Genomic DNA, 66,714 nt, shown 5'->3' with positions numbered 1-66,714 from the left:
AAAACTCATCATGGACAAGGTGCTCCATCAACAAGAGGTGGATGTCTGTTGGGCCATTGCATTGACAAGACAGCTCCAAGCTCTCTTGAGATTACATGGAGTTATTGAGTACTGACGATCGAAATAACTCCATGTAATCTCAAGAGAGCTTGGAGCTGTCAGGGAGGACTTGTATTAGATCATGAGTTGTCAGATGAATCTCATTTTGAAAAGGATTTGATGCGTTGTCTTTCAACATCGTTTGTTGCAATCGCAATCAACAACTATCCCTCTTTATCGCAAATTGACGATGTAAGTTTGTTTAAAATATTTTTGTATATACTTATTATTATTGTTTCGAGTTCCATTGTTACATTATGGGCTAATTTATTTATTTGCAGACCATTTATGTGTCAGGCCTAAGGGAAATGATTAGTGAACGTTGAGAAAACCTATAGCATGTTATGTAACACAGACGAGAATGAGATTCCGTGGGGAGTTATTGGTTCTAGTAGTTTAGTGGATGTAGAAATTATTTTTGGATTTAGAAATTATTGACTACTAATCCATTGATTCTAAAATCAGATAAACAGATTTTAAAATTAACTATATAGATTTCAAAATTAAAATAAGTGGATTATTATAAATCAATGAAATGGATATATAAAGTTCTCATTGCGTAATTATGCATCTAGTTCATCATTTTTTTTTCTTTTAAAGTTTTTTAATGTCTAAAACAATTATGTATTCATGTTTGATGATGTATACATTTGATAAAAAAGCTTAAGAACCTATCAAAACACGCACAAACACATTGCTTATGTTATTTGAATCACAATAATGCACAAACACATTGCTTATGTTTCGTATGCACCTATCAATTTGAAGTTGAAGAAGTGTCAATAAGTTCTCTCTTCACAAGAGAAAACAACTCGAGAAACAATTCATCATCACTTTTGTAACAACAAGATAAGTAATAACACCAATTTCGTTTTTATATGTATTATACAATATGTTTGTATGCAAGACATGTGCCTAATGCATGTTTTGAAAATGAACAAAAGACGTAATATTAAGTAGGAGTTATTGGTTCTACTATTTTCATGGATTTAGAAAAAAAATTGGATTTAGAAATCTTTGACAAATCATCTGATTTCAAAATCAAGCAAATAGATTTTAGAATTCATGATATAGATTTCAAAATGAAAATTTGTGGATTATTATAAATCAAATAAATGGATTTGAAGTTCTCATTATCGCTGCTCCAAACATATACTCTCACAGAAAAATAATAGCACCAATTAGTAATACGGCATCTAATGCATCGTCTTTATGCTATAGGATTTTTTTTTTTCTGAAATTTTTTTGTTGTCCAAGAAATTATGGATTCATGTTTGATAATGTATAAATTTGATTAATAAAAGCTTAAGAACCTATCGAAACAAGCATGACCACATTGCCAAGTTTGATAAAATCCAATTTTCTTGTTTCATTTGATAGTGTTTCTTCTTTATTTGTGATTGATTCTGTTATGTGAATCACAATAATATGATAACTAACTCAATATGTTGTATGAAAGACATGTTTCGTTTCCAACTCTTTTGAAATTAGTAGGGGTTATTGGTTCTACACTTCTACTAGCTATTTTCATGGATTTAGAAAAAAAATTGGATTTAGAAATCTTTGACAAATCATTTGATTTCACAATCAAGCAAATGTATTTTAGAATCCATGATGGATGAGTTTACTACAAACTGGACAGATATAGTTGCTCAAATATCGGATGCAAGGCTAGAAAAGATGAATGGTTTTGTCTTGAGATATGTTTTTCAGGCCATAACTGTGAAAGTGTTGAAGAAGCTGGAATGTGGTCTCTAGCTCAACAAGTAGACGAGGAAGATGTGGAGATTGAAAGAAGCCAGTGCAGTAGAAACATTGCTTGGATTGAGCAAAGTGAGCAAGGAGTTGGGGGCAGCCTGGATTGATCGGGATTGGGAAGGAAAGTCATTCTCCACAGTATAAGTTAAAAGATTTTTTCTTGATGTGGAGAAAGCACGAAAAGTCATAGATTTGAGAAAGTGGAATTTGCTTGTGGTTTCAATGACTTTGTTCAAGCTGTTCAAAATACTGATGAATATCCTTCACTGCAGTACCAGGTTATGGAAATGGATCTGTACCTTGATGATTGGTGGCTTGTGTTTGAACATCAGCAAACAAAGGAGTTACATTCATTGATCAAAATGCTTTTAAACGGGCTCTGAAGTCTGGCTGTCAGGTTGCTTGAGGATGAACGTATCTCTTCCTCTGTTAGTTTGGTAGCTGGTGTGAAAATCTTTGTAAATGATGTTTCAAACGTTTTGGTTTATAAATATAATCCAGTTGAAAAAAAAAAGAATAACAACTGTTTTATTCCAACACTAAAAATGTTTATTAGCGAGTCCAAAAAAAGAATAACAACTGTTTTATTCCAACACTAAAAATGTTCATTCGCGAGTTCCGAACGATACAATGAGGCAATGAGGAGATTATGCTTCTGCTCTACCTAAGCAAATCGGATAATAATACTAAGATAACTAATATTAAATTTATGTCTTTTTTTTTGACAATTATTAGAGTTATGTTTACCATCCACACACACACAAACAAAAGGGTCATCATACATTGAGCTTTTAGATGGCGCCAAGTGATAAAATCAAGAAAGGCTGCATTGATCAAAGAGCTTCTCAGTCTTTTTGAGAGAGAATGAGCCTCCTCTCCTTCATAAAAGCCCTGACCTTGTCTTCAAGGTCCTCTTCATCCTCTTAAAAGCCGCGACGTTCTTCATGTTCCTCTTAATCCTCTTAAAAGCCATAACCTTCCGCCCAATCTCGGGAGCAAACTCGATAATATGAGCTACAATACACAATAAAGACAGAAGTCATGAGAAGTTCAACCTTAAAAATCAAGAATCAAGAAAAACATTTGATGTACCTGGGACGGTATAGCCAATACGACGAGTTTGAGTTTGACCGGGGATAAGGGGAGGGTTAACTTCTGACCTTGGCTAAGCTCCTAGTAGTTATTCTGAATCCTCTCACTTCACTTCCATGAAGACCCAGCGCCAAAGCTTCTCCTATTAGCACGGTTGTTGGGAGTAGAAATGTAAACATGTGTTATCTCTCCACAAGAAGAGAAATGTGTTCTCAAAACACTCTCGACTTCATCTGCAGGAAGGGAAGTGTCATACCCCTTAACCATAATGCCAAACCTACTGCAGTAATTTTTTTGCATGTTATCAACAAGACAACATTTTTTACAGATTAAAAAAAAGGAAAAATAAAAATATCAGCTTACAATTTTTTGTCGTTGAGTAGGGCGTCAAACAGAGATTCTTTATAATGTGATGCCATCAGGTATTCGGTATTCCTCCTCTTCTTCTTCGGGTGCAGCCTTAACAAGGGCATTCCAATCTCCGATGTCACGTCCATTAAGTTGCAACACTTTCTCTTCTGCGCCATGTCCAAGAAGAATAACAAAAGCACGTACTGTTGTAACAAAGACCAATTATTTTTAGCTCACAACACATATACTATTATATTATGTCACAAATATTAAGCCACAAACCTGTCGACAATGGGGTCTGTTGGAACAATAACCCTAAATTCTTCGCCACATGATTCGAAGTGATTAACCAATTCTCTCTTGATTTCATCCTCAGGTCGGTAAGGGTTGAATCCTTCAACAGACATCCTAACCCTAATTCGCATCAGATACCAAAAAAAAAAATTATCAGCAATTAACAACACATACAAATATATTCAAACAAAATAAATAAAGCAATCAATTACCGGGGCCTTGAGCTCTTCTTGATGAAGGCCTCCAGAGCAGCCTCACTTTCGAACCTTATCGGCCCCTAAAATACAAACATATGTAGTCAGATATTCTTCTTAATTTCCGAATAACGAACCTTTAATAGAGAAAAGAGATCCGAGTAGGACGAATTCCCAAGGAGAAGAAGATTTACCTTGGCGACGGATCTATACTGGCTAGAGTACGTGTCCATGGAGAAGTTGAGAACAGACAATAAGTCAATAACCCTAATAAGCTGCCCCCGCTTTGCTAACCCGTGTGTTCTGCCTTTTTCCATTCTTTTAATTATAGATATTTTATTTTTCCAAATATTTTGTAACAAATAAATAAATATATTATTCGTTTCATCAACTTTGGCTAGCTTTTCTACTACTAATAAGGGCAATTAATACTAAGATAATAATATTAAACTTTGGCATTAAACAAAGAGAAATTTTCTAGGATAGCTTTTAAAAAGTTTTTGTCACAAATATATTCTATAAGACTCAAAATGACTAAAATATTTTATTAAAAGGTATGTTTTTGGGTTTAAGGTTTAGAATTTAAGGTTTAGGGTTTAGGATTTAGGGTTTATGATTTAGGATTTAGAGTCAAGGGATGGGGTTTTGAGAGTATGATTTCAAATTTTAAAAATTAAATAATATTAAAATTTTCAAAATAAAAAAAATTATTTTTGTAATTTTATTTTTTGAGGCAACTTAGATAATCTATTTGAAAGAATTGCCTTTAAACATAAGTAATAAAGCCTTAAGGTTGCATTGTATTATCACATGATTTATTATTAAACACTAAAGAGCTTCTTAGAGCAACCTCAACGGTACAATACCCTTTTGAAGTTTTGAATGTTAAAATATTATTATTTTTATAATCATTTTAGTTTTTATTTGAGTTTTAGTTTTTTTTTTTTAAAGACTGTCCAATTAAAAATATACATTTGTGCTCGCCGGTTTTAATGGATATTTAGAAAGTTATGTTTTAAGAAACTTTCATATTTTTCTTTCCTACATTAATTAGTTATTTTTATCTTTTAAATATGTTAGATATTCTATTAGAAACCACTGTTGAGATTGTATACTCTCTTATATTTATCTTTCTTACATTTACATTATTTTTAGAGCGAGGGATACCATAGAATTGGGGGAAAATGGTGATGATGGAGAGAAGAAAATTGGGGGAAAATAAGGTATGGAGTGCAAATAAGATAGATGTTGTGGGTAGGGAGTACAAATTCTCTTATTTTTATCCTTTAAATATGTTAAATATCCTATTAGAAAACTGTCCAATTAAAAGTATACACTAGTTAGAACTATTGGTTCCCATGGACTATATATAAAAATTTGTGTACAGTCAATGGATTCGAAGAATATTGGTATGCATCTCCAATAATTTATTGCAAAAATTGTATTCTATAATGATACGGTGGTGCTTATATGATATCCATATGAAATGTACGTCGTTGATTACTATATATAACGTTGATACTGTTGTTTAATTGAATCTATATAAACCTTCGACATACCAAGCACGACGTTCGGGCCAGTATCAAATTTGATTTACAAACAAACAAATGAATCTTTGCTTCTTAAACATTCGATGTGTTACTTGGTCAACTTTTTCGGTATTAAACATGGCCGCACGATGAAAGTTGAGGAACATGCCCAAATTATGGAATCGTATGTATAATCTCATACTTGTACGGATTGATTTTTTGGGTGCAGTTACGTAAAAGTCGCTCACAAACCACATGAATTTCGCAACAGCTAATTAAAGAGAAAATGCATCAAGAGAAAGTATCTTTAAATCTTAACTAGGTCAGTTCCCGGGCTACGCCCGGGTTATTTTCTAAGAAATTTTTGATCCAAAATATAAATTCTATTTTTTTTACGTGTAATAGTATATTTTATCCAAATATTATTTTGATGTTACAAAATATTGATTTTGTTTTATTTGTATTTTAATTTTTAATAATTTAGCCTCTGTTTAATTAATTTTAAAATTATCAAGAATATAATATATTTGTAAGTATTTTTTAAATATATCCAAATATGATGTCTTATTTTTATGTGAAATTTCATCTTTCATTATTCTTTTTTCTTGCTCAATCACATCTAGACAGCGCTTTTTTTTCCAAAATGTCAAAATGTGGTTAATGATATATTATAAATACAGAAAATATAGAAACATTGTTGTATGGATTTGGTTTCGAGTTCAAAAATAAATTAATGTGTCTGTTATTTAAAAATTTTAAACAGAATATTGAATTTTATGTTTAAAAACATTAAGTGTGTAATAACATGTGATTTCAAATATAATATTTTTTATTCGAATAAACTTGGAAGGTTTGCTTCGGGGTTCCACCTGTAGATCTTTTTTGATGTGAGATTCGCTGAGATATAAGTGGTATGTCACTCATTGTTGAGGTGTTTGTGTGGGGTGAAGTCTTTGTCGAAATGTGGGAAATAAAGTGAGTTTAAATATATGATTTTTTTGTCTTTTAACGTTGGTGTGAATGAGCATTTATTACTGAATGTTACTTTTATGAGTTTTTTATTTAAAGTGTTTCAGTTTCGCTGGAATTTATATGTTAGGGGAAGTTTTTAAGACAATGTATCTAAGTTTTTGTTTTGGAATCAAAAAATTGGATAGTTGTATTTTCTCTCTTTGGATCTATCCATCCTCTTATAATAATTTGAGAACATAAAATTATCAAAGAAATCTCTTTGGATTTAATAACGATCGTAATTTTGGGTTTGCCAAAATAACCTGTTAGGAAATGAGAAAACTAACTACCATAATACACTAAGTTTATCTATATTTTTTTGTTTAAAAATCTTTATAATTTAATAATACTTGGGAAGATAATTGAGGTTATTTAATTTAGTGAGCATATAATTCTTTTAATGTTGGTTTTAATGAGCAATTATAGATGGATGTTAATTTTTTTGACTTATTTGTGAAGGTTGATTTGATCTTTATAATAACGTAATACTGTTTTGGTGATGTTAGTATATTTTAAATACTATCTTTGGTTTATAATAACTGTTGTATTTGTAGTATTAGTAATAATTTGATTTGGGATGTTAATCTTTCCAGCTATAATAGAGATATTAACAGCATGTTTTTTAAAAAAGATTTCGAAATAACATAATATATATGGGGCTGTCTTAATTTTCTATAAATATGAATCATAGTATCACTTTAAAACCCACTTTCCTAATTAAAACCCGACACGTCTTTATTTATACATAATAATAATAATAATTCTTTACGGATGCAATTCAATTATAATTATTATTATTTCTTTTTCAATTAAAAATTTAAAACAGGGGAAACAATTATTAGATAAGATAATGGATTTATTGTGTATTAAGCAAGTACTGCTCTACAATATGGGCAAGTTAAAGTTTTTTCAACCCAGTTCGAGATGCAGTGATGATGATAGGTATGATTACAACTCAAGGAGTTGATATCCAGTTCGGTGCCAAACTCTTCCCAACAGATTGGACATATGTCATTTCTTTCGCTAGGAATTGTATCCCTTCGATTATCCCGTAGCTCGATGAGATAAACATCCAGGTCAATTTTGCGGATAGCGTCTGGATTAAGATCATTTATTTTAACAATTATATCAAAATCAATATGGGTGGGATCATTGAGTGTTGGGATATTGCGTGCGGCAACGGCGGAAGCCTCCTCGATTATCTCAGTAATCGTGTCAAAATCGATCTCGTGGTAACCAAGCATAAACTCCATATTGCTTGCTGTTTCGTGTGTTAGATAACCACTACTTGTTGTCTTCATGTCAATAGAGATCACGATCTTCGTTTGTTGTGTATTTCGTCTCTTTATATTCATGGTGATGCTTCTTTTTGGAGATGTCAGACTTTGTGAAGTTTTGTGGCGTACAATCCAAGAAATTAGACTCATGTTTAGATTTTAGTGGAGTTGTCTAGATTTTTGGATGAGTTGTAAAATAGATACATGATGCATGGGGTTAAATAGTTGAAAGTATGTAAGTTTTTTAATATAACATTAATATAGGTTGAATAGAAAATAAGTTACATATTATAAAACTTTTCCTGGTCTTAGGAAGTTATGGGTTATGAATTATAATTATTAAAGAAAGATGTTTCAACTTGGACAGTTGTAAAAAAAATTTCGAAAATACAACTTGATAACATTTAAAAACATATTTGAAAGATGTGGTTTAACATTGTTCGTAGGATATTTATTAATATGTTAAACAAAAATAAATATGTTATAACTAACTTATGTAAAATTCCATACATAATTTCAGAATCTTTCAAATAAAAAAAATCAGACATAAAGGTATCATGACTTCTTTTTTAATAGATTATATATAAATAAACCCATATAAATTTTTGAATAATCATATAATGAAAAGCAAAGGCTAATACAATTTATAAACATACAAATAAGAATAGAAACTCAGTATTGATCCTAACCAAAATTTAGATCATTAAGAATCTAAAATTTTCATATACTCAGAACTTGAATTGTTTTTTTACAAAACAAATTTTAAAAAATGAACTCAAATGAGTAAAGATGAGGAATTGGATTATAACTAAGAGTTAATTAGTTTATGATAATTCTTTTTTATTTTAGATATTGAAAACAACAGAGTTTAATTTAAATAGCTTCTTATATCGAATAAATTCAGCAAAAGAAAAAGTACTCCAATAACCTATTTAAAATATAAACACCCCATTTTCAAAAAACGAAGCATACTTAATAATATTTTTTAACGTGTAATAGTTGAAAACTTACAGTTGAATATTGTTCTTGAATATTATTTTAATATATGTAATGGTCAAACTTTAATTGTATTAAAAGAATTTGGAGTTTTGTAATATTACATAAATTAGAGGTCTTTAAAACCTATAATAGCATTTATGGATGGATGTTAATATTTTTGACTTGTTTGTTTTTGTTGACTTGATCTATGCGTACTCGCCTGACTGAGGAAAGCGTGGCCACGTGAGGGTGAGTGAATTCTATTTGTGAACTAAGAAAAGTTTTTAGTATAATATCTTTACCAAATAATTATATAATGCTTTTGTAACTGCTTAATATGGGAGGTAGGTGGTTTTTGTAAAAAGTAGAGACTGGAATCAAAAATAGTATAGTTATATTTTATCTCTTTGAATCTTTCAATCCTCTTATAAAATTTTTGGAACATAAAGTTATCAAAAAATATCTCTTCCAGTTGCATAATCTGAGTATTAAGTTAATCTCATATAGACTTTTAATCCAATATCCCAATTAAAATAAACACTGTTAAGTTCATATTTTCCAATCATATGTTATGAAATTCGATTTTGGTTCACCGGGCAGCAGCCTAAGGGGAGAGTTACGGGAGAAATAATACGTGTTTGATAAGATTTAGGTAAATCGCATTACTTGGTTGATTTAAAAATGAGAAGATATATTCTCGATTTTAAAAATCGTGTTTGATATGGTTTAGATATTGCTTGATTACTTGATTGGTTCTTTTTCCATAAACGATACTAAATTTATGCCTTCAACAATTTTTTGGAAAGTAGAGTAATTATGTAGATTGGTATACACGTTTTTATCCAAAGTAAAATATGCACTTGAAAACCTCCTTTTTTTACTAAAATGTTGCTTCTTTACGGACATTTTTCAAAAAAAAAACAATAGTTCGTTAAAAACTGATTTTCATATTCGGTATTTGTCACAAAGTTATATTTCAAAACACCTAAAGAAACAGAGTTTTCATTTTTAAAAAGTAGAACAATGATTATCAAAACATAAGCATTCAGAGTTTATAAAAAACTTTAGAGAAACTGAAAGAGATCATAAGTCAATAACAGAGTGATTAAAAAAAAAAAAAAACTTCAGACGTAACCCCATGCAAGCCATGCTACGACACACGTAAAATCTAAACCCCACGCTTAAGGCGTTTTGCTTTGCCCATCTCATCAATGTCACCATTGCTCTTACTTCCCTCTGCCGAATCCACACTGGTTTTGGAAGCTGCACACACCTTCGTTCCAGTCTCAAATCCGTCCTCCGAGGTTGTCGGGTTGTAGTTTCCTCCCGAAGCTTCTGTGACTGGTGGAGATTCCATAGGGAGAATCTTGGTCACAGTCAAAGATCGAGACTTGCCATCTAAGTTGTGCTGTGTAACTTTTACACAAAAGTTATGTTTCTGACCGATAGTGCTAATTAAAGCTTCCGGGAAAGGCACCTCTTGAGTAACTCCTTGGTCTCCATTAGCCTGACATTCAAGATTATCAATATTCAATTCTTACGTGAAGACCAATATTGAGAGTACCAACACTAAGAGTTCCGAGTGATGAAACTTACCTCATAATAGCTGCTGACTAACTCGGCTGCATGCTTCCCGGTTAACTCAAAACCAGCATCACCAAGCAGAACAAAAACAGCCTGCTCACTGTTGTCATAGACAGATATCTGTGCACGGTACCTGGCATGAAAAATTAATAAGCTAATACCATTCAAATTGTTATTGAGAATTGAGCAATGAGTTAGAATAAATACTGTGGTACTCCTGATATGTTGACTTTCCCACATTTTGAACACATCAAAGAAGTAGGGCCTTTCGTAGCCTTAGTATGGCAACCACTGCATGATATGTAATACCAGGTTGAACCATAGACCACATCATCAATCGTAGCCGTGCACTCAAAAAAAGCCTCCTACACAGCAAAGCTCTATAAGACTCAAAATTTTAAATAAATGACTGTTGAAAGTTTCACTGCCCAAGAACATCAATTCGTACCTTATTAGATCCATCCCTGATGTAGGAGAATATTTCTCCTATGGTCAGTGTCTCCCTTTTAGTGACCACTTCTGCATTAACCAACTCAGCACTCTGTGGGTTAGAGCCCAACCTAAGACAGAGTAGTAACATTTTGATCCATTCATTCATTGATATGGGATGAGGCAGCTACAGATTAATTATAAAAATGGAAATATATATAGATTTACCAGCTAAAGTAGTCGACCGTAGGTTGGACGTCGCAGTCCATAAAGACACGTGAGGAGGACATTGTAGTAAGTGCAAGAGTACCTGTTGTATTAAGCAACACCCATTTAAAGACCAGCAAGAGTAGATAACTAATTGTAAGAAAGTTTTCTAAAGTTAGAAACTGAACCTCCGAGACTCTTGGTGTTAACGGTCGTCACCAATAACACAGTGGGGGTGCCTTCGGCTGATTTGAATTTTTTGCAGAAGTCTCTTGCAGCCTGGTCCCAAAGGTAGAGCTTCACCACAGGTCCACTGCAAAAAATTGTCACTAAATGGTTAATATAAGTAGACAGACAAAGTGTTTAAGAAATAACAAAACACTTACTCGTATGACTGCACATGAACCAACACATGCCTCGCCCTAGCTATTTCCACTTCATCAAGAACTGGGGTCCCAGTGAGACACTGACCATTAATCAGCTTCATGTGCCCAAGAACATCTACACCATTAATCATTAAGCGTGTAAGTAAGAAGACTAAATATGGAAAAGCATTTCAACAATTTCATAGAAAATAAGCAGGCATAGAACTCAACCAGCTAACAGATCCTAACCAAACCATCCTAAGAAAAAAAAAAAAAAACCTAACACTGAGTGTAGTTAACCAGACACTAAGTAATCTACTTTCTCATGAGCAAACAAAACCAAACACGCATAGCACTGTAAGCAAAATTCTAGATTAATCATCAAGCATTGTAACTCAAAGTTGGTGTGTGTGATAACAGAGATTACCGTAGAGGTCTCCTTTGCGATCACAGCCAGCTTGAAATTCCTCAAAGGAATGAAAACGGAATCTGTCTTCATCAAAAGGAGTGGGACTGTCTTCAAGAACAGAGAGCTCCGAGTTCCATGAGAACGACACCGTAACAGCATGATCAGAAACCCGATACATGGTTTTGTTGCTTGATCCATAAAAATTGTTGAGCTTGTAAAGCGATGCAGGCTTCATTTTAGACAAATGTCTCTCAATACGGCTTGGTGAAATGAATCCTTGGATAACAGATCCCTGCGAGAAAATACAGTACCAATAAATAGTTGTTTTTGTTTTGTAAAAACTAAGGACAGTGTAAAAAATTAACTATATAAATCAGGAGCTAATAACAAATTTAAGGACGATCGAATATGGTAAAACGAAGAAACTTATCGATATAAAATCAGGAGTTAAAAAAAAATTTTAGAACGTTTTAAACAACAAAGAACGGAAAAACTGATCCAAATTAATGACGATCTTAATAACAACTCTAACAACGACCTAAATAACAACGAAGCTAAAAACTATATAAATCAGGATCTAATAACAAATTTACGATCGATCAAATAGGGTAATCCGAAGAACCTTTTCGATATAAAATCAGGAGAAAATCAAATTCTGAAAACGTTTTAGATTTCAATAAAGCTAAAACTATATTGCGTGAAAACAAATACCTGCTCGTCAATTAACAGCATCTCAATCCCAATAAGCGTCTTCTTTATAGGGTTCCAAGCCTCCCAGAAATGAATCAAGCGGAAACGCAGCTGGGTTTCGTGGGGACCCGGTGTGACATCGCGGAAAAGCATGATTTTGTCATCGTGATCGGAGGTAACCGGGGATTTTCCATTCGGTTTGATCGCCATAGATTAAGGAGAGAAGCTCGGGCTTTGGTTTCCACTCAAAAGAGATGAACAGTATATAAAGGAACAGGGAGAAAGCTAACCGAAACGAACTCATAAAGGACAAATTGATGGATGGAGATGTCGTGGGGTATTGATTGTAGAGAGTTGGATCGAAAAATCTGTAACGATGAAGAGAACAAAGGGTGAAGACGAAAAGATGGAGGCGCGGAGTATCGAGGGTTCCGCCTCGACTGAGGTTTTTTTTTTAATATCTACTGACCAAGCCCAATACACCAAACCAGGCCCAGACACTTAATTATGAGACCCAAATGACTCAGTCTGCGGTTTTGTCCGCGACCCAGAAAGCCAAAAAGAAAAACGCGTTATCCTACGTGGATCCGACGTGTATTAAGCAAATGTTGTGATTGGGGGATTAAATATGTCGACGTGGACAGGCTTAAAACACTGTATTTGTTACTTTTAGTATAGAGTAGATGGTAAGGGGTGGTACACTAATTGATCTCATCAATGTATCTCGAATGTCATTTTATATGAATTTAAATATTTTCAAAATATATGTAACCGAAAAGTTTTGTTAAATTACTTGGCGAAGATTTTATCAGTCACTTGTTTCAACGACTGAATTTGAAAAAATATAAATTTGTCAGCCTCGTACAATCAATTTCAAAATAAATCATATTTATTCAACGATAACTTCAAAAATATGAAGGAATTGTTTCTCATTTCTTATATATAGAAGCCCTTGGAGAAGAAAAAGTTCTCAACATTCTAAAGGTACGAATGGTGACCAGGGAACGGTGAGGAATAATGCATTCCCTAACGTTCCTAAAAAAAATCACCATTCACAAGGAATAATAATTCATTCTCATTCCCTTTCATTCCCTTTTTTGTAGAGAATTTAAGAACAAAATGATTCCTTGTTAAATTTGATAAGGAACAGCCATTCCTTTCGTTCCTGATATTTTGTTCCCGTACATTCCTTTTTTATTCGTTCCTCTTGATTCCCGAATGGTCACCAGTCAGACCCTAAATTCTTTTTTTTTTCAATATATATCATTTCTCTAATTAACTCTTTTTAAATACTAAAAATAGTTAAGAACTTATGATTGATGATGATAAATAATCAAGTCCACTCCACACCTATCTATTTATATTACCTGGTAATTCTGTGACGCGATAATTGTAAAAGTAGACAAAGAAAGAAGAAGCTACTTTGAAAAAACATCTTGATGCTAATTGAAGAATGAGAAACATCTCAGTCTATCTCCGAAGACTTTTCTCCTCCAGACTGTACAATAAAACACCACTTGTGACTTGTCTACATTATTATATTAAAGGTTTTCACACCTACAATTTCATGCTCTTTTACCATTGACTATAAAACATCTGAAACCTCCCAAAAAGTCATCAGGATCATCATCAACTCCGTGAAAGAGGAAAAGATAGACATGGCCGGAGCTTACGGTGCAGACTTACCAAAGGTTCCTGAATGGCTCAACAAAGGAGACAACGCGTGGCAGCTCACGGCGGCGACTCTGGTCGGTCTACAGAGCATGCCAGGTCTGGTCATCCTCTACGCGTCCATCGTCAAGAAGAAATGGGCCGTGAACTCCGCTTTCATGGCTCTCTACGCCTTCGCCGCCGTTCTCCTCTGTTGGGTCCTCCTCTGCTACAAAATGGCTTTCGGAGATGAGCTTTTACCTTTCTGGGGTCGAGGTGGTCCCGCCTTCGACCAAGGATACCTCAAAGACAGAGCCACGGTCTTAAAATCAGTTTATGTCCACAAAGTGATATTGTCTGAATATCTTTGGTTGACTCTTTTGTTTTTTTCTTGTCTTTGTAGATCCCATCAACGGTCAAGAAGTTTGGGAACGGGACTATAGAGAGAGAAGCGGTGACGCCGTTGTTTCCGATGGCGACTTTGGTGTATTTTCAGTTCACTTTTGCGGCGATAACGACGATACTTGTGGCCGGGTCGGTGTTGGGGAGGATGAATATAAAAGCGTGGATGGCTTTTGTGCCGTTGTGGCTGATCTTTAGCTATACAGTTGGAGCTTATAGTATATGGGGAGGAGGGTTTCTTTACCATTGGGGAGTTATTGATTACTCCGGTGGTTATGTGATTCATCTCTCCTCTGGTGTTGCCGGCTTCGTCGCCGCATATTGGGTATGTTTCTTTAAAATTAAATATCCCATTATTTTATGTTATTTCCACGAATCACATTCAATTACATTTATCTGAGTTGTTTAACATTTATGATCAAAATAAATGTAGATATTTTTGTTGTGAGTAGTTGTATTTTCTTGACCACTGGATTATTATTCCAAGTTTTATACTGATAAATATTGTTTTAGGTAAATACATGAAGATTTTAAAAGCACGAATCTTTAAAATATAGTATTTACTATATAAATTAAATAAATTTGGTCAACCATAAAAAAATTGCAGCATCTTGTTAGTTATAAAATATGTAGTACACATAAAAGTTGTTTAGAAACATAAAAATAACTTCAATTTAGAAATACAAAAAAAAAACTTTAGAAAAAACGTATACCATGAAAGAGAAGGTCTATTTAAGGATAGGTTATTTTTAGTTAGTTCGGATCATGTTGGTATTAAATTCTCAGGCTAAAACTTTGTTTTCATCATCAAAATAGATAATAATTATTTGGTGTTTTAAGAATAATATTATATTGGTTTCTGTTGAAAATATTAATGTACGGTACACGACATGGTCATAGACTTGGAAAATTTCTAACAAAGTATATTTTGATGTAGACTCATCCTGAAATACCAAGTCTTGTTTTGCTTTTACTTTCGAGATGATTACGTATTCAAATTTCAAGGTTCTTAATTAATTTATAAAATCAGTTTAATGATTGATCGGTCCACTAACAAAAAGTAATTAATTTGCAAGTCATAGATAGATTAAACAAAATCATTTTAGGATTTGACAACTCGATATTAGCTTACATAGTATAATCAGCTCAGATGAAATTTAATTAGAGAAGAGTAATAACTTTATGTTTATGAAGTAATTCAGTTTTGTTTCCCTGCCTGCATTTGTCGCACATAAAGTCAAGTCAATTTCACATGATACGACGTATAAATAAGTCTAAAAATAACTATGCAAAAGAAAAGTAAAAATGGTTATCTAAAAAGCAACTAGTGGTTGAGAAAAGAGTCGTACCATAGTTCATTACTTCGATGTTGCATTATTGAATTGATTTGGTTATATAAATAAATTAAATTCGATGTGTGACATGTGTAGGTGGGACCTAGGCCTCAAGCTGACAGAGAAAGATTTCCTCCGAACAATGTTCTTTTAATGCTTGCCGGAGCTGGGCTACTATGGATGGGATGGTCCGGTTTTAATGGCGGCGCTCCATACGCGGCCAACTTAACCTCCTCAATCGCGGTGCTCAACACCAACCTCTCCGCTGCCACAAGCCTCCTAGTATGGACCACACTCGATGTTATCTTCTTTGGCAAACCTTCTGTCATAGGAGCCATTCAAGGCATGGTCACTGGTCTCGCCGGCGTTACTCCCGGAGCAGGTCTCATTATACTCTTAATCATGTTTAGTATTGGTTTAGCCATAAAGAAATATGGGAACTAATTGTAACATTACATGGTTAATTTATTATGTTGCAGGGTTGATCCAAACATGGGCAGCTATAATAATTGGAATATTCTCAGGATCAGTTCCATGGGCCTCTATGATGATCCTTCACAAGAAATCCACTCTCCTCCAACAGGTGAATTATCTTTACCCTTCAAACTTTTTATTTAACTTGTGTTTCATGAAATTTTATATGTATTTCTTAAATCATTATTAGATAAATGTTTCAATGGGTATTTTTGCGAGGAATTTCATATTTTAATCTTAATATATCAATTCTTGAATTAATGCGCCTTTTAATCAAACAAAACTCTGAAATGTGATATTCAGGTGGATGATACATTAGCGGTATTCTACACACACGCAGTAGCCGGGATACTAGGTGGAACAATGACCGGCTTATTTGCACATCCTGATCTCTGCAAGTTGTCACTTCCTAACCCAACCAATGGAGCTTTCTACGGCGGCAATGGGGGCAAACAGCTTTTGAAACAGTGGGCCGGAGCTGTCTTCATTGCTGTATGGAATCTGGTGTCGACGACTCTCATACTTCTTTTTATTAAGATGTTTATACCATTGAGAATGGCTGAGGAAGAGCTTGGGATTGGAGATGACGCTGCTCATGGAGAAGAAGCTTATGCTCTTTGGGGAGATGGAGAGAAGTTCGATGCCACAAGGCATGCCACACAGATGCAACAGTTTGAGAGAGATCAAGAAGCTGCTCATCCTTCTTATGTTCATGGTGCTAGAGGTGTTACCATTGTTTTATAAAAAAACCTCTTTATGTGCTTTCATTTAATTTTTGTCTCTCTTTTTCTTTTGGTGTTGTAGTGACATGAAAGAGTGATATGTTTTGTATAGGTAAAAACTCTAGTATTCAATTTCTTCTACTGTAACTGCAGTTAACAACCATTTATTATGTAGTTAAAATGATCTTGTGCAATTTAAACTCATGCTTTGGAGTCGTTTGTATTGGATATATTTTCTTCATGTTTTCTTTATGCCAATAACAATTTTATATTCGCCAAAAATCTTTGCAACTTAATGATGTTAGAACAGAACCACCACTATATTTAACTACTTATGAGTATGACCACCACATCACTGTTTCTAGTCTTTTAGGTCTAGACTTTATAGTTTTTGACTAATGTGTCAGTGGTAATGTGTTAAACCAAAGTTCACTCTGGATATTAGAATGGACTCTTTTCTTTAAGAAAAAGTCGGACATGTAACTCTTAAATCGAGATTCTCTTAGGATCATGGGTGACGTACATGTGGTAACCCTTACATAAAATATTAGTGTTTTGAAAAAATTGAACACTAATAAAAAAATTGTGTGAAGCTGTCTCTATGGTTGTGTCACCACTTTCTATTTGTTTTATTGATTTTAAAAATATCTTCGTATTTTATACGATTTTCAAAAGTTTTTTTTTATTGGATTACTCTATCTTATTATTTTTAGAACAATTCTCTCAAACAACCATTTTAAAATTTTTATCATAAAATAGCATTCGAGTAAGAAAATAATTAAAATAATATTTTTATTTTAAAATTGTTAATATTTATTTTTATTGTTTAAAATTTGAAACCAAATCTTTAATAACTCACTCCTTAATTCTAAACATAAAAATATATTTTTACTTTTTAATAAAATTTATTTTGATCATTTTCTTCATTAAAACTAAAATGGCTATGATGTGAAATTTCTTTATTTTATTTTTGATAAAGATAGTTTTTATGAAAATCTTTTAATAGAAATGTTTTTTTTTGGGGCAACAATAGAAATGTTTTAAATGCGATTTTATTCAAAGACCAAAAAGCCTGGCAGGTTACATTCAATGGGCCTGCCTATAAATACAAAAGCTTAAACCTTTTTCTTCTATCTTCGCCACTCAGACCAAAACTCCTAGCTTACTGTCTCTAACCTGCTCACTCTCAATGGAACCGAACATTTACCAGCTCGCCCTCGCGGCCCTCTTCGGAGCTTCCTTCGTCGCCGTTTCAGGGTTCTTCATGCACTTCAAGGCCCTGAATCTCGTCCTCGAGCGTGGCAGAGAGAAGAAAGACAACAACAACACCGATGGAGGAGACTCTCCGCAGCATCAAAGTCAAACCCTTTCGAGGCGGCGGAGCCAAGTTAAAAGGAAAGGACACACCCCCGCTTCTCTTCCAGACGCCACGCCGTTCACTGATGATGCGGGACGCAGCAACGGACACGTGTGTGTGGATGAGATCCCTCCTGGTTTGCCCAGGCTTCATACTCCATCTGAAGGTATTGGTAATGGGAAAGTCTCTGTTTTTAAGTGTGTGTATTGGATAAAGATTTGATTTTTATTGATGGGTTTGTGTCTTTTGTGATGCTATGGTTCTAGGGAGATCTTCAGTACATGGGAGTAGTGGTAGTATCAGGAAAGCTGGGAGCTTTGTGAGACCCATCTCTCCTAAATCACCTGTTGCTAGTGGTAGTGCCTTTGAGAGTATGGGGGAATCAGATGATGATGATGATAATTTGACTGATGCTGCAGAGTTGGATGCTTCCTACTTGCAAACCAATGGGGACTTGGTGAGTGTTTTGTTTATTGAATTGAATGAGTAAGCAAAATACTTATTAGTAAGTTTTTTTTATGTAGCCTGCAGATGCTACTGAAGAGCAAGTATCTATGGCTGCTTCAAGCATGATTCGTTCACACAGTATGTCTGGTGACTTACATGGAGTTCAGCCTGATCCTATTGCTGCTGACATTCTTCGTAAAGAGCCGGAGCAAGAGACCTTTGTCCGTCTTGATGTTCCTCTTGGTAAAGAATGCTTACTTGTTTTTTCTTTCCTGTTTACACAAATCATTACATGTTTGATTCGTAAGCCTCCACTAGTTTAAGTTCTTTACCAGTGGCAATGAGTTAAATAGCACTATACTCTATTAGCTTTGAGCCTTGGAATCTCTAAACCATTGTTTAAGTGTTATACCTTGAAACAGTTTCTTATTAAGATTTTTACACATGATCTATTCAGAGGCCCCAACGTCAGATGAAGTTGATGCCTACAAATGTCTGCAAGAATGTCTTGAGTTGCGGAAGAGGTATGTCTTCCAAGAAACAGTTGCGCCGTGGGAAAAGGAAGTCATATCTGATCCGAGTACTCCAAAGCCTAATCTAGAGCCATTTGCACACTATCCTCAGGGAAAGACTGATGTGAGTTTGTTCTCCTTTGTTTTTTCTTCATTGAACGACATGAACCTGATGAATTTAACTTCAATAATTGTGTGTGTTTACAGCATTATTTTGAGATGCAAGATGGGGTAGTCCATGTGTTTCCAAATAAAGATGGTAAGAGTTTATTTGGTTACATTCCTTCGCTTTTCAAATAAGATGACTCATGTTCTGTTTTGCTACTCCCAGCAAAGGAAGAGCTCTTCCCTGTAGCTGACGCCACAACGTTCTTCACGGACTTGCATCACGTGCTCAAAGTCACAGCTGCAGGAAATATCAGGACATTGTGTCACCGTCGTCTAGTGCTCCTAGAACAGGCAAGAGCTTTAGTTTAGAGAAGAATTAATTTCAATAAGCAAGTTTCATCTGGTTAATTAACATTGTGTTTTTTGTGTGTGTTACAGAAATTTAATCTGCATTTGATGCTTAATGCGGATAAAGAGTTCCTCGCCCAAAAAAGTGCACCGCATCGTGATTTTTATAACGTTAGGAAAGTGGACACTCATGTTCATCACTCAGCTTGCATGAACCAGAAACACCTCTTGAGGTTTATCAAGTCAAAGCTCCGGAAAGAACCTGATGAGGTAACAACAATTGTAACCATTTTGTTTTAGATTAGTATAAAGGTATGATTAATTTTTTTGGCTCTATACAGGTTGTCATCTTCCGGGATGGAACTTATTTAACCTTGAAAGAAGTTTTTGAGAGCTTGGATCTGACTGGGTAATATACATTTCCAATTTTTAAATGCAAGACTTGTTGTTATGTAGATTATCTGTATTACTTTTTTGACTAATTTGGCGTTATGCTGATGAAATAAACCTTCTTCCTTGTGTTTGAACTGTGCACAGATATGACTTGAACGTCGACCTTATGGATGTTCATGCAGACAAGAGTACATTCCATCGCTTTGATAAGTTCAACCTTAAGTACAATCCCTGTGGCCAAAGTAGGCTTAGAGAAATTTTTCTTAAACAGGATAATCTCATCCAAGGTACTTTAAATATTTTTTCTCACGCTTTAACACGATTTTTAGTTCAGTTGATGCATCAGCTATGCATTTACAGCTGCTTACTTTTCCTTCTACATAATGTGTACCTCACCATGTGAGATGTGACACTATACGAAGATATGTTAATTGTTGTGATTGCAAGATATACTTTTGAGTTTCTGACGTTTCTTTTGTTTTTGGTTTCAGGTCGTTTTCTTGGTGAGATAACAAAACAAGTTTTCTCCGACCTTGAAGCTAGCAAATATCAGGTATACTCCACGTGCATCTGCAGTATTTTTATGCATTGAGGAAAAAAAACATGAGGATAGAAGAACATTGTTGCAGTCAAATCAATAATAACTACTCTTTTATATAATAATCTGGTGGACATACAAAAGAGGCTTAGGATGTGAATCTCCTCCCACTCCCTCTTACAAACCCCAAGCCAGATAAAATATGAACCACTCTTCCATTTCTTGTTGCATATGCTGTATAGACAGAGAGCATCACGTCAGGAAACCTTAATTATTTTACTATACTAGACCTTATGAAACACTCAGTTTCTTTCTCTATGCTAATGTTACTGCGACTTTTCTGAAAACAAATTTCATGGCACTGTGCTCAATTTCTGTGTTAAGATACCTTCTTGCCGAAACAGATTCATGATTGTTCTTTATTGTTTCCCCCCCCCAACATTTCAGATGGCTGAATACAGAATATCTATATACGGCAGAAAAATGAGCGAGTGGGACCAACTAGCTAGTTGGATTGTGAACAACGATCTATACAGTGAGAACGTTGTCTGGTTGATTCAGGTTGGCTATCTTTCCGATGCTTATGTGCCTCTCTCTTTATCACATGATGATTGCTAACTGACCTACACTCCCCTCGCTTTATATATGTATGCTCGATAGCTGCCACGCCTGTACAACATCTACAAGGACATGGGTATTGTGACATCGTTCCAGAATATCCTTGACAACATATTCATTCCTCTGTTTGAAGCCACGGTAGATCCAGATTCGCATCCCCAGCTCCATGTCTTTTTGAAGCAGGTTAGCATCTATTTCTACAAAGAATCTCCAATCCAAATGTCCTGGAACTATTTAAAAGTTGGTTGCTGTTTCTTTGTCTGCATAACAGGTTGTTGGATTTGATTTGGTTGATGATGAAAGCAAGCCTGAAAGACGTCCCACGAAACACATGCCCACTCCAGCTCAATGGACTAACGCATTTAATCCTGCCTTTTCTTACTATGTCTACTATTGTTATGCTAACCTCTACGTGTTAAACAAGGTACCCTTTCTTCTGATCTCTTCTGCAACTAGCTTGGTGTTGTCAAAACTGTGTAATAAGTTGTAATATCTTTTCAGCTTCGAGAGTCAAAAGGCATGACTACCATCACGCTACGGCCACACTCTGGGGAGGTACTTTATTTCTTCTTTTGTGCTATAGTTTTCACTTTTATGCTCAATGGATCTTTAAGATGTTTACAAATTTCAGGCTGGTGACATTGACCACTTGGCTGCTACGTTTCTCACATGCCATAGCATTGCACACGGAATCAACCTACGGAAGTCTCCTGTGCTTCAGTATCTCTACTACCTCGCTCAGGTTTGCGGAGAGACTCTGCTTGTATTATTGTGTCTGATCCAAAATTATATCTGACTGGACTTCTTTTTTGTTTTTGGACAAGATTGGTCTGGCCATGTCTCCACTGAGCAACAACTCTCTGTTTCTAGATTACCACCGGAACCCATTTCCTGTGTTTTTCTTAAGAGGTCTCAATGTTTCCTTGTCTACGGATGATCCTCTTCAAATTCACTTAACCAAAGAACCTCTCGTTGAAGAGTACAGCATTGCTGCCTCAGTAAGTCCTTGATTCCTCCATTATAGTTTCATCTCACAAATCATATAGTAGTAATGTATTTACTTAAATAACTGGATTTTTCAGGTTTGGAAGCTGAGTGCTTGTGACTTGTGCGAGATAGCTCGTAACTCAGTGTACCAGTCAGGTTTCTCACATGCCCTCAAGGTACTTGTTATACCCTTATAGACGCCAAATTATTTTGGGATGATCTTGCTCTGATAATACTCACTCTTTTGAAATGTTTTTTATAGTCGCACTGGATTGGGAAAGACTACTACAAGAGAGGACCTGATGGAAACGACATTCACAAAACAAATGTGCCTCACATAAGGGTGGAGTTCAGGGACACGGTAAGGGAACAAAATATTGATATCTAATATATACACAGTTTAAGTCCCTTATCTGTAGGAAGGAAAATTAATATATAGAAGTTGATGCAGATTTGGAAAGAGGAGATGCAACAGGTCTATTTGGGCAAGGCTGCTATCTCAGATGTAGTTGTCCCATAAAAAAACAGCAATAAAAAATGGCAAACATGTAAGGATCCAACTTGGTGTATGTACAATGATCTCTACCACTTTAGAGTTCAACAGAAATCATACAAATCAAGCAATAATTAATTAAAATCTAAACCACAAATAAGTAAAAGAAGAGATTTTGTATCAAACAAGATTTTTTTTATTATATGGATAAATTAGTACACTTGTTTTATTCTGTATTTTTTCCCACAATTTACAAAATTGAATTTCTTTCCCACAATTTTTTCTTAACATAATCTTTAGACTTCTCAGAGCAATATATTAGATGTGGTGATAAAATATATAACAGCAAAAATGAACTCTTAATTTTTTTCAATTTGGTCCATTTGATAGCTTTAAAATCAAATTACATTTTATCTCTCAAAGAAAAAAAATCTTTAACAGTTGACCATGTAAATTTAAGATTAACAGAAACGTAAATTTTAATGGTCAACTTTTAAATCTTTAATTTGAGTCTTAGTCAACTAAGAGTTTTAAAATAACTTTTCCTAAGCAACATTTCAATAATGGATTGTTGATTACAAATAGTAAACTAAATATCTATTTTCGAGTTGAATATATATATACACTACTATTTATCAAAAATACAAACGTTTCTGTTCACATGTGCGCTTCGTAGCCAGTAACCGCAACTATAGTTTCTACCTTTTTCTTCTGTTGTTCTTGGCGACGTACGTAGCTGTTGTTTTCTAAACAATCAACTTTTTTTGGCGGTATCTTAAACCTATAGAAAGATTCAGAATAGGCATGATCGTTCGGATCGGGTTCGAGTCGGTTTTTTTCGGATCTGGTTTTTCGGATTTTAAACATTTAGATCTAATAGGTATTTGCAAATTTTCGATTCGGATGGGTTTTTCTCGAATTCAGATCAGTTCGGACAATAATTAAAATACTTTTAAACTACCATAACTTTTGTATCCCTATCGAGTCTGTATCGAGTCCGGGTAGGTTTAGATATTTAGGATCTAAAAAAGACATAAAATACCCAAATCCCATCAAATTTAGTCGAATAAGTTAGATATATATATATATATCTAAAAGTTTACAAAAAAGAATTAAAATAAACTATTAATAATAAAAATAAAACATTTTAAAATCTAAATTTTACATTTAAATCTTCATATTACTTGAAAATGTAATAAAATAATATTTAGAAAATAAAATATAGAAAATAAAACACAAAATCATAGATTTAGATATTCATATTTTTAAGTTGGGTATGAATCGATTTTTATCGGATCGGGTCTATTTGGGTCAGTTTTTCGTGTTTAGGTCTATTCGGGTCGGGTCTTTTTGGTTCTGGTTCTTTCGGGTAGAAGAATTTTGAACCCAATAGATACTTGTAATTTTTTCGGTTCGGTTCCGGATCTAATATTTCTAGGTCAGTTCTGGTTGAGGTTTTTAGAAGCAGATAAAATGCACAAGTCTAATCCTGTATATATTATCTGAGAAATATTACTTTTTTTTTGTATCCACATGTCATTGTTAGGATGATTTTTAAAATTATTAGAGAAATAAATTGGTCCATCTAATTATATAATAAGCTTTATATTAAACTACCATAAATTTATTATTAATGTTCTTTATTATTTCTTTAAATAAAGATTACGGAATTGCCTAATGTGGCTAAAGTATATATGTCAATTAATGATTTTGAATAATAAATATCTGATAAAAATAATGTTTCCTCTATCATATTTGTTTAATTTAAAACTATTCAAATAAATTAAAAACCACAATAACCATATAATAAAAATTTATATTTTTCTGTATATGTTATATTTTGAATTTTTAAAAACGGTTATAAGCTACTAAAACTATTTAAAGTCTTACATTCAAATTTTGCGATCCATGGTTTAAAATTTTTGTTATGACAAAATACAAATGATTACAAAATCATATAAGTAAAAAGTCTAATTTAATTAATAATTAAGATTAAATATATATATATATATATCATTTTAAATTAAACTATAAACCATATAAAATAATTAAATATTTTTGTTTCAAAATTTACTTTGAATAAATTTTTTGATAAAAGCTTTGAACGAACATTGACAATTTTAAAAAAATTATAAATTACTAATCCCACAATAAAAATTTTGTTATGAGTAATTTAAAGTTTTTGCTATTAAAAATACGCATGATACTATATGAATAGAAAACATCATTTAATAGACGTTAATATTAAAAATATACTATGTTTTTAATATAATTTAAATTTAATTACATATTATATTGTTTTGATATACTATATATCCTATCAAATTAAAAAAGAAAATTATTGTTTTGATTAAAAAAATTGATTTATATGTTCGCACCAATTTAGTTATATATGTAATAGTTACTGACTTTTAATTATTTAATATATTTTTTTATTTCATAATACATAAGAACATATAATACAAAAAATAATTTATATATATAATGTTTATTCCGCGCAAAGCGCGGATCTTAGTTCAGAATAATCTCTTAAACGAGACCATCTACGGATAAATACAAGAGAATAGATTCTAAACAATGGATTTATATTTGCCTAACCACGAGACGAAGTATAGATGAGTTTAATTATTACACACATTAAATACGTTCAGAATATTCAACATATATGTATGCAAGGTTTGCACTATTATTAGCAACGATGAGTTTAGCACTGATGATTCAGCCGATTTGAAACCCTTGTGATCAACTCCAAAAAGACGTTCTATAATTTTAAATATGAAGTTTTTTAGTTTTCAAAAAAAAAATCAAAAATTTTAAATTTGAAATTTTGAGAAATGAAACTCTATATTTAAAGTTTCATTACTTAGAACTTCAAATTTGAAGTTTCATATTTTTATTTGCATTTTGGTCGATACAATTACACATCACATTTATGATTCATAAATATTTTTTCGTTTATTGTTTTAATCTTTAAAAAATATATATCTCATAAATATTTTAAGTTTTGTAAACAAAATTTAAGTTTTACACATAAAATTAAATAAACTTTAAATAAAATTTAAAATATTTTAAAACTAGATTTAAACAACAACAATATACCAAAAAAACTTAACAAAAAAAACTTTTAAATAATTATATGAAAACATAACTATTACACAAATTTAAATATTACAACAACACTAATAGTCATGTAAGTTTGATCTGGACCTTACAAAATTTTAAAATATTGTCTAATTTTCTTTTGTGTAACTGAAGATGGTTGTTGTTGTTATTGATGTCTTTTTCGTGCAATGATTTCTTTTTCATATCGAGTATATTCACGAGTACTAATATCATCGATAAAAATTAGTCTTTTAGCAATATGTTATGTTTTTTTTTACTGATCTAATGTATTTACAAATATTAATATCATCCGATTTCAAAAAAGTTTAGCTCGTAATCTACAAAGTAGAAATGAGGAGAACCAAATTTACTTTGAAATGCACTTAGTAGATCAAATATGCATTATTAAAATTATTTTATGGAATAATATGGTATTTTGCTTGAAGTTTAATATTAATTAAGTTATTTTTGTTTAAAATTTTCTCTTTTAGTATAATATTTTATTAATATTTTGTAATATGTTTATATATGTGCTAGTTATTTACAAAAGTTTTATGAATTCAAATTAGTTATGATAAATATAAGAACCATATTATAAAATATAAATAGGTTTGAAGTTGAGTTTGAAGTTTCGTTTTTGGAGAAGAATACTTTTAAACTTTAAATATAGAGTTTTGAAAACTTTAAAATAGAGTTTTGGGAAATCGGAGATACTATGATGTTCAGCCGATTTTAAATAAGACATGTGATACATACGCATCAATATACTTTGCTTCTTCTCTACTGTATGGTCCCGTTATTATCAATAATATTTCAAAGAAAGAGACTTTTGTCCAACAACTAAACATATGGTTGAAAAGTGTTTAATTTTCTTTTTTTGAAAAATGCGATCTGTATTATTTTTTTGACTAAAATTTCAAAATGCGATCTGTATTGATCGATCAGTAAAAGAGGTTAATAATATTTTACTAAGTGGATGTGCTTTCAATATGATTACATGAGGTATTCTGAATGATTATGTTTATTCACTATGTCAAATAATGTTTACTTTTCAAGTGCATGTGCTCCAGTTTTACGTTGTCAGGTTCTGAAAACACGATTTTCCAGCTTTTTATATTTGGTATATACTATGAATGGGCTTATAAATATAAATACAATGAGAAGTTGAAAACGGGACGATCACTATGAGTTAGCTTTTTTGTTTATTGTTGACAATGTGGAGTTCCAACCTAAGAGATTTATACAATCTCGTTCTTCTGAACTCACGGTGTATGAGAACATGAATTTTGTTTCATTTGTAACTATATTGAAATAGAACACTTGTAAATTGGTTATATATAGTAGACAATATATTGGCATATCATTTCGTGTAAATACATCTATGTATTGCTACAAAAATGAGGCAAAAAACTATATTATATTAAGTCTGTTCATTCAAGTGTCATTTTACTATATATACGAAGATTGTATCCTAAGATTAATGTAACAGAGGAAAGACTTCAGTAGGAGACCACAACTAAACACGTGATGATAAAGTGTTATCTTTTGGTCTCTCCCATATAGCTCTTAAGTAATTAACAAATGAGTTGCAAACCATCGCACGGCGCCGACATTCGTTCTCCATCTCCCTAACTTCAAAAGTCATAATAACAAAAAAAAGATGAAATATTGTCGGCATCTATCCACAACTCTACAAAAACGTGTCTTATTATGTTTTTTTCATTCAATTAGCTCAACATGCAAAGTATATTAGGTCGAACTAGAAATTCAATAAAAATAAAATAAAATGTGAATAAAAAAATACGGTCTCGTTAATTGTTTCCGGTTTCATTTCGGTTTACTTTTCCTGTATTTATACCCCTACTCGTCCTCGCTTCCTTCCACCATCTAAAACTTGCCTTCTTTCCTTTACATCTATCTTCTTGAGTGTCTTCTAATACAACACAATTCACAAAATAAAATAAAAATGGTTGCAAGCTGGCCTGAGCCGATTGTTTCCGTTCAAGCCTTGTCCCAAGCCGGCATATCCACCGTCCCAAGCCGGTATGTGAAACCCGCTCATCAGAGACCGGTGGTCTACAATTCCGACCAATCCGGTCTTGACATGGAAGTCCCCGTGCTAGACATGAGCGACATATGGAGGAAACCGGAAGGGCTTAGGCGCGTGAGGAATGCGTGTGAGGAGTGGGGTTTCTTCCAAGTGGTGAACCATGGTGTAGACCACATGCTGATGGAGAGTGTCAGGGGAGCGTGGCGAGAGTTCTTTGATTTACCTGTAGAGGTGAAACGAAAGTACGCAAACTCACCAGACACATATGAAGGCTATGGAAGCAGGATCGGGGTTGTGAAAGATGCTAAATTAGATTGGAGTGATTATTTCTTCCTCAATTACTTGCCTTCTTCCATTCGAAACCCTTCCAAGTGGCCATCTCAGCCTCCTAAGATAAGGTATTTAGTATATACATATGCACAATACCAATCAAACCTGTTCTTCTATATATATACACGTGCATAACATAATTAAGTTTCTTGTCATCTACGTCTAAGGTATAGGTATAGTTGAATATATGTATATTAAATTCTCAGTGTGTATGTTCTTAAAGAAACCCTTTACTTAAAAAATATGTTTACTAAGTGGATGTTTGCATGAGGACACACGTTTCGTGTGTGTGTGTGTTTTTATAGCTGTTGATGCATCTTGATTACGTGAAGGCACAACTTGTAAATACATACACACATTGACATGATCGTCTGGTCTATATGTTTTATTTAGGCACGTGTCTCATGTGTGAACACCTTTCATGTGGTCACACCCATGTGAATCATGACTTTATTTTCTTAACTACATAGATACATATAAGAGATATAACATATGTAATTAAATTTGTACTGTGTGTTATTTGTCTTAAAAGTTTTAATGGTTGTTTTTTTCTCTTACTTTTACTGAATGTAAGATCACAAACTTTAGTAGTAAATCTATTTCACAAACAGTTGGTCTACAATCAACCAGTATACGTATTATATTAATATTAAAAACATACTTTTCCACCGATGCAGAGAATTGATCGAAGAGTACGGAGAAGAAGTGAGAAAACTGTGTGAGAGGCTAGTGGAGACATTGTCAGAGAGTTTAGGTTTAGAACCAAACCATCTCATGAAGGCATTTGGAGGAGAAGACAAAGTTGGAGCTAATCTGAGAGCAAACTTTTACCCAAAATGCCCTCAGCCACACCTAACTTTAGGTCTCTCTTCTCATTCTGACCCGGGTGGCATCACCATTGTCCTCCCCGACGAGAAGGTCGCTGGCCTCCAGGTCCGTCGTGGTGACTGCTGGGTCACCATTAAATCCGTGCCCAATGCTTTGATCGTTAACATTGGAGATCAAGTTCAGGTACTGGTTCTTAATTATATTTTACCTTTTTGAACATTTTAAACTACTGATAACCTGGAGAACAAAATAGACATCGCCATATATATGGTTTTAGAGACTTTATTGTTCATTTACATATAATACTGAAACTCTACATGGAGCATGCAAAATAAAATTTAAAGCCCTAGATCTGTCGTAGCAAAAACCAATAAGATTTTATGTCCTAGGCTCATATGTTATATAGAAAGTCTCCATTCTGCGGAATATATAAAAGTAATAGTGTTTCTATAACGATATTATTTTTAGCAAATTCATATAACCAAACAATATGTTGGGATCAAATTGTAGATACTTAGCAATGGAATTTACAAAAGCGTGGAGCATCAGGTGGTCGTTAATTCAGGTATGGATCGAGTCTCCTTGGCACTCTTCTACAACCCGAGAAGTGATATCCCGATCGGACCGGTTAAAGAACTACTAACCGAAGACCAACCTGCTCTTTATAAACCGATCAGGTTCGACGAGTACCGTCTTCTGATTAGGCAAAAGGGTCCTAGTGGGAAAAATCAAGTTGATTCACTGTTGGCAAGTACATGATAATTGATATATATCCCGAGAAAAGTCAGTTACTCCTACGTACTTAAATAGTCGTTGCTAAATAATATGTAACCGTAAACGTACACTATGTAAGAAATAAATTCATAAATGGTAAAATCAGATCTTCATGTTTACCTTTAATAGTTTATTTAGCCTATTGCCTATTGTGTTGCTAAAAGAGTACGGAAAGAATTGTTGCTCTCTTCTGAGGCCCGATATGAATATTCATATTTGCTTCATTGATCTTTCACTAGCTTAAGATTTAGTTTACATTCAAGTCAAAACATTTAAAAACGATGCATAGTTGATCGTACAGAAGGTTTTCAATAAACTTTACTGCAAAGCCATGAATTCTATATAAGGTTTAAATAGTTGAAATAACAAAATGAAAAGTAAACAAAGATTCGAATGTTTAGATAAAAATATCAGTAACCTGAGTCCTGGCTACATCTATGAAAGTTGAAGTGTTATCCGAGTGTTTGAGTTGTTATATGTTGATAAAAAGTGAAGCATTAGCTTTTGATCTCTTTCATAATAAGCTCTTTATTAATAGATGAGTTGCAAGCCGCCGTACGGCGCCGAAATTCGTTCCCATTTCCCTCACTTCTAAAGTAGCGTAAATAAAAATGTTGTCATCTATCCACAATTCTTAAAACGTGTCTTATTATGTTTGTCAATTGTTATCTAACTAGCTCAACATGAAAGTTTATTAGGTCAACTTCAACATGATGAAAAGCTTATCATCCAAGTAGAGTGCAAATGAAAAATTTACTATGTCAACCTCAAAGTCAACAAAGAAAAAGTGGAATAAAAGAAGAGTTATCAAAAAAGAAGAGTTATCATCCTTTACTGTCGGCCTTTTTTATTTATGAAAATGAAAAGCCCATAAAAGGGCTCTACAGATGATAGAAACATGAAGCCTAATCTTGTACCATTTACATATTTTTGGAAAATTACCCACCTTAGGTTTTCGTTATAATTAATGTTAATAAGAACTAGGTAAGGAGCCCGTGCGATATCGCACGGGAGCTCCATTTTATAAAAACAAATAAATCACATTTTATAAATAAAATTTTTTTGTAAAACTTTTTTACAATTGCTAGCGAACATCATAAGAAAATAAGACGATTTCCGACCGAGTTACTTCGGAAATAAATCCATCAGAAATTCTTAAGGAATTTCCCACAAAAACCCGTGGAAAATAAAAATCGCACAAATCTTTGGAAAACCATCAGGAAATGTGTGTGTAGTTTTTGATCCAAATTAGATGTATATGTGGCTACACAAATATATGTGATGGTTTATAAATATATAATATTGTAAAATAACTAAATTATCCAAGAAATAAATGACATGATATTTGTACTCAATCTTAATATTCTTTAAAATGTAAAATAGATATAAAAATGAATTCAACTATAACTCATTAAAAACTTATGCAAATTTAAGATAAAAACTAACAAGATGAAAAGCTACATACATATACATTTTGACAATTTATTTTATTTCATTATAACTTTTAAGATGAAAAAAACACAATCTTAAAGTAAAAGTTACAGTTTACATATTTTGACAATTTCTTTTAAATTAATGCAATTTTAATGATGAAAAACACATTGTTAGATAAAAAAAAATATATTACTATATATTGACAACTTCTTTTAAACCAATATAAAAAAAAATACAATGTTAAAATGAAAAGTTGTTAAAAAATGAAAAGTTGCATCATCAGACATTAATTGAGATTCATGTTATTAGAAAGATACTTATTGAGATATTATAAGTAGACAAATTCCATAGGATAGACCTAAAAAATTTTGTGTCACAAATATAGACTTTAAAAATAAAAATGACCAAAATAGACTTAAATGTTTTATCAAAAGAAGTACATATACACTTATACTCTAGGGTTAATTAATCTAAACATTAAGGTTTGGAGTAAAGGGGTGGGGTTTAGGGTTTAGAATTTAGGGTTTAGAGTTTAGAGTTGAGAAGTAGAGTTTTGGGGATAGGATTTCAAATTTTAAAAATTTAAAAAAAAATTAAATTTCAAAATAAAAAATGCTATTTTGGTCATTTTAGTTTTTGGAGTTTATTTTTGTGATAAATTTTTTAAAAAGTCTATTTAAAAAAATTGCCCTTATAAGTATTTGAAACTAATTATTTTTAACTAAAGAACACAATTCTTAATAGCAAACTCAATTTTGTTGCCAGACGAGGTAATCATTTTTCTTATAGGAAAATAAAATCTAAATCCAACGGTTGAGTTTTCAATACTTTGTAATCTTACGGACAAAATTTTCATTCTCCTATAAAATCCAACGTCATCAATCTCTTTCACTAAAAAAAGTGTCCTTCTGGTCTTCGCCTTAATCAACGTTTCTCTAAAAGATACACTCCTTCTATAGACGCCCCTTTGTAAAAGGTATCTCATTTGTTTTCTTTTGGATTCAACGCGTCTCATCAATTACACCCTTTTGCAGTCGCTCTTTTTTTCAATCTATATATGAAAATTTCAAATTGATTTTCCCTTTTAACTCATCGTCATCCAAGTATATGACATTAATTTTCCTCTCATTCAGTTCCATCATCTCCCTTCGTAACTGTTTTTGTCTCTGCAATATTTATTTCGATTTCACCTTTGTTTTGTTAATTATAGGAAAATAAATCAATCAGTGGTTGCTGTTTTATTTGAAGGGGCGTCTATATCTTTTAAAATGTTTCGGATTGAATAGGAGGAGATGGAGTGAATCATGTCTTCTTTTTGGCCAACCAAGATTACTTACCGATTTCCAACTCATTTCGTCTATGAGATTGGTACTTTCCAAGTTTTTTCGCTGCAGTTAATTAGAAGAGTTCTAATTATAATGTTTTCTACTCAATTTTCTTTTCACTTTTCTGTATTTTTGTTAATTGTATTTGATGTTTTGTCAGAAGAACTGATCTGAGAGTAGCTTTCTATTTTCTAATTCTATTGACGTCCCTTTTCATACGTGTATTAGTAAAACTATTTATAAATGAGGCATAATTGTTCAAAAAACACCGAATTAGAATTTAATAAGGAACAACTCTCTTTAAGGCACTGAAAGATGTGAGAGACAAAACGTTTGAAAAACAGAACAGGTGAAAAATGGTTGGCTGAAGAATTTGATTATGTTTTCCAGAAACAAATTGGTTTACAAATACAAATACAAGCATTAACTCTTCATAATATAACTTACTCTATGTATTAATTTTAGTTTATAACTCAACTGATTACTTTATCTTTGAAATGTCTCATAATATATATAGACAATCAAGAAACACTATGTGAAGAGTCACATATGTTCAAAGAAAAAATACATATGTTCACTAAAGAAAAGATACATATGTTCAACAAAGAGATACATCTTTTAAGTGAAGAGTCATGTATCTTCGTTTAAAGAAAAAATAAATCTCTTTAGTTTTTTATATGAAAAATTGCATTTATTAGTTTTTAAGATAAAAAAAATTGCATATATTGCTTGTGAAAAAATACAACACTTAAAATTTATATATTTTAAAAAGTAAAAAAAATGTAAACATACAGTATTTGAAATTATAGTGAAAATTCAGTTATTATGAACAAAGGCATCTTTTCAACATTAATCAGAATAGGATTATCTGCATAATTAAAAAATTGTGAAGACAATGCCTGGAAGTATATTTTGATGTAATCACTATTATGAAATTTAGATCACTTGATTAGCACCCTTTTACAAAACATCTTTTAAATCATTATATAAACCGCGACTTTTAACCACCGTAACATCTACTTATTATTTTCCTCACATCAAACCATAACCATTACATCATCTTCTTAGTTCTCTTTGAAATAGATATTGCTGTAACCGCTATTTTTTTGTATTTTAGATCCCTTAATTCTCACCCTTTCACAAAACAACTTTTAAATCAATATATAAACCATGACTTTTAACCACCGTAACATCAACATAACATCATCTTCTTTTATTCTTCAAATGAAACCATAACCGTTATGTCTTTTTTTTCCTAAACATTGTAAAACGTGTAAGAAAACAGCAGAAAAAGACAAATACACTTTCAGTATAAGCTTAGATGGTAACACCGTATCGGTTGAATCGGTTTGTGTTTCCGATTTGCTTTCTCATATGAAATATATATGCTTGGATCGACAAAAAAAATTTCTGCACGTTGTAACATTTTTTTATCCTTCGATCTTAAAATGTGTGTGTATGACTTAAGCTAAGTTCAGGCCCGGCCATGAAAAACAAAAAAATAAGACGTATTGTATATTTTTGTACAGAATAAAGTTTGCATTTAACACAATAAGTAATCTCTACACTAATGAACACATCAAGACATGAACTTAGAATTTCTATATGTAACAAAAAAAATAGCAACAAATAGCAACATAAACATTTTTCTTTTTTGAAACTGAACAACATAAACATTTATATAAACTAAAATGGGATATTATTATTTATGGGTTTGTTGGTTTGTTTTACAATAGCAACAATGACAAGAAGGACACGACAATAACATGTAACGGGTATAAGCAAATTTGTATGTATGAAAGACAAACCTTTTCATATAGTATAAGAAAATTGAGACTAATGATTTCATTATTTCGTTTAGGATTTTTTGTTATTCAAACACGTAAAACTCTTCCTACTATTTTTTGTTTATAACATTTCATTTGAATATCTTCTAAAAATTTGTAATCAAATAACTGCTTAGATCTTTTTTTTCAACCATTTTATTATTAGTTTGATTAGTAAAAAATTTATTTTGAGAAAATGTATGTCAGAAACTATTTATACATTTTAAAAATCTATTTGAATAGTCACAACTCTTCAATTTGAATAGTCACAACTCTTCAATTTGAATAGTCACATTCTTTCAATTTGAAGTTAGTTATTTTGAAAAGATGCTTATAAGACTTTTAGAAAAGACACAACCTTTTTGATATCTTTTAAAAAAGATACAACCTTTCAACATAAGTGAAATTCACAACCTTTGGAATTAATTGGGATTGCTATTATTAGTAGATATCATCCTAACTTCTACTGAATGTAGTTTTTGTTATAGAAAATAGGGAAACACTGTATAAGTTTCTAAAAGGCTAGAATCTTCCATGTTCGGGCACTGATCCACCGGTCATCTAAACATTTCATTTTTTCCGTTTATTCTCCTTGAAGAAAGGATTGCAAAGCAAATCAGTATTATTAAAAAAACCATAATCATAAACTGTTCCTAATGAATCAGTGGCAATCAATGACCCATACTGATAAGGAGAGTTTATGGTTAACGAGAGTAAAATACGTTTTTTTTTTTTTCCATCTATTAGAATTATAAAAGGGCAAAAGCCCAAACAAAACAAAAAGCCCAAAGATAGACAAAGAAAAGGACAATCAACACATGGCCACATGGGCCTCCAGCCCAACCGTTCACCCAAAACAAAAGAAACCCAAACCCAAGAGGAAGAGGTGAGTCAACTCGAGCACTCCACGCGTCATTCTGATAGCGTTGGAGACACGTGCCCGATGAATGAAACTCCACCAAACTTCACGGCAAGAAAGACGTCGCCGGAGCAGCTCACCGGCAATCCACCGGAACACACCGGAACAGGATGTCGCATGAGAAGAAACCGTCGGACGACTTTAGAAAATAAAAGCCCGATAATCTTTGCCTCAATAAAGCTTCAATTGAACACAAACCAACCTTCAAACATCGATTCACCTAGAAGAAACCGTAGACACCTTTGGAGAAAAGAAGAAACTTAAGATGTCACGGCCGTCACAAAGGGGAGGAAGAGACAATCGCATGTCAAGATCGGAAGTCAATCGAAACGATGAAGATCAAGGAAGCGTAGATCTAACATAATCCGGATGAAATCCGGAGATAATCCAACAACGCCACCGATGAACAAGCGGCCGTCGTGGAAATCAAAGCCAGCGATCACCGGAGTGTCTGATGTATCGCCGGAGCCAAGAGCCGGAAGCTCCGTCAAGAAAAACGCGAGCAAACCGGAGCCGAAGCCAGCCGACCACCGTAAGGAAGGTGCGACGCTGGAAGAGGTCCAACTATGGACGCAATCACCATAAACAACTGGCCTGAGTTTTCTCTCATACCTTCCTCTGTGTAAAATCTGTGAGAGAGAACAGAGCAGAAGGAGAGAGAAAAAGACTCAGTCTCATATATTTCTCAATAACGAGAGTAAAATACGTAACATTACCATTTTGTTTTAGACCTAGCTAATAAAAATTGTTGCTACTTGCCAGCACTTGGGTTTATAAAAAAAAAACAGAAAGAAACAAAACATATCTGAATTTTAATAACAAAGCCCATTGTTCCCAAACAGTAAAGCCCAGTGGACCCAAACATAACATTTAGAGCACGAATACAAGCGAACCCCAATCTTACAAATTAAACCGAAATAAAACATTTAAATTCTCTGATTGGTTTACTAGACCGGTTCGCGAACCTCTCAACCTTAGCTTCACCCAACCCACAGCTCACCTCCGCCAGCACCGCCGCGTCTCTATAATTCGTAACCGCCTGCACGATCGCCTTCGCACGCTTCGCTGGATCTCCACTCTTGAAAATCCTCGACCCGACAAACACTCCATCACACCCCAGCTGCATCATCAGCGCCGCGTCCGCCGGCGTCGCAACCCCCCCGGCGGCGAACTGAACCACTGGTAATCTCCCGAGCTGCTTCGTCTGCATAACCAACTCATAAGGCGCAACGATCTTCTTCGCGTAAGCGAACACCTCGTCATCAACTCATCATCCATGCCTCTCAGCAACCTTATCGTTCCCATCACGCTCCTCACGTGCCTAACGGCCTCCACGACGTTCCCCGTCCCGGCCTCTCCTTTGGTCCTTATCATGGCGGCTCCTTCGCGGATCCGCCGCAACGCTTCCCCGAGGTTCTTGCATCCGCAAACGAACGGGATCTTGAAGTTGTGCTTGTTGATGTGGTTGTCCTCGTCGGCGAGAGTGAGGACTTCACTCTCGTCGACGTAATCGACTCCGATGGACTCGAGGATCTGCACCTCCACGAAGTGGCCGATCCGAGCTTTGGCCATGACCGGAATCGTAACGGCATGTTTGATCTCTTTGATCATCGCTCATCCTCGCGACGCCGCCTTGGGCTCTGATATCGGCGGGGACGCGCTCGAGAGCCATGACGGCGCAGGCGCCGGCCTCTTCGGCGATTCGCGCTTGCTCGGCGTTGACGACGTCCATGATCACGCCGCCGCGGAGCATCTGAGCGAGGCCGACCTTGACGGAGAAGGGAGATTGCTGCTTCGTCTCGGTCATGGATCCTTCGCCGTAAACCGCCACCACTCCGGTTGATTCCGCCATTTTTCTAGGGTTTAGAGAGAGTGTGGAGGAAAGAAGGAAGATAAGAGATTTGTATTTATGGAGTGAGGCGCGAATTGAGATTAAGCAATCTGATTGGGAGAAGAAAGTCAAAGTAAGCTCATCGGACGGTGTAGGATGGAGGAGCACGTGGAATACAGTGGAGTTGAGTGTAGGGAGGAGAAGTAATGTTTGGATAACAAGAAGTTTGACCACAGATTTCATTCTATCAATGTAAAATGTAGAGTCCCGAAGAGATATGTCTGCTGATGTGGAGCTCAGTTTCCTGTATTGTTGTGTATGTTGAACGACCATTCAAATTAATTCAGATATATTTGTTGTTGTGTTTTTTTTTTGTGGTAACAAATATCTTCGGGTTATGAGATAACTTGAACGAAAATAATGCGTTAAGTTTAAAGGTCTAACCTAAACTCGTGAAATGTTGTAAAGGCAAAGTACTCAATCTATTACATGAGATTATGATAACAAAGATTGCCTTGACTTGGAAGCTTCTCATTATAACTTGCATGACACTGTCAACCATCATTGTTCACTAAATGAAAACAAAGTTGCTACCTCTTGTTTTAAGGAAAATTCTAGATTCTAATGCATTTTTTTTCTGATTTCAAGATGCAAACAAACTGTGACTGAAACTGGTACACCATCAAGATGTCAGTGTATAACAATATAAGTATGATATCTCTAACTGCTAAGTTGTTTTTACAACCTGGCCATACCAGGTCCAGGTGGTGGATCCAACTTTTTGTTTCTACTTATCTCTAAATCACTATGTCTTGGGGAGTTTGGTAGACCAGAATCAAATGGAAACTCAACCGGTAATGACTTCCGGTGAAGACTAGGTTTCCAATCAGCTTCTCTCACTACTCTCAATATCTCCTTCACGACAATCTCGCTCGCCTTGGCCGTGAAATGGATCCCATCGCTATTAAAGCAAAAAAGACACAAGAAGTTTACGATGGAGAATCGTTTTCAATGTATCATGTAAAGGTTCAGTAACTCACGTGAAGCAAGTATTTAACCAGTCATCTTGTTGCTGTATTGCGTTCCAAAGATCGATTCCTTTCACATTGATCTCTCTGCATAGATTCAACAAAGCTACTGCGTAGGGACGGCACAGCTCGTTACTCCGGCCTCTCATTGCATCTCTAGCACATGAGTCACACAACGATATTGATCAAACATGGAATGATAATAACTAAGAGGAGCATTTAACTGATACGTACCCAAACACTAGTTGAATTTGTCTCTCGTTCATTGGTGGGGGAGTGAGAAAAATGACACGGGTCTTGTCCGAGAGGCTCTGGTAAGAAGATGTATCATGAGGTAGCAATACACTAAGACAGAAAAAGTATCAAACTTTGGGAAGGGAATAGCTACCAAAAGATGCTCTCCGATCTTCCTCATGTTATCAGTGAATTCAGAGAGAGGAACATGAGGTCCTTGCCCTGATGGATGAGGAGGCATTGAATCATTCCCACCGAAGTACACTATCACCAAAGAAGGTTGTATCACAGCATCCTAACATTTAAAAGCAAAGACGTCAAAGAAAGCTAATTCATTTGCAAAAAACCATACATAAAGAGTGTCACTTTCACTTAAGTGACAACAATCTAACTTCATTGTTCATTTAATATATGCATTTTCAATAAGCCCACTTCCTCAAAACAGAGTATACCTTTGGGAACACTTGGTCTAACACCTTTAAGGGAAAGCTAATTCATTTTGCAAGAACATGTCATTTAAACAATCATACATAAAGAGTGTCACTTTCACTTATGATTAAACAATACAACTTAACATATGTATTTTCTAACAAGCCCACTTCCTGAAAACAGAGTGTGTGTACCTTTGGGAACACTTGGTCTAAGACCTTTAAAGCAGATCTGGAGTTCCAACCAGCATACCCACGAAGGATTACATCAGCCTGTGAAATGCATCAAAAAGATTGAAACTTTTAAGTGTTACAGTTATGTTCCTCAATCATTAGCTTGTGACACTGACAAGAGTGAAAGCTGTCCACTTGCAAGGAAGAAGATCTGTTGGAGAGAGAGAGAGGATCACAAACCGTGCGAGAGTAGATGTTAGCGAGAGTGGTTCCCCATCCACCATCGCTGAAGCTGTATTGAACGATTGATGAACCGAAGAGGACGATTTGAGGTCTTCCTGGACCGACCATTGGCTTCTTCTGCTCCGATTGAAAAGTGTATTCTAGAGTAATGCCTCTGTGTTCACTGACACATCGGTTTTTCAAGCTGTACCGGTTAATTGGGAGTTTCGGGTTGATTCGGTTAGCAGCAACCGTCGATTCTTTTTTTTTTTTTGTTCTTAATCAGTTTATATAAGGTTAATCTTTTTTGAAGAATATGCTAAAGTCGGTAATTTAGACTCTTGAAAACAAAAATTGGGTGAAATAGAAATGGATAGAAGTTTAGATTTTTGTTCGTCTAAAATTTTTTGGGCTCCTTCACGGATTTTCTTGCTCTGTCAGCAACTTGTGAGAGCATTGTAGTTTTGTGAATGTTGTTCCAATTTTGCTCTTTCCTTTGTTTACAAATACTTTTTTTTTCTTCTAATTTTGGCATGTTGTGTGGTTTTTTTTTTGGCTCTGGAAGAGTTATTCATGTTGGCTTTTGTCTAATTAATTGTCTTCCCCTAAAATTCTAAAATTTGGATTTTTCGTAAAGTTCTTAGGTTTTGTTTCCAGTTTATTAAGTTTTGTAATTTACAAACAAAACTTACCAACTTTTACAGATTTACTGGGAGTTTGAGGATATAGACATTTGGATTCAGTAAATTTAAAACGTTATAATTGGATATGTAAAAACATGAAAAACAGAGAACCCAAAATTAGGGTCGGTATGAACCTTTATTACAAAATGAATTGTTTGATTTTAAACGTTTTTGGTGATTGCTAACCGTTAAATGTTCACCGTGTAATAACCCGAAAATCTAAAGTTGTAGACGATATAAATATTGATTGCTAACCGTTAAATCCGCAGCTTTAATTTCCATTTACGATTTAGGATTCTTTGTGTGAAGATATGATTTGTTTCTTTCATTCGAGAAGGTATGAGTATGATTCCGTCTAAGAAGTTGTGAAGTCTCTTGTAAGAAGATAAGAATTTGTAATAGAATTCTCTTGTTCCGTACACATCAAGGGACCAGCTCTTCAAATGGTCTGTGGCCGAAAATTATATAAGAAACTGCTAGTGGTCTATAGATACCCTAACATGTAAAATTGGAAGAACTTACAAAAATGTAGACGCTGATGTTCCATTTAATTTAAAAACCTTATAAACAGACAAAAGATACTATCGTGTCTTCTATCCAAGAAGAGTGGGTCGATATCAACATCTTCCACATGCATGATACGCGCATGTGAGAAGTGTATAGACGTATCCTCAAGATTCAAGCAGGCAGCTTCCGGGAAGTTTCCTTTAACATCAAGTACAGTTTGATGTGTTTTGGCTTTTTCATCATTGTGAGTTTGTGACGCCAACGCCTTTCGTCCATTGTTGCCCATAGGTATGTCGACGAACTCAAACAAGAAATCAGTGTAACTTACGAAATCAACAAAGATTTGTGGGGGCACTTCAAGAATAATTACGTTGTGATGTGTTTCGGACAAGACAAATGCGTCTTTCAGCTGTGTTTGTCTCTTTATTTACCCACTTGGATTCCCCTTATTTCTCTAATTGATATCTTGATTAGTTTAGATTCTCGGACTCAATCGCTATCAGTGAACGAGAACTACATATAAATAGAGCATTTGCTAATTATAAAATTTTTAATTCTTTGGGACTAGTGTGGCGCTATAATTTAAGAAGCAAGCCATATGACTATATGAGTTGAGTCATGAGTGGAAAAGAAAAGAAAAGGAAAATGAACATTTGGTTGTGACAATATGGTTACATGAAATCATTTTTGAATTTTTTTATTCAAGAGTTACTATATACGCAAGACCTGCCATTGGCTAAAAGCTCACGAAAGTTGTATACGCTAACAAGTTAATAAAAATTAGGGCTGTTCAATATGGTAAAACCGAACCGTACTGAACCGAACCGAACCGAAATAGACAATATGGTTTGGTTTTTGTATATACCATATAAACCGAATGGATATAATTTTATAAAAACCGTAGGATTTGGATATGGTTTGGTATATAACCGATTAAACCGAATAAACCGAACAAAACCGATTAAAAGTAGAAACATGTAAATATATATCTATTTTATAACAATACATGAAAATCTATTTGTTACATAAGTTAAATTTGTGTTAATAACTATTACCATAATTTTATAGTAATAAAAAACCATAATTTGTAAAACACTTGAACTATAACTAAATAACAATATATCGCAATTCAGACATCTTATTTTCTAAGTCTTTTTTTTGATCTTTTTAATTTATTTTAGTCTTCGCTAAATTAAATATGAAGATTATAAATTTGATGGACAATAATTAATGGAAAATTTTTAATTGAAAAAACATGACTTTAATGAACACTAAATATGGAAGAGTGGAAAAACTTTTTTTCTGTTTTGTTTCATATTTTCATTTTCAAAATTTCAAACTTTGATTTTAGTTATAAATTTGATTATTTTATTTGATGGTAGAAGCATTTTTACTTTTTTGTTCATTTATTTGAACATGTAATATATTTTTAATAAATTATTATGTTGACAATATGACTCTAAAATTCATATAATATGATCTCCAACAAAATAATTATGTTTTTTGGTATAAAACCGAAAACCGACAGTATATAAACCGAACCGAACCGAAGTAAATATGGATTTAGAATGGTAGTTATATTTTACTAACCGAAATACCAAAAACCGAAAAAAAAACCGAACCGAAACCGAACCGATATCCGGATTGAACACCCCTAATAAAAATTGAAGTAGATCAAAATTTTAAATGTTTTGTAGTATAATGGTTAAGTTCATGTTGTTATCGTATGGTGGTTGATTTTATATTTTCTTTTAGTGCTGTAGTTCATGTTTTTCATCATGCAAAAGGGCATATCATTTAAGGTACAAAAAGGTACGGACCTTGCCTTTATATACGCTACCAAGTTTGACTTCATGACTCCTAGATTTATTGATGAAATCTTTCTAGAATGTGTGGCAGTAAAGGCATCAAAGTGTACCGGAGCTTGATCGACTTTAAATAATTTTATTTTTCTCAAAATCTAAGGTTCTACTTAAATGTCCCCTATTTTTATTTTCCAAATACGAGTTAATAAGTGAAAAATATAAATATTGTGAAGTACCCCCTTAACAACATTAAACATCAGATAAGACGAACCATATAGAAAACATCGTTTACCTCGCTGGAAGCTATATATTGGTTTTAAACTGTGAACTCGGTTGAACCGGTGGAGTGTGATTGACCTGCGACCTAGAAAATTTGTCGATCACCATTTAGTTTTCAAAAATAGTATCGTGCATTTGGAGAGAGTACAATATTTTATAGATTTCGGAATGAATTGGTGCCGGCAGATTAGCATCACTATCCTCAGTATCGTTTACTTTTCCTTTTTAACTAAGAAATTCAAAGTAATGTTTACTTGTTGCACGTCTCTCTTTAATATCTACGAATTTTTTTTTAAGCATCAAGTTCTTCTTCTAATTTCTTGAGGGTTTCAAACTGAGCCACGTATCTCAAGTGATTCACCACCTCTAATCCTGAGGTCGTTTTTTTATGATGCTTTTTTGAAATGTATCGAATAACATCAGCTAGAAGTTAACCTTAATATATAGAGGACAAAAGCTAGGACCAATTCCAACCTTTTATTAAGCTACCTCCTCGTTAAGCAAAAAGACATACTAGCAAACTCAGCAGCGCTTCGTTTTCAAAGTACACGACACAATTTTGGGCCCTTGGATTCCTCCAAAGAACGCTCTGACAGCACCACGTGTCATACTGATGCTAATCTTTATTCTCTTCTTATGCGAATTACATTTAGAATACAACTGCGGCATTTATTCACTATAGAGAGTTTTGAGAGAAATTCTCATACTAGAGTACATATGGGTGGCACAACTACTTATTCCAAATTGGTTTCCGTACATACTGGTACAGAAGTTAAAAGCTATTGTACAGATGATTGACTTGTGAAAACGCTTTAATATACTTTGAAGATATGTAAAAATTGCGGTTACATTAGATATGTTAAAAATTTAGTAGTGGTGTTTCACGAGAGGAACGAAGTCAAAGATAGTCTTTTATGTTTCTTATTTTGGGGATTTTTGCGGTTAGATTAGATATACTAAAATTTATCTACTAATGTTGTTTTACGGGAGGAACGAAGTCAACATATTCTATTTTTTTATTGTTTTTGAACTGAAAGAATTGTTGTCACTTGTTAAAGTCTCAAGAAGTAAATCCCGTTCTGTTATAGACCCTTGTTAGGGAAGTGAACTACTGTTACATTGGCCATACTATCTTTGCCGGAGAGACCATGAAGGCTACACACGTGTCTCAAGACAATCTGACGTTTCTTATTTTGTGGAATAAAGACTAAATAGGGAGATTAACTACGAGTACTTCGTGTAAGATTATATACCCTTGTATTTTGAAACATTGAAACATAAATGATTTGGATTGTTGTGAAACATTCTGCCAATCGTTGGATTTTTTCTAAGTATGTTATAAACGATGACCATTTTTGTTCTCAACCTATATTTACCAACTAAAAATAATTCATTACAAATGTAACATGTAATTATCTTAGATTTTTCACATATTTCATTTTCATTGTCCAAATGAAAGAAAACATATACTACTATTTATTTATATATTCATTTTTTGACGATATGATTTCATTATTTTGTACATTTTATAATTCATATTATTCATCGAATATATGTTTTAAAGTTGTAGCAAAATTATTATGCCATGTACAACTAACTTGTTAAAAATATAAGTAAAAACGTGATAAATTATAAATAAATATATTTATTTATTTATATATATATATATATATTATGTAATTCAAATTTCCCCGAAGTTGTTGTTATGTCATTTTGATATTTGTCTGATATATCTGTCAGATTTGTTATTTTTAATGTTTTTGTTCAACAAAGATTTTTACTCATTCAGAAAAGAAAATATTATGTAAATAAATAGAGAAATTGTACTCCCTATACACAACATATACCCTATTTGCACTCTATACCCTATTTCCCCCCAATTTTTTTCCCCCCATCATCACCATTTTCCCTCAACTTTATGGTATCTCACTTCTTTTTGGATATTGAGCTAATTTACTCAAATAAATATGCTTAAACTATAAAGTAGTTTTGAGAATCCTAATATATAATGATTTTAAGTCATTAACTTGGTCGTCTCTTTTTAGAATACTTCTTTGCTAAGAAAATAATGTTTTAAAACTGGACTAAAAACTAAATTGAATAACAATTTAGACTATGATTTACTATGGTCCAACCAAGTTGAATCTAGTTCACAAATTTTACATATATACATTTAAATATATAAATTAATAAAAATTATGGTGAATATGATATATATATATAGCTAGAATATGTATGTATATATAATATAGAACATTAGAAATATTAAATTATATAGATTTTTGAAATAATAGACATAGTTAGATCTTATTTTATTTAAAGCAAAATATATTAAATATGTACTGAAAATATTAAACAATATGTAACAATTATCATTTAATATAAATTATAGTCTATTATGTTTTATGTATTTAAATAAAAGCTTAACATTTTGTTGTTTAAATAACTTTATAATTTATAATATACACAAAAAGTAAAAAGTAAAAAAATAAATAAAGAGAAAAATATAACTAAAATTTTAAAATGTTTATTGAATGTGGATTAATTAGTTTTCTTCACGAGATTCATAAATCTTTCACAGTTTTAATAAATTTTTATTTCGGTTGAATATTTTTATAATCCAACCTAGCTACTTGTCAGATCCGGTTCAAAGTAGAATGTAGTTTGGTTCATGATCGAATCTAGTCCAATAATTGAATCGGTCTGGTTTTGAAAATAATGCTAAAAATCCATTTAATAGTAAAATCAAATTTCGATTTGGAACATATTGCTTACTTAATAAAGATTAAAGTTTTGGCCAACACCTTTTTTAAGATTCTGCAATTAAATTAAAACATTACTGACCCAACTTAGTTTCCTAACATCTTGCTATGAATCATAGTGGTAATTCCCAAAAATAGAGATTTCCTAGCCATGTGTTTACAAATTTCATCTACAAATATACTTTACCATTTTTAATATTTGTTACCAAATATAATAAAGCATAAAATCCCAAAAATTAATAATAGATAAATCAAACGAAACTTCCTCGAAGTTGCCTCTGATGTAGATCCATATACTACTGTTCACTATTTAAGCACATGTGACGCCATTTTATATAAACATGGCATAAGAGTCAGCAACGCAAAATATTATAATACGAAGAGCGCCCCCAAAAACATAGCTTTCACTTTTAATCAGTGTAGAAATGGCGGGGATCGTGCAGGAACAATGGTCAGCAGCGGAGAACGGGAACGCAACCATGACGGCGAAAGGATCGAGCAGAGAGCTGAGACATGGAGGAAGAACAGCTCACAGCATGTCTTCTTCTTCGTTGAGGAAGAAGTCTGACCTCCGAGTAATCCAGAAGGTTCCATACAAAGGTCTTAAAGATTTTCTCTCTAATCTCCAAGAAGTCATTCTCGGCACAAAGCTAGCCATTCTTTTTCCGGCAATACCTGCCGCCATTATCGGAACTTATTGCGGCTTCAGCCAGGTGAGATTTGTTTCCTCTCTTACATAAGTATCTGTTTTTTTTAGACTCATAAGTATCCTATAAACTAAACATTCAAAACATCACTAAACAGAACAGCGTTCAAAATATTACACTTAGATATTGATAATTTTTACGTGTCTGAATAGAAAATGAAATACTACACATAAAACAATTAGGGGGTGGTATTGAATCCAGGAATGTAATTGAATTTGAAAGAATTCATAAGTAAGAACTTTAAAACAATCAAGTCTCTAAAAATGTTCAAAATTAATTGTGTGGGGGGGGGGGGGGGGGGGTGGATTGGTGATTAATTTTTAATATATTTTGGCATTATTCGCGTATTCAGTGGAAGATTTTAATTGATTTGTTTCAGTGGAAGAATTTAATTGATTATATTTGCAATCATTAACGTTTTGAAACCAATTATGTGGTGAGTATTGCCACGTAATTGATAAACCATACAATAACACTTCCTCAATAGGAAGAGGACGGTGATATATAACAAACTTTCATCATCATCATCTTCTTTTTGCTCTTAGTCTTGAAGTTGGAATTAATCGTTGAATCAAAGTTAATACAAACTTAACATTAATTTAAAATGGTTAATATTACAGCCGTGGATATTTGGACTGAGCTTGCTAGGCCTCACACCTTTGGCTGAGCGAGTCAGCTTTCTGACAGAGTAAGTATTCATTCCACCCTCATCCAAAACTGATATTATAATATTTATTTGAATTTCACCTTACGACATTTTCTTTTCGATCAAAACAAGATTTAACCAACTGTCTATGAAATGAAATCCTATCTATCCATCTGTAGATAAAAGATCACGTTAAATAAATAAATATTGTACGTCTCTTTCAAGATTTAGCCCATTGCATTTTTGTCAGCGCATTATTTGAATTTGAGGGGTTATCACTTGAACCTGACATTAGTTCGGTCCGAATTCACCGTACATTTGTTCCTCTATTACATGGCTTTTGGAATAAATGGACCAATATTCTCTCGGGATTCGTCATTGCATGATTGGGTTTCACCTAGCGCACACAATGACTGTCGACTTGAAAGCATACTACAATCCAAAATCGTTTTGAAATAAAATTGTCTCTTCTAATATTTATTTTATTTTATTTTATGTGGTAACTTTGTAATAAAATCTCTCGTGCATCCCCATGCAGGCAACTAGCTTTCTACACCGGTCCTACATGTAACGTCTACCAACTATTCGTTTTTATTTATAATCTACAGTTTCGGTGACAGTAATTTCTTATTTTACTCAATGCGGTGTGTGTTTTGAACGGCAGTGGGTGGTCTATTGAACGCAACGTGTGGAAACGCAACTGAACTGATCATCGCGATTTTGGCATTGACCAATCACAAGGTCGCAGTGGTGAAATACTCGTTGCTTGGTTCGATTTTATCGAACCTTCTATTGGTTCTCGGGACTTCGCTCTTCTGTGGTGGAATTGCTAATCTCCGAAGGGAGCAACGGTTCGATCGGGTATAGCCTCATTATATCTAAAGTCAACAAAACCAATAGTGTTTTCTATTTTTCTTTGAGTTTAAGATCACTGAACCGGAAATTAATGGAATAGGTTTGGTACAATTAGTCCTAACCTGTATTGTTAGGGTAGTAGTATTTAGTCCGGTTAATATTTAAGTAATGGACTTGAGGAATCACATTAATTTGATTTTGTGGTTTCTTTTCTTGTTATTGTTTTTATTTTTTTGTAAAAATCTTTTCTTGTTATTGTTGCAGAAACAAGCCGATGTGAACTTCTTTTTACTCCTAATGGGACTGTTGTGTCACTTGCTGCCAATGTTGTTCGGATACGTTGGAAACGGAGAGACCTCTGCTGATTTAATTGCTGACATGTCCCTGAGTCTTTCACGAGCCAGCAGTATTGTTATGTTGATCAGTTACATCGCATATCTCGTTTTTCAGCTTTGGACTCATCGCCAATTGTTCGACGCACAAGATCAGGTATAAACAGATAAACGTAAGGAATTTGAATTTTTTGTGTTTGAACAAACTTTAAAACGAACTTTGGTTTAGGAGGACGAGTTTGATGACAATGTTGAGGAAGAAACCGCTGTGATTGGATTTTGGAGTGGATTTGTGTGGCTGGTTGGGATGACACTAGTCATCGCATTGCTATCAGAGTATGTTGTAGCCACCATTGAGGTAACTTTTGCAAAGTTTTTTTTTTTGGTAAATTTTTTTTGCAAAGTTTCATGACCTTTTTTGAAATCTTAATGAACTATATGTACATTGTTTTACAAAATCGGCTTAGACCGTGCCTAAACGGTCACCTAGGTAGCAAATCAATCATAAGTAAAATGATTTTTCTAAACGGTCTTAGCAATTTCTTGAACATTTATATATATACATACAAATAAACTTAACTAAGCCTTATCTTTTGTTAGGAAGCATCGGAATCATGGGGACTATCAGTGAGTTTCATAAGTATCATTTTGCTTCCTATTGTTGGAAACGCAGCTGAACACGCTGGAGCCATCATTTTCGCTTTTAAGAACAAGCTTGTGAGTTCCACTTTAGCATCAATATCCCTTTATAATAAACTTGTGAACCAAAAGAATAATACAATGCATGAACTCATTTAATGTAAATATTTTGTAGGACATATCTTTGGGAGTCGCCTTAGGCTCTGCAACTCAGATTGGCTTATTCGTCGTCCCCTTGACCATTATCGTGGCGTGGATTCTAGGAATTAATATGGATCTCAACTTCAATCTCCTCGAAACCGGTTCTCTTGCTCTTTCCATTATCATCACAGCCTTCACATTACAGGTTAAACATTCTTCAACACCTTAAAAATATTATAATCCCATTATACAAATCAAAGAATTATTCAAAAATCAAGTATCAAATGCTTAAATATTGTGTTATGTTTTGTGGTTCTTTTAGGATGGGACTTCTCACTACATGAAGGGATTGGTTCTCTTGCTTTGCTACATCATCATTGCCATTTGTTTCTTCGTCGACAAACTTCCTCAGAGTGAGTTAAATTTCATATTTTATATTTTTTGTATACACGTTACTAGATGGATACTAATAGTTACGGAAATGTTTATTTCAGAACAACCAAATGCTGTTCACTTGGGACATCAACTTATGAACAATGTTGCCGCTGCTGTCGGCGAAGGAGTTTTCTCATCTTAAATCTGGAATAGTGCCAATGTGTTGAAACAAAACTCTCAAAGGAACAGTGAAGAAGAAAAATTTGCCCAATTTCTTGATTCATTTTCAAATACAAAAACTTGTCAGAGAGGTTTCTGAGATTCAATGAGTGTAATGTATTCTCACATTATGCTTTGTGTTGTGGTCTTGATGAAGATGAGTTTTGAGAAGTTTTTCTGATGTTCATGTGTGGGTTTTAGATGGACTATATTCTATATATCTATTAATATTTTATGTCTAATGTTCTATCTCATTATTTTATGATTAATCATTCTTCTAAGCAGTTAGTATGAGATTATTAGTTTTTCCTTCATAATGATTAACAATTAGGCATATCAGATTAGCCATTGAGAATGTGTTCAGAAACGAACTGTTACTAAACACTCCTCTAAACAATATCAAACCAAATGACGTGCATGGTTTTGGTTTGATATTGGAATCACGGTAGCTAAACCATGCATGATACATTTTGGTTTGATACAGCTTAGATTTGGAGTCGGTTGATCGGTACATATATTTCTCTGTACCCGTTCTTCGTGGGCTTTAATGGATCAAAAGGCCCAATAAATTAGCTACTGGGCTTATTAGATGTACAGTAGTAGAAAAAAAAACAAATTAAAAAAAAACCCAGGTCGCGAGGAGTTTGAATCACACGATATACGAAGCTGCTTCATTGGTCAGTCCATTCAAATACCAACCGTCAGATCACACATCGCCGTTATACATCAAACGGTTCAGATCTAATATATGCAGTCAAAGGGACCTACATCAATTACATCGATGCCCCCCACCTCCAACGCTCCACCTCCTGCAAAAGACTAGAGTACCTGACAAACAGAATAGTGGTAGTTTCGTAAAAACGAATCTTTCAACAAAGATCAGCTGAAAGCGATAGTGTGAAGAAGAAGAAGAAGAAAGAGGTTTTTGATAATGGCGAACGTTGTAGCTCGAGACGTAGATGAGGAACTCTCTCTGTTCCTGGAGATGCGAAGGCGCGAGAAGGTTCAAGGCGTTTTTTCTCTCTCAGAGCCTGGTTAGTTATCGGATTGATCTCTGAGCTCACGGAACTTGAATCTAAGAATCGGAATAGGAAGATTGTGATGAACCTCTGCTTAGTTTGATTCGATTGTATATTTGAAGTAGCTCGTTGTTTCCGTAACCGTAGTGTTGTTAGCTCAGCTCTTGAATCTCGTTAGTTGTTCATGTGGTGACTGGATCTACGAGAAGCCTGGTGGATCTCTAGTATTGCTGAATCTCTGCTTAGTTGATACGGTTATGCATTTGAAATCGTTCGCGTTTACATTATCTTCGTGCTTTTGAATTTCAGTTAGCTGTTCATGGTGATTGCTTGACCTCTAGTATTGATCAGTTAGCTAAGTTTGCTGTCAAGATCCTGAATGTATTTATCGTATTGTTGGATTTTTTTTCGCAGGAACAAACAGTGTTGAGGAGACTACCACAGAGAGTTTAGAGTCAACAACAACGAGATATGTTCATCTGCGTAGGAGCGGTATTGAGAAGTTCTTGGACTCTGAGAACAACAAATCAGATTATGAGTGGTACTTCTTTTGAGATGATATCTGTGTTGTTATCTCTCGTATTAGTGTTTGATTCTGAACATTAGCTTGCTTCTAAGAATCCAGGTCTCATCTTGTTGATGTTTGATAGAATGTAGATGCCTCAATGGGGTTAGATTCAACTACCTTTTTGTTGAAGACATGAACGTTTAGAGATGATAATTTCTCAGGTTACTTGCGGCTCCAGAGACAGGAGGTGAGGAAGAAGCGCAAGAGAACTCTATGGTTAAACTCAAGCAGCCTAAAGCAGCTAGGTCCACTGTTCTAACACCACGGGTGAGAGAACCCATTACAAAACTTCCAAGTGATACTTTCCTAGTACCCATCTTCCTAGATATGGCTTTAAACGGAAAATAAGATTCTTTTATGTGTTCTGCTCTTCAAAGTTGTTGCCAGTAACAACTTGTCCTAGTCTTTAGTGATATGGTTCACTTCATTGTGGAGTTGTGGTACATGTTTATAGAAATACTGATCATACCCCATGTTATATACATACCTTACTTAATGATTACTTGTGCTGATTCATGTTAAGTTTTTGTTTTGAAGGTTGAAAACATAATGCAAGAACCTGTGACGTTGAACGTTAAGGCTTTCAAGAAAATCACAAGGTTGGATTCTTCAACAGCTGTTAGCAAACAATCCAACACCATTGCAGATTCAAAAACAAAAAGCAAGCCTTCAAGACAAACCACACCAACTCCACGAACCACAGTATCTTCCACAAGACCAACCAACTCTGCTTGTAGAACCTCTTCAATCAAATCAAATCCACGAGCATCCCGTTCATCCTCTGTGGGGAAGTCAGTTCCTACTGCTGCTAAGTCTACGTCTTTAACAATCCGTGAAATACCGGCTAGACCCGTCTCAGCTTCCAGGGGCAGAGGATACAGTTCTGGTGGCAGATCAACGGGAAGGTCGTCCAAGATTAGTGATGATGTGAATCCTGTTTTGATGGGGACTCAAATGGTGGAAAGAGTGGTGAACATGAGGAAACTGCCACCTCCAAAACATGATGACAACAACATGAACTCGGGATTCGGGAGAACTCTCTCTAGGTCGTCTCTTGATATGGCCATGAGGCACATGGTACGCTTCCTCCTGGTTCCTTTAACAATTGAAGCTACTCAGTTAGCTTTTCTTAGTTTTCTTCCTTAAAACTTCTTACAAACTGTAAGCTTCTTCTGTTCAGAACATAAAGCGTAGCGTTTCGGGGGTAACAAGCAATGCCACAAACTCAATGGACAAGAAGGAGTCATCGCCATCCTCTTACTGCCCTAATATGCCAGCATTCTAGTTAATGAAATTCTCTGTTGATTTTGTAGCAACAATCTTGTGGAAACTACCTTATTCTTAGCATATAGACGTTACATATCATATTCTGAACTTAATTTTATTTGAGAATCGTTCCTCGGAATCATTGGCTGATTACAAGTTTGGTTACTTGTGATATACGTAATTATTCATCATTGTAACCCGTCTTCTCGAAAGGAACAAAAAAAAAAGTGGTAATCCAGCAAGTTAGTGGTACACACATCTTCTGCATGTTACACAAGATTTTGAAAATCTAATCATTTCATATTATACTATAGGGAGAGTCTTTTCGTCCAAAGGACATGTGTAACAAGAGCATATAACAAGGTAATGATTTAGTAATGTAATGAACTCATGCCGTGTTTAACAAGGGAAACAATAACCATCCTCTGACCAATGATCCAAGTGTCTCATCAAGAGCAATAGACTCCACGTGAGAGTTTCAGAGTTGTTCAACAAGAACTGCTCAGCTCACTTCTTCATGATCTGGCTTTCACCAGCAAAATCCTTCGGACCAAGAGAGATCTTAGCCGTTGACACTCTCTTCACCACCAATCCCAACGCTTGCTTGGTGATTCTCTCCAACTCCCTAGACACACCTCAAGGACACACCATCCTCAACCCGTTTCTTTCTCTAGGCTTTAACCTCGTCGCCGTAACGCTAGACATCCCGTTCCTCGTCGAAAACACACCCGCAGAACCTTGGCTGATGAAACTAAAGAGCGGTGACGTGGACCCAGGCTCCATCTCTTTGTTCATGAACCTCTCTGACCTAACGAGACTCGCGGTGCTCTACAAGTACGGAGGTTTCTAACTAGACACAGACATCATCTCCCTCAACGACATGACGCGGCTGAGAAACGGTATCGGAGTACAGACTTTGGATCAAGAAACCAAGAAATGGAAAACGCTAAACAACGCGGTGATGGTATTTGACCCTTACCATCCACTTATGAGAGAGTTCTTGCACGAGTACGCCGCAACATTTAATGGAAACAAATGGGGATACAATAGTCCTTGTCTAGTCACTAAATTTATCAAGAGGTTAGGACACAAAGCTGAGTTCAATCTCACGATCTTTCCGCCGGATGCTTTTCTATCCAGTGAATTGGCTTGACATCCCTAGGCTTTTCAAGAAACCAAGAACCTTAGGAGAAGTAGAATAGGTGGAGAAGACGGTTCAAGAGATGAGCAAAGGGAGTTACATGGTGCATCTGTGGAATAAAGTCACGAGAAATATTGAGATTGAAGAAGGAAGCGTGATGCATAAACTCATCTCCACACACTGCACAGTCTGTGGAAACATCATAAACTCTCACGCTTGAGTTCCAAGAAGAGACAAAGATTCATTCATATGTTTATAGATTCTCGTTTTATTACAGTGTTTACACTTTTGCTTTAGTTTTTTTATTGATAATCTAAATCAGTTTCCTCTAAACGACAACTCGAACGTTGACTTAATCACATACAAGTCGAAAGTGAAAATGTTTAGATAAGAGGTGGCAAAAGTGGAAAGGATAGGCTTTCCGTTATCTAATGTTGCTAGAGACAATTAGTTTTGTTGATCTGGGTACTTAGTTGGGCTATTGGACTTATTTAGGCCCAAATATATTGGGTTGAAGGCTTATTTACATGATATGTTCTTGTTCGACCAAGGTTTAGCTCTTATATACCATTTGGGAGGATCCAAAGTGAGAAAGAAAACACAAAAGCTACCATGTTAAACGATGCCTGATAAGGTTTGGACATAAAATAGTAAACAAACTTTGAATTATATTATATTTTACGTTATTTTGAAAATTTTGATGGAAGTATGTTCTTCTTTTTGCTTACCCTGTTGTAGAATGCTATCAAATATTTCTCTTTTACAATTACCTTCTTTAAAATACATCTTGCTATGCATCCATGTTAACAAGAATCTATGTTTACAAAATAGTCCATCTTTCACTAATGGAAGTCTCTATTAAAACAAAGAAAAAAACATCTGTAACAAAGTTCACATGGCCAAAATCAGAACAAATTGAAAGACGATTCACATCTCGCCACATTAGTTAGGAGTCGTGACTATTTGACCCACTCAGTGGCCAGCGTTACTTCAACCCTTCGTAGCGAGTCCCGGCTGCACTTCTCAAACGCAAATCACTCACATTCACATTGTGGTGCTGCATTCATATCTTTCTTTTGTTCTTTCCACAAAAAATGATTATTCGCTACTAGACTAAACATTTTCCCAAGGCGCATTACTTTTTTTCTACATACCAATTTAAAACAAAAGGTCAAACTGAGAGTACAGAATGAGAATACTAGTAAATATTATATAGTTTCTTTTCATCCAAAGTACATGTGAAACCAGAGCGTATGATATGGGTAAAGATTGAGTAATGATATGAACACATGTCATATTTAATAAGAGAGACAGGAACGGTCCTCTGATCCATTCCTTCAAACTTCAAAGTGTCTGAATAGAGAGAAAGAGTGATAAGTCAATAATGGCACGTGACTCAGATGAAGAAGCCACGTGCGGTCCTCCCCACACCCATGTGCTCCCATAAAGAAATGACCGGCTCCGTCGCTCCAACATGTCCATTGCTCTATGTCCCTATTTATTTCCCAATTAAGTAAACTTGCAAAAAATAAATATCCTTTTCCACTAGATCTGTTTTATAAATGCCACATTCCGGTATTTATGCATGTTTTCTTACATTTATAACATTTAGTTTATTACATACTAATTAGTATAAAAACGTTAGAGAAATCTATTTTCTAAAGACAAATTCATTAAATAATTCGAATTAGCTACGGCAACAATGAATATATGATAATAAGAATTATTATGTGTTTCCGGAAAAAAAAAGCAGAGAAGTCAATACATTTTTAGCCTATTGTTTTAACAATACCAAATTAACAAATCACACACTACTATATTATCGACCTAATTAACGAGTGAAAAATACAACACCCAAAACAAACTAAGAGCTTAACACGCATTCAAAGGGGATGTGTAATAAGTACACTATTTTGGTGACTTTTTTACTCCCACACGTATACAAACACAAAACACGAAAATAAGAACAAATAATTTTTAATAAACTCCACAAAAGCATTAGATCTCTCAAAGGCGGTGGTGTAAAGCGGAGACCGGGGCATGAGCCACGCCAGCTGGAACCGGTGATTTACATTGGTAACACTTAGCAAAGAGACCAAAAGTGTCGACTTGACGAACAAAGTTGGTTACACTCGCCCATCCACCAAACCCGAACCCGACTATTAGAACCCAAATTACCACGAAAGCGTTCAACACGTACATCGCCGTCCAGCTTGGCATGAAGAACGGTGGCTTCTCCGCCGCATTCTACAAGAAAAGTCCAAAAGATTAATTAAGAAAAATCAAGAACTATTGAAGAGAGATAATAAGTGACTGTATGTGTTTGTCGTATGGTAATGGACAAAAGCCCAAAGCTGTGTTGACCCATGAATGAGAAAGAGAGAGGGAGGTATGGTTATGAACTTATGATTTGTCATACTCAGACATTCACTTTTCGATTAATGTTAGGCAGACAGTCCCTATTGTACAGCTCCTGACTCTTACCTATTTTCTTCTCTCCCTTATTTTCCTCATACACTATCCCTTTTCTAACTTCTTTTTTTCTTTTTTCTTTTCTATTGTTAGTACTATAATATACACGAGTTTGAAACAGAGGAAAAGAAATTCATGGTCAATTACTAATTCTAACCTAACCAGAAAACATGACATGATTTTTTTTCTTTTTAAAAAGCATAATAAAAAAAATAAGAGCTTTGAAACCAACTCAAATAAATATTTGGAGGGGACGCAAGTAAGGAATGTGGGTGATGATCCCATCCTCCGTAAGATACGGAACACTGACCCCAATCTATCCTTTGGAATAAGACCTTTATACCCTCCAGTGTCAATAATGTATTCACAACCCTACCCATAACTAGAGAATTATTCAATAATCCCACATCTTTAGGAGAATTATACTCCCTCTGTTCTAATTTAAATGACGCTTTACAACTTTTCACACATATTTAGGCAGCTAACCAAATACCTATTCTAACCTTTTTATATATGAACTAACTCTAAATCATTATTACGACAACTCACAAGTATAAGGGTAAAACAAGTCACTTTATGTTAGCTTTTGCTTTGGTTTTTGGAAACGACAAGTAAATGGAGACAAAACAAAAATTGTAAAACGTCAGTTAAAACAGAACGGAGGGAGTAATGATTATAGGTAATTAACATCTTTGATCAAAAAAAAAAAGGTAATTAACATCTGTAAATCTGAACCATTGTTTTCAATCAAGCTACGATAGTGTTTTGCGTATGCATGCTATAATGTCTTAATCATGTCTAGCGCAAAATATAAACCATTTGTAGTCTCGATATTTAAATATGAGTTTTATTGCAATAGTTAAAGAGAGGGGGTTTGTAAAAGCAAACCTGACGAGCGGAGGCAGATCGGTAAGTGAGCATGTGAGCGAGGGCAGGGATGATATAGACGGTGAAGCTAACCAGAAGAGCACCAACCGCTGAATTGATTGGACCGAAGAACGGGAATATAATAGCTAAAAACCATATCGGTATAACCACAGGCAATCTAGCTAAAGCCCTCAAGAAAATGCTCTTTGTATCATGCATCCCTATCACTTTCTCCCAAACAAAGTAGAGCGGGGTACACGCGAATCCAAACGTTATAAACTGCATCAACACATTGCATGAAGCTTCATTATTAACCTTATGGTAAAAATAATAAATGTTTATATAATACTTAAGGTTTATTATAATTTACTTGGTGAATGAGCATGAGGATAACGGCGGCGTCACGCCACCCATTCTTGGGGAGAAGAGAGAAAGCGTTGGAGTGGTTGAGAAGTGCGTCTCCGAAGGCCCAGTAAACGGCGGAAGCTGACGGAATCGTTAATGTGAAAACGTATAATGTCGCCATCAAGTAAATGTACTTAAACTTTTGTGGTTTCCACATTGCATGCATTATCTCACTGCATAATTAAACTTAACTGTTAATCCCAATAATTAATCATATATGTTCAGATAAGCATAAGGGTGTATTTTACTTTTTTTTAGACGAGAAGTACATGTGTGCAATTCTCAAAATGTGAATGACAACACAAAAACAGTTCTCTTGCCCAAGTGTATGAACTACTACTGTCCACTTTTCCATTCAAACACTAATACTAGAAGTGGCTTGGGTGGCATTCAACAGTTTAGGGATAAGAATATTAATTATTATTTTAGTTTTATAGACTCTTATTATTTATTAAAGGCTATACATGTTTTGTAACATTTTATAACTACTACTTTAAGGATAGAAAAATAATTAACGATAATCATCATGATATTACACCTTATTTGCCGGCAAAAGCTGCAATAGAAGCGGCGAAAAACGACACAGCACCCAGAATTTAATACTGAAATTTATCATATACTTTTACCGCCATTTGAGCTTTAACTTAAATAGTATTCAACTATATCTGACAGAATTTAATAAAAAAATTATTACCCTATCAAATATAGATGGAAATAGTAAATTAATAAGAAAAAACTTACACAGTAACCGCGTGACCACCAAAGGTATACAAGATATTGGTAGCTCCGGTAAAATAAAGCACTAGCTTCGTTGGACCTGTGTGCTTCACACCTTCCGTCTAAGAGTTAAAAATTAACAAGAAACAAAAAAAAAAACAAATCTTAAATAGTGATTTGATCTTGTTAAAAAAAGCAGTGATTTCATCAAGAGAATATCAAAACATTTCTATAATTGCCTGGTTATAGAAGCAAAAATAAATACAAATTTGGGTCTAGATGCATGGAATAATCGAATTATTTATCCCCTAATCTTAAAAGAGAAATTCGAATATTATTTATTTTTTAATCAACGGCATATACTGTCACCTCATTGCAAAGCATAAAAATATGAAAACGACTGTATTTATCTGTGTTTTAATATTTTGTAAAAATCTATATATATTTAATATAATACCTGGCCGTGGATAATGGAGGCGATGGCCAAGTACCAGGCCGTGTAGGTGGTCATACCCAAGCCGAGGAATGACCAGATTCGGTAATTATGGAACGAAGGTATGAACACAGTGGTTGCACAACACGCGCCGAATATGTAAGTCCATGTCCTCTTGTCCAAGTGATCGTTTATGTAATAAATGTTACTGTAACCAATCAATCATCATTTTATATTAATCATCCATTAATAATTAAAAAGAGAGAGAGAGAGCGAGATCATTAAAAGTGAGATTAAAGAGACCTGGCACAAGCAATGAGTTGGATTACAGATCCAAACAAGAGGAAAGTGCAGTTAAATGCAAGTCCTACTGCTTTCCAGTATGTGCCAAGTAACCCATCAAGTACTTCAAACCACTGTTATTAAAATGATTTAGTGAGCGTTAATTACAATTAGTGAGTGATTAGTAATGATAATTATATACCTGAATAACGTGGTTTTTGAAGTTTTTGCCTTCTTTCTCCTTACGAGCTCGATACTCAACGTAGAGAACACTGATGAGATAAGCAGTCCAGCTTCCAAGTAGTCCATAGAAGATCTGGAGTACTATTCCTGATAACATTCCTAGTTGACTGAACGAGTACGGTAGTGTCAGAAGCACTTGGGCCACCTGAAAAGGTAACAAAGCAAGATCTTTTGAGGATTCTTGAAATCAAGATTTTCTTGTTTTTAAAAATATTTCAGAAAAAAATATTTTCTTGTTTTTTTTTCCTCAATTTTTGAGGGTTCTTGAAGCACGTACCTGGTTAGATGCGCAGCTGAACCAAGCGTCCCAGACGGAGCCACCGTGCCAGAGGAAGTTGCTTAGTGCAGAACCGGTGGATGGGTCGTATTCGTCGGTTTTTCCGGTGTGGTTTCCGTTGGTCTGATCTCCTTCGTTGTCATTTCCGCTAGCTACTATTGCTTCTTCTCCCGCCGACATTTTTTGCTTTCTTTATGTTTTGCCTTTAGTAGATCTGAGAGTAAAATATGACGCTTGTTTAGGTCACTCAACACTTTACAGAGAGAAGAAGAATCAAAAACTAAGTGAACAAGGAACAGAGACAAGAAAGAGAGAGATATATACGACTTGGTAGATGATTCAGGTGTGATTAAAGCAGAGGACACGGTTACGAGGATAAGTTAAAGCAGAGTGTAAAAAATATTATTCTTTGTTCACGTTTTCTCTTCTTTAGAGGAAAAAAAACAGAGAAAAATAAAGAGTTACTTACATTAGAGAAGAGAAGAAGGTGAGAACGAATCAGAAGCAAACAAAGACCAAAACTGATTATGTTCTTTAGTTACACTTGTTCTTCTTTTTCTCTTTCAATGAGGAATTGCTACTCTCTCTCTCTGTCTTTGGCAGAGAAGAAAACGCAGAAGATGGCAGAGAAGAGAGAGAGAGAGTTCTTTTGATCAGAGCAAAAGAAGGAATGAAAGCTAAAATAACTTATAAGATAGCTTCGAACTTCACCCCCTCTCCTTTTTATATACCCACAAATCTCTTCTCTTTTTTTTATATATTTATTTTTAATAAAAACATAAATAGATTACACAGCTGCTGTCCAATACACCCTTTCTCTCTCTTCAAAAATACTCAGCCTTCTCTCATCAATCCTCCATTGTTGAAGCTTGCTCTCCGACTCCGGTTGCTCTCTCAGAGCCGGAGTCGGGTTTAGTTTCTTTGAATCATCCTTTTTGGTTTCAATCGGTTTAGATCTTCATGTCTTGTTCTCGTTTTCCTCTTTGGTTGGATTTCAGATCTAGATCTTATCTTTACCGGGGGATGAGAGCTTGCATGTCGTTCTTTGTGTGTGATATTGATCGATCTAGTTGAAGTGAGTTGGGTTCTGTTTCCCTTCTTTTTGGTCGCATTATGAACCTGTTTTTGGGTTAAATGATTTGCATGTTGGCTTTGAACTCTCTTTGGCTCATTTTGGGTCTCGATCTTCGTCCTTCTTGATCTCTCGAGAATGGCTGAACCCATTTATGAGTTGTCTCGCTCCTTGTCATTTACCAAAAGATTTGATCGAGTTCTTATCTCTCGTCTTGCTTCATCTCGACGTCTCGTGACGTTCTATCTCCGTCAACGCATTCCCGGTTGTAGACTTAAGAACTGAAATTGTTCTGTCTCCTGGATCTTGAAAGCTTGAAGCACTGGTCTCTTAATCGCATGGATTATTCTCTATAGGAGGAGTCACAAGCCGGAGGTTTTAGCTTTGGATAGCATCCTCGCCTTGTCTCGTTCAAAGGGGTTCATTTGAAGTCATCGTGCTTTATTGTTCACTGTTTTGTAAAGGTTCTTTTGTTTGGTTCCTCACTTCTTCTATTTTAGATCGGTTAGTATTAAGGATGATTCATGTTCTTATCTTTAATTCCCATGTTTGGGCTTAGCTTCTCCGTTGTTGGAGCCTTGGACTCTGGAGGTTTTTTATAAACCTGCCGGCAAATGTAACCTAAACTGTACTCCACCCCTGTAATCTCTGTTGGTTAATATAATTAGTGTTTAAAAAAAGATTACACAGCTGCTGTAAAATCATACCATTAACTTTTTTAGGTAACGGTAGCATCTAACTTTTTTACGTTTTCGCATTAGTATGTAGTGTGACTATTGACATCCAGGATTTCCGGGTTCTATTAAAAAAATACATAAATCGTATATAATCAAAAGGGTATACATCTTTTCCATCTACCAAATCATTAGTTGTACTTGTATGACTCACAAAATATTCATTGATTCAAATTAAATTAAGACATGATTGACAAAAAAAAATGTTACACAAACACATCAAAGTTGGCGATTTATTGAATTAGCATCTAGAGTTAGAGATTTATTTTTTCAACAGCTATATACGGTTAGATATCTTTAAATATACAACTTCCTCTATTTCATAACATAAGTTACTTTATAAATATTTTTGTTTCAAAATATAAATTATTTATGATACATGTGTTATTTCAAGAAAAATGGGATATTTATAGTTTTTTCATATACATGTGTTATTTCAAGAAAAAATTGGATATTTTATCCTGATGTCAAAGGTAAGGTTGACACTAATGGTCTAAACTAAAGAGTTTTACAGAAAATTTTATATTATAAACATCTCGTCTGTTAATTGACTGTATTATGATACCTTTTTAAAAAAATGAAAATTATAATATTGATGTGCAATGCATGAATCTGCAGTTATTATCAATATTAATATGGCAATCTTAGCAATCTTTGGTTCTACGTTTTGTAAGTAACTTGCTTGCGCAGCTGCTAAAAAGGTCTAAACCCCGTGATCCCTCTCAGAGTTCTCACACTGAAATGTTGGATAGTTTAAATATTGTATAACATGTTCCCACTCTTAAGCAACGGTTTAATTATTTGTAGACAACGAAACTTGACTATTTTTTGAAACTTTATAAATTTAACCAACTTGCATAATATCATAAACAAATATACATGACTGCAAAGAACCTATTACCTATGTGTGTATAGAGAGTGTATTTATGTAAAGGCGGCAATGTTGCAGGTTTTCTTTAATTTGGTGCAGAAACTGCAGATTTTACCCAACGAGTTTCTTGTTTTTCCTTCTGTTTCACGCAATATTAATATAGTAAACCTGTAATTCATCACCACATTTGAGAAAAAGCATATTTGTAAATTATTTGACGATTACATATAGTAAGGTTTCAAAATTAAATTAAATGATAATGAATATATTATTCCTTTCCTATATATTTTCTAAACGGATTCCACTAAAGAAGTTGACAACATACTATATTTACATTATTCTCATACTTTTATACAGTACTGTTTTTATATTATGTTGTAACTTCTAGACTACATATTTTATTGAGTTATATTTGATATGAAATCTAGACATAACATATGCATAGACTAGTGACATTAACATCTACCACCTACATAATGTAATTTTTCATCATATTACTCATAACACTAAAAAGGTAAAACCAACATAAAATTATATTTGTCCAACAATAATACCGGAGGTATATGACATATTCTTCGATTTACACATATGTGAATGTTTTGGACCAGACTCTTTCCCATTTATATATTTTTTTCTCTATGTTATTATGGATCAAACTCTTTTCCACTACAAACGATTTGTTCTTTAAGTTCGAATTTCCATTGCTTGAGGAACGATATATATACTTTAACTATACTATCAAAGACTAGTCGTTGCTCAAAGAAAAGAAGACTAATTTTAAGCCAGGAAGGAGATAATTATTTGCACACTCGAGATAGAATTACAAATAGGTGTATCAGGTCTGGTAATAGTTAGATATCGAAAGTGCTAAGTCTGAAACCGAAGAGCTCTTGTCATCCTTAGACTGGGAGCCGAAACAATTAAGGCTGTGAAACACATACGACTATGAATATGAGCCAAGAAACTCCATAGTTGAGACAAACCGGAAACGGACCTTCCACGAACTTTCACGCTTGAGGCTTTACAAAAGAAACATGCGTACAATGAATAGTAAACATGATGCTTTACAAAGCCGCCGCCGTTTCATCATTTATAAATAGTATGCTTTTTTACTATCGGACGATTCTGCCATAGATCCCCTTATCGGCTAGTGGGTCCATTTCCTTTTCGACAATTTGCCATAAGGACAATTTGTAACAAAATTTTATAAATTTTCGCGTTGTAATAAAATCATGTCACAGGTTTGGTAAGCCCTTGTAAACGCACTCTATCATATCATACATTTTTTTCTATATATGTTCTATGTACATATGAAGTTGTCATAAATAAATAGTTTATTAGGAGAATCGGCGTCTGTTCTCTACTTGATCAAACTCAGATAGAAAGAAATGCTTTTAAGAGAATCGGTTCTTCTCTTCTACACTTGATATGGGTAGATGACAAAAAATAAATAAATAAAATAAATAAATAGGTTCTTTTATTAGATTACAAAAACGTGTCACTGTGTTTTATAAATAGTCCATGAGACCTGCATTTAAAAAATATAATATTCTATTTTGAACCGGTTAATATTAATCTTTTTGACAATGTAGCTATCAAATCGATTGGGTCCATTACTCATGTAGTAGACATATCTCCGGAATCTTTGCTCCTGTTTAATTATATAAAATCCTTAAATTTTTGTTAGTGAGGTCTCTTTATAAAAAAAAAAAAAATCGAATATTATTAAATAATTAGTTTTTGATGGATCAACACCATAATCGTATCTTTGTACACATGGAGAAGACTGCATTCGTAATAAAAGACCAACTGGTGGAGCCACATCGCCACCAACACTATAATTATTTCTAATATCTACGAATTAATTGACTAAAATATATACTCACTATGTTTCATATTAGATATATTTTTACATTTTTCATACTTATTAAATATGGTTAAATATTCAGTTTTACTCTTATTTAACTATACATTTATTATTTTAATTATATAGGGGTAAAGAAATACAATAATTAAAAATTGCATTAAATCGACACTTTTTTTATAACAAAAGTTATATCCCTGGACATCTATCTGAGTAGTTTTAAACACATCTAACTATAATCCATTTTTTCTGAAAGAACTATAATCCAATATTTTTGGGTTTCATAATTTTTATATAATAGTTAGACTTTTATGAATATTATTATAGTCAAATATATATACTCCTTGTATTAAGTAATGTTTCAGGGTAAAATTGAGAAAATTAGATGATATTATGCATGTGTTTAGATAAATGATAAATGATGTTTTGTTTTTTTCTTTTAAAAAAAGTAAGCATATAAAAACATAAAACATCACTTATTCTGATATAAAAAGAGTATCAAACACATCTTCGATTAGTATTTTGTAAAACTATCCGAGTGTTTTCTTCCACAAGATCCTTCTTTCTATAATGGACCATGGTTATTGGTTAACGTCAAAATACCATATGTTTTTTTGTGAGTGGAACGGAACGATAATGATGTTACGAATTATAGTTACACTACTTTCTGTGATCAATAACTCGACCGTAAATTTGCATTACGAACGTTACTCCCCGTTTTGCATATTACCAAACAAGCCTTTATCTCGCTCTTAGGCAAAACTTACATTTGGACGAATAATGGAAAAACGAGTGGTGGAAAAATTAAATACAGACACAAGTTTTATGAAACTTGCCAACTAGAGACCAATAAAGACGTCCGGGTCACTGAGTTCACAAATTTTGTGTTAACCACTGATGTGTTTTTACCATTCTATCATCGAATGTTTCAGTTAATTTCTTTGTTTTATTAAGGCGAGTCTATATAGTCATGTAATACACTTTCTTTCGCAAAATTGTTCAAAGAAAATGATAATCAAACTAGTACTTTGTGCTTATACATAACTTTTTAAATGATAACAGAATAATTTTGTTCGGTGTGATGAATTAAAGAAGAAATTTGTAATACTAGTAAATAATTACGCAAGATGTTAAGAAAATGAGAGGAAAAAAGATAGGGAAGAGTGGAGAAGTAATGATGAGAAGAAGGATATGGAGAGCAGAGATTGGTCTTTCCAACGGGGATCAAGTTTTGGACCTTGTTCCCTTCTGTTCCCTTCACTTGGCCCTACATTTTTTCTGCGGCCTTTCCATTATTCATCTTTTTAAAAATGTCAACTATTTTTTACTTATGATTCCATGTGCTTAACTTACGAACCTTTTCTTTGTTTCTTTTTAAAAGTGATTTAATCGAATTTTCCTCCATTTTTAGGCTTATCCCACTAAAAAATGTTGTGAATGGACTCTACTGTTATTGATAAATAAAAAAATCAAAGATGTGTATTACTAGTAGATATATAGTGTATTACTAGTAGATCTATAGTTTTTTGTTCCTTCGATGAATTTCTTACACTGGATAAAAAACACAAATGAATTTTTAACTGTTTCTAGCATAAGCGTTTTTTTAATCCAGTGCAACAAAAGAATACTTATGGCAACAACTAAAAATATTGGTAATTAGTGTAAGAATAATAAACGTGGGATTAACTAAGAAGAGCCAAATGGCTGTATGTTTTTTCTTTTATATCAGCGTCGTATCATTTATGTGCAATGGTATTTGATTGTAATACGAAATCTTTAGTGATTCCACTTCAGCAATATTGATTTTTTTTTTCCGATAACCATGGAGATCCAGTCACCGATGTCAATCGACTAATTCCACGAAATTCATAGCACTCCACATATTTTCACCATCTAAAACGGTCCGGATAGATAGCAGAGATTAAAACAAGATTTCACTGTATTAGATTTATTTTTCCTTAAGCGCCTTAGAACTACCGCCGGCAGCAGTTTTTTGAAGACTAGCAACTGTAATAGTCATATAGTTCTAATATTTTAGTTGAAAAATCAAGGGTTTTTCTTTAATGCAGAGAGTGTAAGAAACGTGGATAGTTTAAAAACATCTTTTTCATAGATTTCCTTTAGTAATTCAGACTAGTAGCTCTATGCCATTGGAAAATAAAATAGTTTGTCGACAAGGAAGAGTGCAAGGAAATTATTTGACTTTGGAAATTAATTTGTGTGCATGTGATTATCTAACACGGCACCAATATACAAACATCTTATCATTTTCTCTTGCTTTATGGATTACAGAATTGGCTTTTGAGTGGTTTTAATGATTTTTTTTTGTCAACAAAACCTTTGAATTTATAGTAGTCCCAGTACTGTGAGTAATGGGACTACAACATGATACATTTAAACTTACAATGATTTTCTAAAATCTCAAATGATGTTACTTTAATAGTCTTTGACCGATTATTAATCTCTAATTTATTTGACCAACGAATTCAGTAGCCCGACTGCATGCTTTAATATGTTATTAAGATGTCAATTAGATTAGATATATATATTTTCTTCCTTATATACCGTGATCAAGACCTTAATTTAAAATCTAGATAATTATGTAAAATAAAAAAACATTTCTTAGTAATAAGTAACAATAAATAAGAATGTAATGTTAAAAAAAAAAGAATGTAATGTTTTAATGATGTTAATCGATATAATTATTTATATGTATCATTTTTAATTACGTTTGATTGGTCATTAAAATATTGATGGCCAACTTGAATGTTTTTCTCAGATTAAAGATTTTTTTTTATTTTTGATGATATTTTTTAATAAAATTAGATTTTAATGTTTTAATTTATCTTGTTTTAGTTTATATTAGGTGTTAAACATTTTCATAAATTTTTGAAAAGTTCTTTGTATACTATATTCATTATACTAAAATAAATCTGAAAATAACTCAATATTCTATTTTAATTATATAACTAAAAATTATTTGATTAATATTTAATTAAATAATTATATTTTTAAAACTTTTTACTAAAACAATTTTTAGATAATAATACAATATATATAGATATTATCTTTTTTAATTATATTTTTTAGTTTTTGGATAACTCAATATTCTATTTTTAGTTATATAATTAATAATTTTATTTGATTAATATTTAGTTATATAATTTATGTTTTAAAATTTTCACTAAAATATTTTTTCAGATAACAATACAATATATATATAAATTATCTCTTTTTTTAAAATTATATTTTCAGATTTTGGATAATTTTTACTATTATTAATTTGAATCAATTATCTAATCAAATAAATTAAAATTTCATTTTATTTTTTAATTTATGTATACATTTTATTTATTGAGGGTATAGACGATATCAACT

At 33.7% G+C, this 66,714-nt stretch overlaps 9 protein-coding genes and 1 pseudogene across 12 annotated transcripts; 6 read left to right on the top strand and 4 right to left on the bottom strand.

Annotated features, from left to right (window-relative positions):
* Window positions 1–2,424: 2,424 nt before the first annotated feature.
* On the bottom strand, window positions 2,425–13,956 carry LOC103865999. Of its 3 annotated transcripts, none has more exons than XM_033290600.1 (14): window positions 12,289–13,956; window positions 11,596–11,869; window positions 11,190–11,304; window positions 10,992–11,116; window positions 10,825–10,906; window positions 10,616–10,727; window positions 10,375–10,532; window positions 10,180–10,300; window positions 3,983–10,090; window positions 3,807–3,871; window positions 3,583–3,714; window positions 3,313–3,503; window positions 2,950–3,229; window positions 2,425–2,871 (listed from the first exon to the last, which is right to left on the bottom strand). In XM_033290600.1, exons 1-9 carry the CDS (start codon window positions 12,475–12,477, stop codon window positions 9,752–9,754), a joined length of 1,515 nt encoding a protein of 504 aa, XP_033146491.1. In that variant the 5' UTR covers window positions 12,478–13,956; the 3' UTR covers window positions 2,425–2,871; window positions 2,950–3,229; window positions 3,313–3,503; window positions 3,583–3,714; window positions 3,807–3,871; window positions 3,983–9,751. The 3 variants fall into 3 exon arrangements, with proteins under 3 accessions (XP_033146491.1, XP_033146490.1, XP_009142118.2); XM_033290599.1 differs by having other exon boundaries at window positions 3,583–3,708; XM_009143870.3 differs by having other exon boundaries at window positions 3,313–3,714.
* On the top strand, window positions 13,926–17,090 carry LOC103865660 (ammonium transporter 2). Its single transcript, XM_009143483.3, has 5 exons — window positions 13,926–14,237; window positions 14,321–14,644; window positions 15,750–16,035; window positions 16,133–16,236; window positions 16,431–17,090. The coding sequence occupies exons 1-5, from the start codon at window positions 13,926–13,928 to the stop codon at window positions 16,869–16,871; spliced, it is 1,467 nt and encodes a 488-aa protein (XP_009141731.1). The 3' UTR covers window positions 16,872–17,090.
* Window positions 17,091–17,964: 874 nt separating this feature from the next.
* LOC103865659 (AMP deaminase) lies at window positions 17,965–22,879 on the top strand. Of its 2 annotated transcripts, none has more exons than XM_018658686.2 (19): window positions 17,965–18,378; window positions 18,473–18,663; window positions 18,731–18,896; window positions 19,111–19,289; window positions 19,373–19,424; window positions 19,497–19,624; window positions 19,712–19,891; window positions 19,963–20,030; window positions 20,159–20,301; window positions 20,506–20,567; window positions 21,000–21,113; window positions 21,213–21,353; window positions 21,442–21,594; window positions 21,672–21,725; window positions 21,802–21,912; window positions 21,995–22,168; window positions 22,253–22,333; window positions 22,420–22,518; window positions 22,609–22,879. In XM_018658686.2, the coding sequence occupies exons 1-19, from the start codon at window positions 18,039–18,041 to the stop codon at window positions 22,675–22,677; spliced, it is 2,505 nt and encodes an 834-aa protein (XP_018514202.2). In that variant the 5' UTR covers window positions 17,965–18,038; the 3' UTR covers window positions 22,678–22,879. The 2 variants fall into 2 exon arrangements, with proteins under 2 accessions (XP_018514202.2, XP_009141729.3); XM_009143481.3 differs by having other exon boundaries at window positions 17,968–18,372.
* A 2,776-nt stretch (window positions 22,880–25,655) lies between these two features.
* On the top strand, window positions 25,656–31,743 carry LOC103865658 (probable 2-oxoglutarate-dependent dioxygenase ANS). The gene is made up of 3 exons (XM_009143480.3): window positions 25,656–28,200; window positions 28,810–29,143; window positions 29,471–31,743. Exons 1-3 carry the CDS (start codon window positions 27,719–27,721, stop codon window positions 29,717–29,719), a joined length of 1,065 nt encoding a protein of 354 aa, XP_009141728.1. The 5' UTR covers window positions 25,656–27,718; the 3' UTR covers window positions 29,720–31,743.
* A 4,282-nt stretch (window positions 31,744–36,025) lies between these two features.
* Window positions 36,026–37,638, bottom strand: LOC103865657 (pyridoxal 5'-phosphate synthase subunit PDX1.1). The gene is given in 3 exon segments (XM_009143479.3): window positions 36,026–36,508; window positions 36,511–36,847; window positions 36,849–37,638. Coding segments are annotated over 3 exon segments (1,254 nt in total). The 5' UTR covers window positions 37,403–37,638; the 3' UTR covers window positions 36,026–36,145.
* A 48-nt stretch (window positions 37,639–37,686) lies between these two features.
* Window positions 37,687–41,079, bottom strand: LOC103865656 (GDSL esterase/lipase At2g38180). Its single transcript, XM_009143478.3, has 6 exons — window positions 39,174–41,079; window positions 38,955–39,032; window positions 38,486–38,626; window positions 38,332–38,408; window positions 38,110–38,253; window positions 37,687–38,030 (listed from the first exon to the last, which is right to left on the bottom strand). Exons 1-6 carry the CDS (start codon window positions 39,282–39,284, stop codon window positions 37,808–37,810), a joined length of 774 nt encoding a protein of 257 aa, XP_009141726.1. The 5' UTR covers window positions 39,285–41,079; the 3' UTR covers window positions 37,687–37,807.
* Window positions 41,080–45,522: 4,443 nt separating this feature from the next.
* LOC103865655 (vacuolar cation/proton exchanger 1) lies at window positions 45,523–49,367 on the top strand. Its single transcript, XM_009143477.3, has 10 exons — window positions 45,523–45,904; window positions 46,519–46,586; window positions 47,083–47,111; window positions 47,209–47,405; window positions 47,664–47,888; window positions 47,961–48,089; window positions 48,332–48,448; window positions 48,546–48,716; window positions 48,834–48,924; window positions 49,006–49,367. Exons 1-10 carry the CDS (start codon window positions 45,617–45,619, stop codon window positions 49,086–49,088), a joined length of 1,398 nt encoding a protein of 465 aa, XP_009141725.1. The 5' UTR covers window positions 45,523–45,616; the 3' UTR covers window positions 49,089–49,367.
* Window positions 49,368–49,579: 212 nt separating this feature from the next.
* On the top strand, window positions 49,580–55,041 carry LOC103865654. The gene is made up of 5 exons (XM_009143476.3): window positions 49,580–50,139; window positions 50,539–50,665; window positions 50,854–50,959; window positions 51,230–51,769; window positions 51,873–55,041. Exons 1-5 carry the CDS (start codon window positions 50,037–50,039, stop codon window positions 51,975–51,977), a joined length of 981 nt encoding a protein of 326 aa, XP_009141724.1. The 5' UTR covers window positions 49,580–50,036; the 3' UTR covers window positions 51,978–55,041.
* LOC103865998 lies at window positions 52,341–55,045 on the top strand (annotated as a pseudogene).
* LOC103865653 (auxin transporter protein 1) lies at window positions 54,845–59,524 on the bottom strand. The gene is made up of 9 exons (XM_009143475.3): window positions 59,265–59,524; window positions 58,796–59,009; window positions 58,478–58,663; window positions 58,297–58,409; window positions 58,018–58,201; window positions 57,585–57,682; window positions 56,809–57,016; window positions 56,460–56,717; window positions 54,845–55,346 (listed from the first exon to the last, which is right to left on the bottom strand). Exons 2-9 carry the CDS (start codon window positions 58,973–58,975, stop codon window positions 55,107–55,109), a joined length of 1,467 nt encoding a protein of 488 aa, XP_009141723.2. The 5' UTR covers window positions 58,976–59,009; window positions 59,265–59,524; the 3' UTR covers window positions 54,845–55,106.
* Window positions 59,525–66,714: the final 7,190 nt, after the last annotated feature.

Source organism: Brassica rapa, chromosome A04, assembly GCF_000309985.2.
Source record: "Brassica rapa cultivar Chiifu-401-42 chromosome A04, CAAS_Brap_v3.01, whole genome shotgun sequence".
Lineage (NCBI taxonomy): Eukaryota > Viridiplantae > Streptophyta > Magnoliopsida > Brassicales > Brassicaceae > Brassica > Brassica rapa.
The sequence above is the reverse complement of the archived record's forward strand: the minus strand, read 5'-3'. Positions and strand labels throughout refer to the sequence as shown.

What these genes read in the sequence shown, in the direction of transcription:
- LOC103865999 (XM_009143870.3), bottom strand. Translation starts at nt 12,477, where the DNA reads ATGGCGATCAAACCGAATGGAAAATCCCCGGTTACCTCCGATCACGAT. An exon ending in TGCTGTTAATTGACGAGCAG is followed by an intron (nt 11,870 to 12,288) that starts GTATTTGTTTTC and finishes ATTTTCTCGCAG; the next exon opens with GGATCTGTTATCCAAGGATT. An exon ending in AACATATCAGGAGTACCACA is followed by an intron (nt 10,301 to 10,374) that starts GTATTTATTCTA and finishes TTTTCATGCCAG; the next exon opens with GTACCGTGCACAGATATCTG.
- LOC103865660 (XM_009143483.3), top strand. Translation starts at nt 13,926, where the DNA reads ATGGCCGGAGCTTACGGTGCAGACTTACCAAAGGTTCCTGAATGGCTC. An exon ending in GCTTCGTCGCCGCATATTGG is followed by an intron (nt 14,645 to 15,749) that starts GTATGTTTCTTT and finishes TGACATGTGTAG; the next exon opens with GTGGGACCTAGGCCTCAAGC. An exon ending in AATCCACTCTCCTCCAACAG is followed by an intron (nt 16,237 to 16,430) that starts GTGAATTATCTT and finishes TGTGATATTCAG; the next exon opens with GTGGATGATACATTAGCGGT.
- LOC103865659 (XM_018658686.2), top strand. Translation starts at nt 18,039, where the DNA reads ATGGAACCGAACATTTACCAGCTCGCCCTCGCGGCCCTCTTCGGAGCT. An exon ending in ACGTTGTCTGGTTGATTCAG is followed by an intron (nt 21,114 to 21,212) that starts GTTGGCTATCTT and finishes TATGCTCGATAG; the next exon opens with CTGCCACGCCTGTACAACAT. An exon ending in GGGTGGAGTTCAGGGACACG is followed by an intron (nt 22,519 to 22,608) that starts GTAAGGGAACAA and finishes AAGTTGATGCAG; the next exon opens with ATTTGGAAAGAGGAGATGCA.
- LOC103865658 (XM_009143480.3), top strand. Translation starts at nt 27,719, where the DNA reads ATGGTTGCAAGCTGGCCTGAGCCGATTGTTTCCGTTCAAGCCTTGTCC. An exon ending in TCTCAGCCTCCTAAGATAAG is followed by an intron (nt 28,201 to 28,809) that starts GTATTTAGTATA and finishes CCACCGATGCAG; the next exon opens with AGAATTGATCGAAGAGTACG. An exon ending in ACATTGGAGATCAAGTTCAG is followed by an intron (nt 29,144 to 29,470) that starts GTACTGGTTCTT and finishes ATCAAATTGTAG; the next exon opens with ATACTTAGCAATGGAATTTA.
- LOC103865656 (XM_009143478.3), bottom strand. Translation starts at nt 39,284, where the DNA reads ATGGTCGGTCCAGGAAGACCTCAAATCGTCCTCTTCGGTTCATCAATC. An exon ending in CAAATTCAACTAGTGTTTGG is followed by an intron (nt 38,254 to 38,331) that starts GTACGTATCAGT and finishes CTCATGTGCTAG; the next exon opens with AGATGCAATGAGAGGCCGGA. An exon ending in TGGTTAAATACTTGCTTCAC is followed by an intron (nt 38,031 to 38,109) that starts GTGAGTTACTGA and finishes TTGCTTTAATAG; the next exon opens with CGATGGGATCCATTTCACGG.
- LOC103865655 (XM_009143477.3), top strand. Translation starts at nt 45,617, where the DNA reads ATGGCGGGGATCGTGCAGGAACAATGGTCAGCAGCGGAGAACGGGAAC. An exon ending in TGTTCGACGCACAAGATCAG is followed by an intron (nt 47,889 to 47,960) that starts GTATAAACAGAT and finishes ACTTTGGTTTAG; the next exon opens with GAGGACGAGTTTGATGACAA. An exon ending in TCACAGCCTTCACATTACAG is followed by an intron (nt 48,717 to 48,833) that starts GTTAAACATTCT and finishes TGGTTCTTTTAG; the next exon opens with GATGGGACTTCTCACTACAT.
- LOC103865654 (XM_009143476.3), top strand. Translation starts at nt 50,037, where the DNA reads ATGGCGAACGTTGTAGCTCGAGACGTAGATGAGGAACTCTCTCTGTTC. An exon ending in CCACTGTTCTAACACCACGG is followed by an intron (nt 50,960 to 51,229) that starts GTGAGAGAACCC and finishes TTTGTTTTGAAG; the next exon opens with GTTGAAAACATAATGCAAGA. An exon ending in ATATGGCCATGAGGCACATG is followed by an intron (nt 51,770 to 51,872) that starts GTACGCTTCCTC and finishes TCTTCTGTTCAG; the next exon opens with AACATAAAGCGTAGCGTTTC.
- LOC103865653 (XM_009143475.3), bottom strand. Translation starts at nt 58,975, where the DNA reads ATGTCGGCGGGAGAAGAAGCAATAGTAGCTAGCGGAAATGACAACGAA. An exon ending in CCTCCATTATCCACGGCCAG is followed by an intron (nt 57,683 to 58,017) that starts GTATTATATTAA and finishes TTTAACTCTTAG; the next exon opens with ACGGAAGGTGTGAAGCACAC. An exon ending in GATCTGCCTCCGCTCGTCAG is followed by an intron (nt 55,347 to 56,459) that starts GTTTGCTTTTAC and finishes CTTTTCTTGTAG; the next exon opens with AATGCGGCGGAGAAGCCACC.